The following is a 72,089-nucleotide window of genomic DNA, read 5'->3' as shown; positions in this document are numbered from 1 at the left end:
ATTTTATAGATGATGAGTGGAATTTGATTGCCAAGACCTTAGCTTACATTGTAGTGCCATCACCGCATACAGGAGATGTTCTCTCAAATTTTATCAAAACTTGCACATCAGAATGGAACATTGATAAGAAAAAAATTTCTTTGACTGCTGATAATGATCCAGCTAATGGGGTTATGATGAGAAATCTTATTAAGTGGATAGATGGTAAGAATTGTTTGTTGCTTCAAGGAATATTTTTTCACATGAGGTGTAGCAACCATATACTGCATTTAACTGTATTATATGGCATGAAAGTAGCTGCTGAGTTTATAGAGGGTATTAGAGATTGTGTTAAGTATGTAAAGGGTTCACAAGCTAGAAAAGAGAAGCTTGAAACAGCATTGACGCAATGTAGATTATTTGGATAAGTTAGTTTAGATGTGGACACAAGGTGGAACTCCACTTTTACGATGCTTAAGAATGCAATCAAACTGCGAGAAGGTTTTGAAAGACTTAGTGAGTTCGATTCTGACTTTGATATTCTGCTATCAAGTGAGAAGTGGGAACAAGGAATAGAAATTTGTAATTTTTTGGAGGCTTTTAATGATATTTCAATTGAGTTTGCAGGGATTAAGTATCCAACTGCAAATCTTTATTATAATGGGGTATATAAAATTAACCAAAGCATCAAAAGTTGGGAAGATAGTACTTTTGAGTATGTCAGAGAAATGGGGTTGAAAATGAGACAAAAGTTTAATGCATACTGGAGTGAATGTAATTTGATTATGAGCATTAGAGTGGTTCTAGATCCAAGGTACAAGGCAAGATGGGTAAGGTTCACATATAAGATAATTTTTGGGGATAATGAACTTACAGCAGTTGAGTATGAGAAATTCATAACAGACTTGACCAAAATCCTCAAGGCATATGAATCTCAAAACAACACTTCAGCTCCTGCTTTCTTTATCAACTCTGTCTCTCGCAAGGATGTAAGAGGCCCAGGTACAAGTAAGTTAAGTAACCCAGATTATGCTACTTTTTTGTTGGAAAATGATGAATATGATGTTCAAAAATCTGATTTAGAGACATACTTAGAAGAACCAATTCTTCCAACTGTGTCACCCCAAGATGAATACAATTTTGAGATATTGAGTTGGTGGAAGCTAAGTGCCGCTAAGTACCCAATTTTATCAAAGATAGCAAGGGATGTGTTGGTTGTTCCGGTGACCAGTGTAGCATCATAGTCCATGTTCAGCAATGGTGGAAGGGTTCTAACTACACAAAGAACTTCATTAAGTCCAGAATCAGTCCAAGCATTGCTATGCTTAAGTGATTGGATGTCATACTTATTTTATGCAGGTAAATATTCTTTTCCTTCGCTTAGTTCTTTTCCTTTGCTTAGTTCTTTGTTAAAAATTGAGACTAGATATCGATTTTTTGAGTGAAAACCTATGCATTTTGCTTGTTTACACTCTTCATAGTAGTGGTATATCAGGTGATTCAGTTCTTTGTAGTAGTGAGAATGACCGTAAGGTTCCCATGACTTGGGATTTGCTGTTGCAGAACCCCAAATGTGAAAGCTTGAAAATCTGAACCCCCTAGAATTGACCCTTGGGTAGATTTGGAAGGAATATGCAGTTCATTTTTAACTGGCTAGACCAGATCTTGGGGGTAACAAGCGTTTTACCAGGCCTTCCAGCTACATTTGTCTTCTGTGAAACATTGAAAGACATTTTGTAGCAATGTTTGCTCTCATTTACAACTTTATTATTAAATTTCTGCTCACCTTGTGTTGCATTGTTGCTTATAATGGTGAAAGCTTTGAGAAATGTTGGATGTCAGAATTTTCTTATCAAGTGATTCTTTGTGATTTGTAAGTGCAGAAATCGAAATCGTGGACTGAAGTGAAATTGATGCAATGATACAACATGCTAGGCAGCCAAGCAAGATCGCACTAAGTTACACTACTCACTAGCGTGTTGACATTGTTAGCCTCTGTGATTGTTAGACATTGTTTTTTTCTTTCTTGGCTTTGTTGTAGCCTGTTGTGTACTTTATTTTGCATTGACTAGACTGGGAGTAGACTCTTTAACTCTAAACGTTGTGCTTGTGTGGGTTTGTACTTCTCACTGAACATTTTGAACTTAAAAAGACAAAGAGTCTGTTTTTTTTCAAGCATTTAGTTTTTTTCCTAGTTATCGGATTTAACGGCTAAAAATCCGATATCCGATAGCTTAACCTTAACCTTATCGAATTGGATTTTTTGATATCCGCCGGATGTTATCGGATATCCGATAGTCCTTAACATTAACCTTATCGGAACTTCCAATATCTGTTGCCATTCCTAGACTTTAGAAATAAAGGCCATAGGTAAAGAATGACTAGTGGAATACTATGTCATAAAGTCAGGTAAATATTTGGGTTTATGAACACCCAACTGAGATCTTGTTTTCATTGGATGAGAGGTGGTATCCATGACTGGTATAGTAGGAGGTTCAATATGGGGCTCAACTGATGGTGCAAGTAAGTCAGGGCAAGGCTCATTGGGTGGTCTAGGAGTAACTGCTGGTAAGTCAGCAACATGATCATCTTGAAAAATGATTTCGTGAGGGTATGTTTCTTCAAAAAGAGTTAATGGTGGTTGTAATTTAGAGAAAGATGAAAAATTGAAAGTAGTAGGGTGGAGAAAGTCATAGCAGTCTCATAGTTGGAAGGTAAGGATTTAGTACAAGTACAGAAGGGAAAGGTGGTTTCATCAAGAAAAGATCAAAGAGAGAAGATAATATTGAATTTGTTGTCTTAACTCACAACAAGAGAAGCCTTGCATTTATAAGGGATGCACGGTTTAAACTTAACAGAACCCTAACAGCAGTAGGATAGGACAACTGACAGTAACAAAAGTAAAGAGGACTCACTAACACTCTGCTTACACTAAAAATAAAAGTGAGTTATACTCTCCAATAGTACCTCACCGGTGATACTTATTGGCTTGTTTGTCTTATGCAATTATCTATTTTTTCATTAGGCCGATATCATGTATACTCATAAATCGATAATTTTGGTGTTTCACTGAGGCAGACTCGTTTACTATTTTGGACGTATAGATTACGGGTTTTTTTCCATTTTAAAGTGTAAGTATAAATAAAAATGTCTATTTTACTCTTAATAAATGTGTATTACCGAATATTTGATATATCAAATGAAAAGAAAAAATCATAAGATAAAATACGGAAAAAAAATATGAAGATGATTCTGGGAGGAAATACATAGTAGTCATTAGGAGTAAAAAGCATGTATCACAAATATAATTTTGAATCGGTTAAAAAGTGATTATCCGAGAAGAAAATAGAAACTTACAACACGAAGTTACATTAAAACAATTTTGAAAAGGTATAAATGAATATAATGATTGAAAATTCATAACTTTTCTGTAAAACATGTATTTTGTATCATACATCTAATTTTTACAGATCGTAAGCAATTCTAAGAAAACAAAAAATCGATGCAACACTTAGTATGCAACGTCTTGTACAACAATTGCACGAGTCAATCTAGTGAAACACGTACAAGATCACCTAACTGGTTGCTAGCTAGTAAATGTGCATATTCAGAATATTCGATCATATTAATCACCCCAACATATTGTGTAGACAATATAAGTGATAATCCATGCATACTACAAATGACAAGTTCCAAGTTGTGAAGAATGGTCAGATATTCAGACATGTCAACATGATCTCATAAAGTTTCATCCTCTTGAAGGTATAACATTTTGAGCATGATCTCAACCAACACGACCTCACATAGTTCCAATTTCTTTTAGAAAACTCGGTTCGCACATACTATTGAACCCGTGATGTACGTAGATGAAATGAGTATGCCATCTGACAGATCTACCTCTTTAAGGTGTCGTAAAATAGTATAACCAAACTTCCACTTTTTATATCAGTATCCTTTTCATCCCTGATTCTTCTATCCTTGAGGTGATTACAAGAGGATCACTATGGGTCTCCCAGTTCATTGGTTCATCTTTCGCCAAAAAGGATATTGGTTGCATCATCCATGGCTCCATTGGCAAACTATTTTAGACGTTGTATATCCTTTTTTCCCGAATTGTCCCTTTTTTATAGATTGGTGATGTAGCTGCAGGAAATCCTACAACCACATCTATTAGGTAATTCACACGATAATCTAAGTAATCATAGTAGAAATTATAAAATCATTCATTAAGATCTTTAATTGGATACAAATTGGTATGATAACATTAACTCTCTCCAAATAATCTTTCTCTCTCCTAAGTTTTTTGTCTAGGATCTCCAAAAGATCTCTCCCTTTGTATGACCGCTCAATCCCTTATATAGGGTCTTACATAGTGGATGACAGCTAATAAAGCCCCTATTTTCGGATCTGGTGTGCGTTAATAACGCAGACTTACATTGACTCTTTTCGCACACACTCTAAACTTCGCATGGTTTTTCACATTTTTCTCGTGATTATCCTGACGTCACCTGATACATCATCTCGGATTAGCTATACACGAAATCCTTCGCTCATACTCAATTATCAAGATTTCGCTTACTTGATGAGTGTGCGATATTTTGCCCCCACATGTGACACGACCCTACTTTCTGGTTGTAGACCTTGAGTTGAGGCGAGCAAGATTGTGTTGCATTGAAGGAAATGAGTGCCCTCTTGTTACGACCTGATTTACTAGAACTTTTGTTATCGGGACAGGTAGCTTCATATATAATTTCTTAAGAGCACATACTGAACCAAATGTTGAATGATATCTTTATATCCTTATATTTGTTTGTAGAATGCACCCTGAACTGTAGAAAAGTGCAGTATTTTGGATGGTCTTTGGTCGCGTTAAACTGTACCCCTGTACTTCTTGGGTGTAGTTAATGTCGTCTTACTTCTCTACCTCCTTGAAGATTTCCCCTAAAGGTGCATTAGGTGGTGTGTACACCTTGTCCTCGAATAATGGCGTCTTTTCTTTACGAAAACTGGTTCATTTGTCCAAATATTTTTAAAATATGGTTCAAATGGACGAGTAAAAATTAGTATGGATGAAATGGACAAAAAAAAATTAGCAAGGATGAAACTGGATTCATCCTTGCTTAAACTTAAAAAATAGCTAGGATGAAACTGGATGCATCATGTGTAAATTAAAAAATAAGAAAAAGTATTTGAAAATTGGCAGGATGAAACTGTTTACATCCTTGCTACTTTTAAATTTTTGTCCATTTAAACATTATCAAAATCTAAATGTCCTTTTCACCCAAGAATTATTGGTTTTGGTCTTTTTAATCAATTTTGTGTTTTCTTTATGCGCCCACACTTTCTGTGGGACGAAACTTGGACTGCAGCAGGTTCGGGAACTTTACTCGCCTCCCCGACTTGGATATCCTTCACACCTTCTTGTATTTCTTCTAAGGAAATATAATGTTCTTGTATTTTCGAATTTCCTTGAGGTTCTCATGCTTTTTGATTATATATTTCTACCTAGATTGGGTCATTCTTCTTGCGTGCATTCTCAAACATGAAGATCTATTGGTCCACATGCACATTTCTAATTTTTAGAACAAATTTTCCTTCATCTGTCGGTCAGAAATCGGAATGGCTCTTTGAATCCTTTTGCTTAATCAAACAGCTTGTTGACTCTGGTTCTAGCGATGTATATTTTCAAAATCATTTCAATTAACGTCGCAAAATTCCCAGTAGATCTCTCTGGAAGTGAGCAAAACCAGGTTCGTGCTTTGCCATCAAGGCTAGATGGAGAAATTTTACACACCATGATATAGTTTCGCGTTTATTATATCTTCAAATAATGACAAGAACGTCGGAAGAGTGCACTGTATTGGAAACAAGAGAGTTAAGCATACGCGCGTGCGCAGTCGATAGTTCCAACCCATAGTATATATAGTTCTTTCTGTTTGAGGGCACAGACAATGGCTTGTTTCCTGTCTAGTAGATTCCATAGATTAAAATGGGAAAATGAAAGACAAATGGAATAAGGTGTCGGACCAATTCTTATTCGACCATGTTATACCATAAAATTTATTTCTTCCTAAGTTTGGTCCCACGTGTTGCACAAAACATGCATGGTAAAAAGTTGTAAGAACATAAAGGGCAATATGGTAGTTTGCATTCATTTCATGTAAAATCAAAGATAGAAAGAAAATCTAGAACTTAGTCTGCTGCCTCTTTCTCTCCATTTATATTTTCCTTTTCATTTTTTCTTCATATTTAGAAGAGTTAAATGTAAGGTTAAAGCTGCACTCTCTTCGGTTTCTACAGTAATCAATCGATACATCATCATCTTCCTCATTCAATTTGTTGGTGTTGTAGTATTAAACTTTCCCATATTAACTTCAATATTTCTTTCTTAACTAATTTTTTAATTCAAAACAGTTTGTAATTTCGCTGATTCCTTCACTTCGATCAAGTATTGAAGCAGATCTATTAATGGTGTAGAAAGTGGTCCCCTTATGCAATTGAATTGATGTTAATTTACCTTAACGCCCCCCATTTATTTGTGTTATGTCATAAAGAAGAAATCAAACTAAGAGCAAATACGGAATATCAAACTATGTTGTATGACTTATAGTAGATTTGCAAATTAGATGTTTCGAGTCAAGCTTGTCTTGTGAAAAATCTCGAAATATGATTTAGTGATTAGATGTCCAAAAGTACTTAACAATATTAATTTTATGTATTAATCTGTGAATCAATTGAAATGCAAATGATTACATCACTTGGGAATGTTTCAAACATTATAAGAGAGAAATATGAAGTTACTGAAATTTCTACTTAGGGTAGGTTGGCGAACCAGTTCGCGAAACATATATATCTAAGATATAAAAACACAGGAAGGTTGGCGAATCAATTCGCAAACCGCAAGTTCAGTTAAGAACAATTCATGAACTTAGTTGGCGAATCGCGGTGAACTAATTTTATAATTTGCATAAATTGGCTAGAAGTTGGTGAACTCGGTTCACGAACTGTGGTTAACTGAGTTAGGTGGTCTAGTAGGGTTTGCGAACCCTGTTCATGGACCGTATCACCTTGACTCATGAGCAAACCCTACGGTTGGAAAACCGTCGTACCAACTGTCCCAATGATGTTTAGCAAATACTCAAAGACTTATTATTTTAATATGTTTAGCATTGCTAGAACTATCTTAAAAACTTCTAAGACTTCATTTGAATACTTGTATGTGTGATTCATTTAATTTCGTAGGTGTTTAAATGAAAATCAAATAGATTTTTAGTTCTTTGGCTAGCTTGCCAAACCGAACAGTCATTATACACGGTTCCGTAATCGAACCTACGTGCGTAGTCTTCTATTGTAGTTTGAAGACCTAATTTTGTTTGCTTGATTCTCAAGTTATCTTAGCTTGAATTCTAAGCTAACCCTTCTCTTTGAAAACTATTAACAGAGCATCTCTGTCAACTGGAAAACCAATGCCCGACACTTTGTTTCCTAGTTGATTCGAGAGTCACCTCTATTGACCTTTTAGGACTACGACTAAAAAGACTTCGCTTGGGGATTCATGTACTCAAGTCGTCCCACTATTTTTACCTTGATAATTCGTGTATCCTGATCTTGCTTTTCTATTATCGAGGTTTTTGTAATCCCTTTCAGGAAATATAGATAGTAATCGCAAAGTTCTCTCCGTTTCAGACTTTGTGATTCCTCAAGATAGATATCTAAAGACTGATCTTAGTTGATCTTTCGACGATTCTTCTTGAGAGGTGGTTAAGAATTTAGGATACTCTTCAAGAGTCGTAAGTTTTGTATTTGTGAGGTTTGATAGCTTGTCTATTGCAAACATATTTCCACACCTTGATCTTTGATCTAAAAGGAAATCAAATAGACCCATTTGTTAGAGGAAGATTAGTATCAAAAGTATCCAATTCGGCTGAAGCAACTCTTAGGCTGTAAAATACGTCATCTAAGGGAATCAAGTGCGTAGAGCCTTGCGAGGTTCCATATACGTTTGCAATAGATAACGTATCCGAAGTCCGAAGTCTGATAAAAGGATAGTGTCTGTAGTGGATTAATAAATAATGGTGTTCAATCTGGACGAGGTCCCTGGGTTTTTTTCTACTATTGCGGCTTCCTCGTTAAAAAAAAATCTTGTGTTTGCGTTTTTACTTTTCTGCAACTTTTGATTGTTAAAGTACTAGATATGTTCATACTCTTATCAAAATGAAAAAAGTTGAGTGTATTTTGTATACCCTGCGTTTTCATGACCTACATCCTGAAAAAGAGGTGGTCTAACAACCTCCCCCAATATTTCGATTAGGAAATATGCATGGACAAACTCCAATATAATTCTGAGAGAACCAAATAATAAAGCGAGCTCAATCAAGAAATATATCCAAGAGTTCTGTCTTTGTTTCTTAATGTAATCATTAAATCAAACAGATAGAATCCGTGATCCTGATTTTCATAAGAAACAACTTGGACGGTATCAAAAACCAATATCCAAGTGTCAATCAATTCAATCAACAACCAAAGGTTGGATTCACAATTGATTGAACATACGCACAACCTGTGATATTTCAATTATATACAAAATATAATGCAAAAAAGAAATAACACAGTTAACGAGGAAACGACAAATGCTGAAAAACCCCGGGACCTAGTCCAAATTTGAACACCATACTGTATTAAGCCGCTACAGACACTAGCCTACTCCAAGTTAACTTCGGACTGGGATGTAGTTGATCCCTAGAAAATCTCACACTGATCAAGGTACAGTGGCATTCCTTACGCTCTGAATCCCAGCAGGACTCTGCGCACTTGATTTCCTTAGCTAATCTCACCCATAACTAAGAGTTTCTATGACCCAAAGTCGAAGACTTGATAAACCAATCTGTCTCACACAAAAAAGTCTATTGAATAGATAAATATATCTCCCACAGAAATACCTATGAGTTTTCTTCCGCCTTTTGATAAATCAAGGTGAACAAGAACCAATTGATACACCGGACTCATATTCCCGAAGAACATCCTAGTAATATCAATCGCCTCACAATAATCTTAATCGTATGGTAGCGAAACAAGATATTGTGGAATCACAAACGATGAGACGAAGATGTTTTTGACTACTTTTTATCTTGACTATTGGAGATTAAATCTCGAGCAAATCTTAGAGAAGATAGTACTCAATACGATATAATACAACAAGATCAGAACACACAACTATAGAGAAAATAGTTGGGTCTGGCTTCACAATCCCAATGAAGTCTTCAAGTCGTTAACCTACAGGGTTTTGGAAAAAACCTAATGTTAAAGGAGAATGGACTCTAGTCGCAACTAATATCACATAGGAGGTGTAGGGACTAGGTTTCCCAGATGCTAGAGTTATCCCTTATATAGTCTTCAAATCAGGGTTTGCAATCAATGCTACCTTGGTAATAAAGCACTCAGTATCCACTGTTAGATGAAAACCTGATGAGACTCAAGCTAATATATTTCAACCGTTAGATCGAACTTAGCTTGTTACACACAAATGAAAAGTGACTTTATTTATATATGAGTAGCCGTACCTAAACGTGTGCACTTTGTTGGCTCAAAAACAGTTAACCGAAGTTAGCCATATGAGCACTTTCATATCAACCTTATTTATCTTAACCATAACTAGTTGAAATGACTCAAATGAAACTAGTTATAGAGTTTTTCAATTTTTTATATTCTCATAGAAGTATACAAGACAAAATTGAAGCATAATCGATCTTGATTCACTCTAATCAATTCATGAACATTATAGCCACGGTTTTCAAAAGATTGTATTCCTTAATATATATAAATGTATTAGTTCATGAACAAACGGATTTTAAAATATAACCTACTCAAGCATGAAAATAGGTATGCATACCTAAGTGGCCGGACTTAGTTTGGGTTCTCCAGTATGCGAACGAGAACGCATACCCCCAAAATCAGCTGAATTTCTGGACATGAACTTTATGTCAGTACGCACACAAGTATGCATACTAATTTCGCGGACTTTCATCAACCAACCAGTACGCATATGGGTATGCATACTATGGTTCCCGGACTTGGAATAACATGCAACAGTTTAGCATACAAGTACGCATACTGTGTTATATCCAATCATGGTTAAATGTTCTAAACTCCCATTTCAATAATTGAAACATTCTTAGAAGACGACAATAGTTGTTCACACAAACTATTAGCTTCAAAGCAATATCGAATGATCAGTACGAAACATTTCGAGTCTACATCAAATGACTGTCTCATACAAATCATATAAGATATTACCAGGCGATTTTCACATGATCATCTTTTGACTTTCGTCAAGAATATAAGATAAACTTGGTTAAAGCAAAATCTTACCAACACATATTTCGAGAAATATGTAAGCGAGTTAAACTCAGATCGAAATATCAAATGTGTATAATCGAAGTCTATATAGCTATACGACTTTTGTCTCAAATTGGAGATAGAGTAGATAGACTTTTGAGTGATAGATGATCTCAAGTCTCCGCATACCTTTTGTTGATGAAGTTCCACAAGATCCCCTTAGTAGTTCTTCATCTTCAACTGATGAACACCGTGAAGTCTCCATATATCCTAATCCGAGACATAGCTATAAGTAGACTACAAATCAAGACTTATAGTTTTGGCAACTAAACTTGAAAAAAATCTTGAGATAGCAATGCTTGCGAGTTCGACTGAACATTGCTCTAACAATCTCCCCCTTTTTCAATTTTACTGAGAAAACTATAAATACATATGGATTAAAAAATTAATAAACTTTGTAGCTTCTCATCCAAATGCTTGATTTCCTTGTTTCTTCAACATTACTCGAAATCTTCGTCACTTCCAAGTACTCCAGTGATTCTGAACGTGTTCAACTCAGCATCATAGTTGTTAAAGATCCGTAGCTATAACAATATATAAAAACAAGATGTTTTCGTATTGTTATACATTGTCATAGTATTATTACACAGCATCAAAGTCCAATTGTATCACAACTTTGACAACAATATTATGGTGATATGTATCACTCCCCCTTAGTCAATACTTCATCTCACGTGAAAACCACTCCCCCTTACATAATGATCCGTAAACCATATGTATTTTTAGTGTGAAGACATTAATTCTCCCTCTTTTTCTCAATTTAAATTGGAAAAGGTACGAAAACTATTGGGATCATAATGAAATTCTCATAGAGATTCTTCATGCCTAAAAGAAAACATACCAACTTTTTTTCGATGATTTCACATAGTCGAAACTTAGCGTATCCATCAAAGAGTTTATAAAGATACAAGAAAACTCCTACAATATTCCACAGCCGCACTCCCCACAAAGATTTGGAAATTAAGCAAAAGTTCAAATAAGAACTCACCCCCATAAAATTTCATTTCCAAAAGAACAACAAGAGCGACCTTACTTTCACAAGAAAAGAAGGATTTCTTTGGACATTAACAAATGACACGAAACATAAATTTGTATCCACAAAACTCAATTAAATTAACCACAAGTGAACCCATGATTAATTTAATCGGGAATGCTCAAAATAAGAGAACTTACGGAGCCTCACAGTACTTTCACATAGAAGTGGATCAGGGAAAGATCAATATTGCGGAATATTCAAAGATTCATTCTATTTTTGTTATCAATATTTGCATAATGATATCATGGACTTAATCTTGTAATCAAAAGTCCATCATATCTTCCATCAATATTTGCATAATGACACAATAGGCTTAACTTTTGAAATATATGGGACTATCATAGTTCACGGACGCAAACACACATATCCCATAATAATTTTTGCAATATATGAAACCAATAAATATTAATACTGCAAAATCATCTTCCAAATAGACTTTAGAATTTAAATAAATAAATCTAAAAACATTTCAAGATGAAAATCATTGGCAATAGCTATGTGTACTCACAATAATTGTTATTCCAAACGCTAGTTATCCTTCTTAAAACACAAAAATAAATCCCCATAAGAAGTTTCCTAGACAAAATAAATATCAGCAAGCAAAAAACAGAAACTTAAGCCAGCAAAACCGATCATGAACTGAAATCAAAGAGCTTTTTTGGAACCCTCACGAGTCTTGAGACCTTTGAGCTTGTGATTGACAGCATCCTCTGCTTCTTAAGAGAAGATATCCTCATTGAGAAGATCTTTAACATGTGTTTTCATGAGAACAAGGTCAGAGTTAACCTTTTTCAACTCAGTTCTTAACACAACGAGATCCTTCATAGTTCAACAAGCTACAGTTTTGCTTCCTCAAAGTATTTAAGAAAATCATGAACTACTTCGGCAGAAACCATCTCCTCATTATTAATATCTTGATGAGAATAGGAATAGTAGCATGCGGCATCAGGATTTTGACCATCAACATCTATTAGGGTTCTTTTCTTCCTCCCTTTGGACTCGAAACCAATACCTTTATCAAGAAAAACTCTTGCAAAATCACAGGAGCGAGAAGGTGAAGACATTACTGATAAGAAGAAAGTAACCTAGAGTACGTGTATGTGGCTCGATAGGTTGGCTATTTAAATGGTTTCTTAGGGACGGTATAACATTTAGGGTTTCTAAAAACAGTTTGTGACAAGTAAGTCAAGGGTACTTGTACGAACACAAGTCGAACCCAAAATAAAAACAAAACTAATCCCGTAACGTACCCTTTTACAAGGTAAGATGAAACAGTATAATTTTGCTACGTGAAGATTTTCTTTCACAATTTTTTGGCTGAGGAAAATTTATATTTCTATATAGAGAGCATAAGAGTAGCAGGCAACTTAGTTGCAACAAAAAAAAATCTCAATAATAAAATACGAAGAGATTTTCGAGACACAATCATTACTTAGGGGAAGATGTATGTGGACAATAGTTTAGCTATGGACGATAAGAAAATAACTCAACTAATCAGAAAGCATTTTGCCAAAAGTATACCTGATTATTAGCAAATCTTACTCAACAGGATTTTTATCAGTAAGTATTCAACCCTTGTGATTAGTTAGCACAAGTATGAGCCCTGAGCTCATTAAATGAATGGTGTTCACGATTGAGTCTTTTCTTTCTTCCAATTCTAGGAGTGAATCCTTTTTTATGTGAAAAACTATCATAAAACTTGTTGTCATCAAAATATGAGACTAAGTTAGAGTCCTTACCAGAAGAAGTTTGTATGGAGGATTTTGACAGTCTGTTGATAAGATCCTTGTATCCTTCAATTATCAGATTAAGTTTGTCCATCTACATGAGCCTTTTTCACATCTTGAACATCATTCTTCACATTAGGTTGAGAGGAACCTTTCTGAAATCTCCTTGAATGATTTGTAGTGATGCTACAATTGGCTCGAACGTTCGATGAGCAAATTGAACTGACCTTCCTAGAAGAATTCACAGGGTGAGTACTAACACCAATAGGTTTAGACATCCAAATGTCAGTTACACCTTTGAGTATTAAACCTAAGGTGTGCTGAAGTCGACAAAATTAATTGTCATTTGGATTTAGTTTTCTTTTCTGTTGAACATGTCCTTTTGAATAAAAAAAGACATACTTTCTAATCACCAGAGTGATTAGAGTGTTTAGCATTAGAAATCGTTAGAAGATTTCTTCCTTCCGTAAGACGTGGTAAATCCATGATTTGTGGAAGAATCAAACACTTTTTTTATCAACAGGAAGGGTTTGCAGTTTAGCTTCTGAAGCTGTATTCACAGCAGAGTCAGAAGTATTTGGTATGACAGACTCCCCAGAACGACTTTTATCTTGAATAGAGAGATTACTCAATAGTCGTTCAATTTCACATGCATCTTCTTTGAGTTTAGCCTCGAGTAAGGTTCGTGGTGAACAACTTACAACATTTTCCTCTCGAAGAGCCTTTAGTTGGGAATCACGATCTTTACCATACCAACCATTTTATTAACCTTGTGTTTCAGCCTATTAATTTCAACTTCCTGGATTCCAACAAGATTTAGAATTGCTGCACTCTCTCGGGATGCTTACCTTTTTACTTCAGTATCACATTCGTCAGTAAGAATATCAGGGTAACACATATCAATACTTGTCTGTTTCGTTAGAACATAATGTTCATCTATATGTGAGATCGACAAGTATTTCTCTTTAATAGATTTTATTAAAACAGAACTTTTGTCTCTGGTGATGCGTTTATCAGAGATAGCACTATTGTGCATAAAGTCAGATCGCTACAAACACAGACTTATAAGGTCTTAAATGTGTTTGCCTGCTCTGATACCAATTGAAAAAGCGGGGGTCTAACAACCTTACCCAATATTTCATTTATACAATCTGCATAGACAAACTCCAATATAATTCTGAGAGCACCTACTAATAAAGCGATCTCAAACAAGAAATATATCCAAGATTTATATCTTTGTTTATTAATGTAATCTGTAAATCAAACAGATAGAAATCTGTGAGCTTATTTATTATAAGAAACAACTTAGATGGTATCAAAACCCAATATCCAAGTGTCAATCAATTCAATTAACAACCAAAGGTTGGATTCAAAATTGATTGAACTTACGCATAACCTGTGATATTTCAATTATATATAAAATATAATGCGGAAAATAAATAACACAGACACCAGATGTTTTGTTAACGAGGAAACCACAAATGCATAAAAACCCCGGGACCTAGTCCATATTTGAATACCACACTGTATTAAGCCGCTACAGACACTAGCCTACTTCAAGTTAACTTCATACTGGAGTGTAGTTGATGTTAGAGAATTTCTCGATTGAACTCGCATGCATTGCTATCTCAAGCATGTTTGTCAATGTTAGTGATCATAACTATAAGTCTTGATTTCTAGCCTATTTATAGATGTCTCGGACTAGGACATAGATTGTGTTGTTGAGCATTATACTTCACGGCGTTCATCATTTGAAGACGAATAACTACTAAGGGGAGCTTGTGAAACTTCATCAAAAAAAGGTATGTGGAGACTGAAACTCATCTATCACTTGGAAAGTCTATTTCTACTCTATCTCCTATATTGAGACATAAGTCGTGTTACGATATAGTTCTTTATTATACACATTTGAGATTTCGAGCTGAGTTTAACTCTCTTACATATTTCTCGGAATATGTGTTGGCAAGATTTCGCTTCGACCAAGTTCATCTTACATTCTTGACGAAAGTCAGAATATGATCATATTAAAATTGTCGAGTAACATCCAATCATTTGGTGAAGACTTGGAATGTTTCATTATGATAATTTCAATAACTTGAAAATCGCTTTGATGCTAACAGTATGTGAAAACGACTGTCATCCTGTAAGAAAGTTTCAATGATTGAAATAAACAGTTTAGAATCAAGTAACCATGTTTGGATATAAACATAGTGTGTTAATCACATTTATGTGTAAGCCCAAAACCGGGAGCCTAGAATATTGATAGGGTGTAGAATACATCATATTTATTATCTATTGTTTATGCTTTCTCTTCTATTTTTCTTGTAAATTATGTATTTTACGCATGTTTTTGAGTTATTAAGTATTTTGGAGTCGCACGGAGGAAAAGAAGAAAAAATCACCCAATTTGTGCGAAATGGGAAATATTGTCATTTCATAGGAGACTCATTTAATGAAGAATTTTCTAGACTCATCTAGAATCATGGGTTTGAATAATTGGGATTGGATTTGGAAAGAGAAGATGGAAGATTTGAGAAAGACTTGGATTTGGAAGTTGAGCTACAAAGGGAAAGTGGTGTTATTTTGGAATGAGGATTCTATTCCTAAGAGGATTGCTAGGAAATTGAAGCCTATAAATAGAGAAGTTCTCTACACAATTTTTACACACCTTTTACACACACAACACTTATTTTTTTCTTTATTCTTTGTGTGAACTCCTTAGCATGAGTAGCTAATTTTATTGATTGAGGATGAATTCCTAGTTCTTGACATGTTTTGAGTTTTGTTTTAAGTCTACTTTGAAGTTTTCACATCATTATCGTTTGTTTTTACTAATAAGAATGTTTATACATTCATGGTTGATTGATAGGTCGTTTAAGATGCATACTAAATTGATTTGTTAATTAATCTAAAGCTAGTGAAAGTTAGGGGATAAGTAATTGTTTCTTGACTCTTTACACAAGTGGCAAACACGAGACCTTGCGGAGGGATTCCGTGGAGCAATTGTGTGTGGAAATAACGTTAACAAGTAGACCTTGAGCTAAGAGTCTAACTACTAATATCAACCTAATAAATTCATAAATCTTAATGCGTTTAACTAAATTACATCTTGAGTGAGCTACTACTAGGTGGTTTGGTGAATAGAATCCGGTAGTGGAGAACTTCCGTATCCGTTGATACTAGGGATTTAGGAGGTTTAGCACTGAGATAGCTGCTTTATCTACGGTTGGTGATAATCTGTGACTAATAAAAAGTTGAAAAGAACATAACTTGAATCATTGCTTTGCAACGAAGAAGGATTCCTTGATCTTGTCTCTCTTATTGATTTCAACATACACTTTTAATTGCTTTGTTTATTTCTTTTACTTTATAAAATCTAAAACCCCCTTTTTTGTGACATTATAAGACAACTAAAACCTCTTGCTCCTCGTGGGAACGATCCTTACTATCGTTATATTGCTTGTTAATTACTGAAAAAAATATTAATTAATTTGTTGTGGTTACGACACGCATCTAATTTTGGCGCAGCTATCGGGGAGCAGCGGAGCAGCTTTAGTTGTTTTTATTTTCGTTTTATTTTTGTTTTTAACTTTGTTTTCTAGATTTTTTATTTCAGGTACCAGTTTTTGTTGTGTTTTCAAAGATGTTGTAGATAGTGATAAAAGGGTTTTTTTAAGACTTGTGAAGGAAATGAAATTTTTAGATTTAATAAAAATATATATACAAAAATATTAACAATGGTGAGAGGAACTGGGACTAATGATTCGGCCAATCTTCATAAAATAGGGCTCAATGAATTATTCTCGACAATAATCGCTCAAAACATAAGTTATATGGACTCTTATTTTGCCAAAGAAGATTCTCAAAAAATTGATTGTAAATGTTAAGCATGGAACATCAAATCACCTAAGCTAAGCATGACCCATCTAATCAAATAACACCCAATTTAATCAAATCATATTCCAATTAATTTTTAATGCAAAAGTCTTAAAAAGAATTAATTAAATTACCCATGTATGAAGCTCGGCCTCCTCCGTCGTCCCAGTGTTGGGGTTTAACTCATCATAGTAAAAATGCTCTCAGAATAATTTATTATGGCTCAAGAATGGTTTACAAATGATGAGAATATGAGAAATACAATAAAACCAGAGACCTACGACCCTCAGTGACAAAATAAGACTGCTGCAACTGTGTCGCAAACCATGTGGCAAATAAGACTGCCTGATGTACGACCCACGGGTGTGAGTCGTTATCACTGTAGAAAAACGACTGTTGTTGCTGGTCCGTTCTTCGTGTTCTTGGTGTTCTTCATCAGCAGCAGCAGCAGCAGCAGAAACAGAGTTTCATCAACTCTTTATTTCTGCTTCTCTGGACCTCCTCTCGAACCCAAACTCTCGACACCCTTTCCCAAACTGTTTTGCCTTGTATTTATAGTGAATTAGAGCCAAAAATCCGACCATTGATTGCATATATTCTCCATTTAATCCAAATATTCTCGGCTGCCAATAATAACGAAAATTTCCATTTTTAATCCCATGCACGCGTTAACTTTGATCCTGCACGCTCCCAAATGTCTTCTCCACGCCTCAACACTCTTACAACGCTAGTAGGACTCTTCCATGCACACAAGAACTCCATTTTTGCTCGTGTTACAGTGCACGTGCTCTGTTTTGGGCTCAAGGATCATCACGCGTTTTCCATCCACTTCTGATCGAACCCACTTCCCATAATGTGTCCCTATCCCATATCACAACTTCCCACCAAATTTCAGCGATTGAATCGCACTAAAACACCTTCATTTTCTCGATCACAAATCTGCCAGTTTTGAATATATTTTTCCCGCCAAAAAGCTGTTTTTGAATTTAAAGAGAAGATGGATGCCCCTTAACCAGAGCTTGGGTGCGAATAGCAATTGGGTGGAAATAGTGATTTTTGGGTGGAAATAGTAATTTTTATGGGTTCCTCCAGGACATTTCTGGGATGCTTCCGGTGCATTTCTAGGGTGCCTACGATACATTTCTCCGGGGTGTAAAACACTGCTTTTTGAGCCCATTTCGCCGCAAGGGCTTATTTCTCTAAAAATTCCTACAAAGACATAAAAGAACACAATAAATACAAAATTAAGCACTAACAATACATACAATAGAGACATATTAGACACATAAATGCGTTTATCAACACCCCCAAACTTATTATTTGCTAGTCCTCGAGCAAATTTATTCTAGAAAGGAAAATCATTTGAACTCCTAGGTGGCCCTAGTGGCGAGTGTTGTCTCCGGAGGGTTTACCAGAGGTGTACCCACAAAACCTTTAATCCATACCCTAGATATCTACGCAAAACCTTGGAAAGCACTAAAGAACCTCCTTGGTTGGCATACAATTATTGACTCTAAGAGGAAGAACCCTGATGCGAAATTCCAATTGATGTACACGAGTTTGCACTCAAGCATACTAAAATTCATATAAGTGACAGAGCTCTACTAAGATAGTTTCACGATGGACATCATACTCGGAGTCAGACTAATCACATGAAAAAATTAAGAAGATGGAAAAAGAAAAATGTAGATGGTTGAAAAGCGAACGGTGTTTCCCATATCTGTCTGAAGGCCTCTGCCAAGATGAACCTAACCTAAATGACTGAGATACCGGTCTGACTAATATTAACACACTGGCATATACAAGGGAACCAGCGGTCAATAACTTAAATCTAGATCAACAAACTGGCAAATACAAGGGAACCAGCAGTTGACTACACAGAAAAATAACCTTTTATTTATTTTTTATTTTTTTAACTTAACGGCATGAATAGATATTTTTGATCCAAGCGCTCAAACATCATTCAGCTAGCTAGTTATAGTACTAATTATCCATGTTTCAAATGCCCCATCCAATAATAGTAAAATTTGCGTAAAAATAGAAGTAGGTTCATCTGATTAGTTAAAGAATTAAAACTAGTCCCACCAAAGCCTTCCAAATGGCCTGAAATACAAGCAGCCATGTAAAATTATGTATCCCTTTAGTATTCTGTTATAAACATATCGAGATGTCCCCATCAGTTTCAAAACCAACAATACGGAATTTAAGCAAATTACAGGCAGAGAAACTAGCTTTACCTCTTGTCATCAGGGCCAACTTCTTTGACTTCACGTGTGAGGGAACCAAGAATGGTATCAGGATCAGCCACGATCAACTTGAATGCCTAGTAAACAATAAAATATCAGAATAAACTACACCAAATCTATATAAAATCCTGGATATATTGCATTGATAAAATTGAACACTTGAGCAGATAAGTCGAAATATAAACAGATGCAATTCTAAGTAGCCTGACAAGTGACAATCGTAGAGACAGTTTCGCATTCCTCGAACAAAAAATTCATACTGCAAGTACTTTGAGATTTGCCAATTCAGCAATTGAAAGAGTAAAAGCTACAGAAGAAATAGTGATATAGTCTATAGAAACATACCTCATCACCAGGTAGTGTACTAGCACCAGCAATCGTAATGTCCTGCTTCTTTCCAGTACCCTTGTCAGTAGCGGCAACAGACAAAATACCATTTGCATCAATGTCAAACTTGACTTCAATCTGAGGGACACCGCGTGGGGCTGGATGAACACCATCTAGACGGAAGCTTCTGAGTGACCTATTGTCTCTCACAAACTCTCTTTCACCTTGTAGTACATTTATGTCAACACTTGTCTGTCCATCTGAAGCTGTAGAGAACACCTCTGATTTTGAAGTGCGCAATGTACTATTTCTCGGGATGATCTTGGTCATCACACCTCCCAGTGTTTCCAGTACAAGAGACAATGGTGAGACATCCAGGAGAACAATGTCACTCACATCCCCAGAAAAAACACTAGCCTGGTTCAAAAAATCAAGAAACAGTTAAGTATCCCAGTATTTGTGGATTTATGTTGTCACTCGCATGAGTATATATCAACTACAACAAGAAAAAATTTAAAACTAACCTGAACTGCAGCACCAAGAGCAACAACTTCATCGGGATTCACTGTAACATTTGGGTCTTTACCAGTCAATGATTTAACAAGCTCCTGGACAGCTGGGATACGTGTGGATCCACCAACAAGGATCACCTCATCCAAGTCTTTGAAACAGAGCTTTGCATCTTTCAAAGAGTTCTGAACTGGAACTTTCAGTCTAAGAAAGTTGTTTCCAAGAGAAGACAGGAGTTAGAGCTACGAAAGTCTCACAGCCAGATGTGTCAAAATACTGCTGGTGATGATTAAAGGAGATTACATACCGATCAAGAAGGTCTGAGCACAACTCCTCGAACTTGGCCCTTGTAAGAGTGGTCTCGATGTGCTTGGGACCATCAGCTGTTGCAGTAATGAAAGGCAAACTGCAAAGCAGAACGGGTACACAACAGTAAGCTTACACATGTACATCACAAATAAAAGCCTGCACCAACCTTGTCGAAGTTATCACCTCCTAAATGAGTATCTCCAGAGGTAGATAACACCTCAAATACTCCATCACCAACTTCGAGAACTACAACAGAGGCAGAGAAGCATATTCAGTATAAGCTTGTTTAAAACACTGATGCTCAAGAAAAACTTGGAGTCTGACTCTCAAGCCTTTGAACATTCAGCAACACCTCAAAAGCATCAATACACTTAAACCACAGATAACTGCTCATCAAAGTGTCCATTTTAACATCTAACTAGCCTTCTTCAAAAAGCCTGAAAACTGAAAAGACTGCATTTAAAACAATATTTGGTAATACATGCACTCATATGACACAATGAATTGCACAAAAAATAAACTTCAAAATTCGAATGAAGTACCTGAAACATCAAAGGTACCACCACCAAGATCGAACACTAGAATTGTTTCATTGTTTTTCTTCTCAAACCCATAGGACAATGAAGCAGAAGTTGGCTCGTTGATGATACGAAGAACCTCTAAACCAACAATTCTTCCAGCATCCTTTGTTGCTGTCCTTTGAGAGTCATTGAAGTAGGCAGGTACTGTAACAACAACTTCTGTAACTTTGTCATTCATAAAACTTTGATGCATCATCCAAGTTTTCTCAAGACCTGTAAGCAAAAAGATGTAAGCACTATTTCATCAAAATTCAAAACCAAAAAGCACAGAACACTAAGCTAGTAACAATACCTTAGAGAGTGAGAAGCTTTCCCCTGTGTTTCACTCTAATTTTTCCAATACTTGGACATGATGATCACCCAATTAATCAATTAATAAACGAGTAAAAATCAAAGAATTCTGGAGAATTACAAAGCTGGAACCTGGATTCTCCAAAATATGACCATCAATATAAATCTGAACATGAACCAATTCCTTAAAATTTCCTTGTCTTTCAACATCCAAAATAATCCTTTGAAATTCAAACTAAATCACAAAAAAAAATCTAAAATAAGAATTGATCAAACAAACACTAAATGATACAGATTAGAGGGTTTTGGAACCTGAGCTTGACAAGCGCCTTCGTCAAATTTTGGTGACAAATAATTCGGATGTGACTGAAGAAGGTAAGATAGCTCGACGTCATAATCAATTAGATCTGCAAAACTGTATGTAGAAATAAAATCTTAATAGATGAATTCCTTATTCGATTTCCTATGAATCAATTATCAAATCAAAAGAAACCCTAATTATAGCTTCAGGTTACCTTTTTAGCGGATTCTGGATCCACCACTCGAAACAGTATCACTGCCAATAACTATTCTTCGATTAATTCATTTTGCTTTCGATCACTAAACCTTCATCGTGCTCTCAAATCACATAGAAGAAAAAGAAGATAAAACAGAAAACGAGTTGAGAATGAAAACCGATATTTTCTAGGTTGGAAGGACACAGAGACCTACAAGGAAAAATCGAAAAAGAAATTGAATCGAAGGATGTTCGATCTTCTGGGTTGGGCAAAGAGAATGAGAGAGAGCAACAGAGAGTAAGAGGGACGATGAGTGCTTCGGAAGTCTTCACTCTTTTGATTACGCTCTGACAATAACATTTAATGTTTGGTCTCTCATATCAAATTCAACCGTTGATTTTTCCATTTATTCTTCACGTGTCTATCTTCTGGATTGATTTCGTAGATATCTTGATTACTATATTTGTCCCTCAGAAAATATCTAGTGCTTCGCTCTTATCCTATCTCGATAACTTTGACTCCTTAGATGTTGCCACTTGTCTTCGGATACTACCACTACAGCTACACTGAAGTTGTGTGGTAAAATCAATGTGTATGTACCTTGTATGGGTGGTAATGAAATCGATGTGATTTCATATTTGGACAGACTTTGACTTAATCATTCGTATCACCAATACAGCTGAGTGTATAATCGAATGTGCAGCACTGCAAGCTAACCCACATGTGGATGCACACCAGACTATACATGAATCAAGGCAACTCATTAGTAATTAGCAGAAGCTTCAGGTGTACTTCTGTCGGTCACTCTTCCTAGCTGTCAAGCATGTCCCTTAGAGAAAAAAGAAAAAAAAAAAAAAAAAAAAAAAAAAAAAAGATCCCACAGGCAATAAGGATAGAGCATGAGCCGGTTTTTACCTCATCCAACCCATTGACGAACGGTACGTACATCCATCCGTAAAAATTAATACGATAGATCCATGTTAAATCCGTGGATTATGGGACATACTGTGATAAAATCAATGTGTATGTACCTTTTATATGTGGTAATAAAATCAGTTTTTTTTTTTTTGTTGTCCACATTGTTTGGGCTCACCGACTTCATTGCAACTGGGCTTGGTCCAATGTTGACATATTTTTCCTACAGCATTGCAAACACATTCTTCAGTTTAGAGTAAAAACGTTTAATTTTTCTTTCCGGGAAACTTAGGCGCAAGTCCAAAAAAAATAATATTTTAATTATCAGGTCCACAATTAATTTTAGGTACCGTGATATCCATAATTATTTCCGTGACATCATAATTATATGAAATTATTAAAAATATCTGCATGACGGGTTATGCATCAGGGGTATAATTGGCAACGTAACTTGGATATAACATATCTAAAAATCCGCACCTTGGAATTTTTACAAATTTTATATCGTTGGAAATCTTTTAAGAGAGCTACGCAACGAGTACAAACAAGAATATCAAACTTTTGTTTTTCGCGAAAAATTCGGAGGTTATCATCATTTTAGGCAAAATTTTCGAAAACTTGATACATAATTATTATGCAGCCACCAAAAAAGATGCATAACACATTCTGCAGACGCATAACGAATTATGCAACCATTTTCTCCACTGCTTAACAAATTATGCATTTGGATAACAAAGTTGTGTAACCATTGTTTTAGTTGATTTGAGTGCGTACATAAAAAAAATTGATGCATAATGCAGTATGCATTCATATTTACGGATGCATATCAGGTTATGCATCTATTTTCTCGATGCATAAAAGATTGTGCAACAATTTTCTCGATGCATAATGCATTATGCAGTCATATTTTCGGATGCATAACAGGCTATGCATCCATTTTCACGACTACATAACATGTTATGTAGATATTATTGTAGGTGCATGACAAGTTATGCAGCCTTATTGTAGCTGCATAACGTGTTATGCAACCGTTTCTGGACTGCATAGTTAACAAGTTATGCAAAAAAAAAGCTGCAGAACGTGTTATGCAACAAATTTTTTAGATGCATAACATGTTATGCATCACTATTCACACCTCCATTTTCTTTTAAATGCACGTCACACGCACACGAAACCCATTTGCACTTCCATCTCTTTTTCCTTGCCACCGCAGCATCCTTTTAGCTTCATTTTCTTTTAAATGCATAACCCATTGAAACCAACATCAACACCACCATTCCTAACTCACTTCACTGATCCATTCATCAATCCATTTGTTCATAGCTCAATCATGATAGCAACCACCATTCCAAATGCAACATCTCATACATTCTAATCTCTTTACATGTGACACTCCATTTTCTGTTCACCTATGTTCTGATGTTCATAATTTTACATTTTACATTCACCAAGTGGACATGGAAGTACACAGAACTTGCACGTTTGCCTACAAACTAAGAAAGCGAATTCCCCTCAATTTATTGGAATTTATCATGATAATGCCACCAAATTCTCACCAAAAATACTTTTCAAGCATTAGTTGGGATTCCACCACCCAAAATAATTTACTTCAAGTTCTCATTGCACAAAATAAAGAGAAAAGATCAATTATTTTCTTTCTCTACTAGTTTAGAAAATGAAGGTGACTCACCTTAGAGAGAAGCCATCATAAGTATAATTACTATCAGCATGATCCTTAGGAACAACTCTCTCATCTAGCCACATGACATGCCATTTTGCCCAATCAATTGATCAACATATGGTGCTTCCGCCAACTTCCTGAAATATTGCATTCAATTAGTTCAAATCAATATTTCCCAACAAAAGAATGAAAAATTGGGAGCTTCAAATTGCAATATTTCATTTCTCAATCTTAAGAGTTTTCTTTCTCCATCTGTAAGTATATCATTTATTTAAGGAACATATGGTTTAAGAGTTTGATCAGCTTATGTTAAATCAAAGGTGTGTCTGTTAAACAACAACTTCCAGTCCAAAACTTAACAAAATACCTAGTAATATTCTACCAATAAAAAAAACCAAGGAGTGAAATTCGACCAAGTTCACAACTACCACGGATATGATGTGGTCGGGCCACGTATTTCAAGTAAATGGCCCCTTTTAATTTTGCGACACCTATTACAACTAAAAACCTGCCCCCTCCAAATCCCGTCAACATTTCACTTTTTGAGAAAAAGTAGGAAGTTAAGAGAAAAAGTTAGTTACACTTTTAGGTAGTTAACTGTTTTTGGAACTTAGTTTCTTCTTTATAACAGGTGTCTCAAAATTAAGAGGAGCCACATACTTGACCACATCGCAGCCGCAACGATTCACAACATCACAAAAACAAAAATAAAAACATTGCATCTTCGTGTTTATGATACCTCCCTCGAGCTAAACGGCACATGAGAAGACACAACAATGATTTAGGAGCAAAAAATTGAAGGAAGGAAGTTTGTGAAAAAAGAACAGAACAACGAATTCTCTTAAAAGGAGTGGTATATGTTGTGGCATAAATGTTATGCCCAGAACCAAAAAACTTCTTTGGAGAGCCATAACTAACTGGTTTTTGTGGTGGTGATGGTGTTGGTGGTGAAGGAATGATTACTGGAATCTAAGTAATAGAATAAGGATTTTATTTGGTGATGCTGCTAGCTATAATGGTGATTGGTGCTGCTGCTACGGCGGTGCTGGTGGTGCTGGCTAAGATGATAATGGTGATGATGGCGCTGGTGGTATGGTGTAAGGAAGAGATTTTTGTTTTTCTTGTGTAGAAAAGGAATCGAAGAAGAAGAAAAAAAAAAGACGGAAACCTCATTTTATAAACTATGAATTTGGGAGAAATTTTTTCGCCAAAATTGAGTGCACTTTTTATCGATGGGTTTCACAGTGTAAAAAATCTTTAAAATGGGTGGCTGCAGTTTTCACTTTTCTTTACCCCAACATGGATTGAGTTGGAAACTATGTCGTATTAGGCGTGCTTAGGCGTTGCGGAAAAAATTAGGAAACAACAAAGTTGGCTACACTTTGGCGCCTTGGGTGCCTTTTTTCCTAGCAACAAGGGTGCCTTTTCCAACATAGGTTGGGAATGTGGGTTAGGGTGATATGCATTTGGCAAGTAAGCAAGGGATTTACATTTTTCTTCTTCATATTAATGTGGGTTGGAATGAATTTGGCAGTAATAAAATTAATCTAGCATACCATGCCAATAAACTGTATTGGGTACAAATTTTTCTTCTTCATATTGTACATCTAATAATAAGTTAACAAGATCATATTCTGCAATGACAAAAACAATCCAAAACCATACCCTACTAAACATACAAATATAGATAACCTACAATGGTTCCATCGTTGTCAAATAAGCTCTATATAACACCCCTACGAAGCCGATCAACCCATCACTTTTCTCGGTCACTTCCTATACGGAACCCTCCTGAATTACTGTTAAAAAGGAGTAAAACCACACTTGTAATTTTTTGTACTTTTTTTTCTTATAGTAAAATTAGAAATCAAGTTGAGGAGAAGGGGGGAAGAAAAATAAACCCAAAGCCTCATTCTGCATAACAATCCTGATGTTATTATTATCAGCCTGCAGCGACAGCATCAGTTCTAGGACTTGATTCTAAAAGCTGATGCAGCTTGGTTCCAGAATTAGAGTTTTCTTGAACCTCGCTCTCCTGTTGTGAGGAGTTGTTGTTTACTCTGGCTAAGAAGTTTTCAGTACTGATTGGTTGGGTGGCTTCTTCAATTACCATGTTACTGGATTGTGCATTTTTCAGTTTCTCCTGTAAGATATAACACCATATGAGATCAAATACATGATGAACCGAGCAGTGAAATCTGTATGCTTTCGATTGCGCATTCTTTTAAAATTGTGCACTTAAATTTGATCCTGAAGAAAACACATAAGATACAATAAAAGTAATAACAGAGCAATGTGGGGAAAGGAGTAAGCACCATGATGGCAGCGTTTTCGAGCCTCAGCTTCTCCGATTTCTCTGCCAATCGACTGATTTCAGATTTAAGAGACATGTTCTCAACATTCAATGCTTCAACTTTGGTTGCCAGTTCTTCAGTCTCAGCCTTGGAAGAACAGAAGAAGAAAGTTCGGTAAAACAAATCCAAGGATGCTCGTGCAAATATAATTTAAAAGACATTAGAATATGCCAAGTACCTGCTTCCTCAACCTTGACCTTCGAGCTGATTCTCTGTTAGACTGTTTCCTTCTCTCACGTTTCAGCTCCCGTTCACTCTGAAGAAACATGGACAATGCAAGTGATAAGAAAACTACTTTCTTATTCAACCCAAAGCTGCAGAAATATTAGTCTAATAAAATTAAAAATCATGAAAAACGGTTTGCAGTCCAAAAGCCAACGAGGGGATTTGGTAGATCCCACTTGCTCAACCTAGAAACAAGTATGCTGCTTTACGATCGAGACTACTGGGCCTGACCGATGAGTAGAACTTCATGAATATTTAGCATGGCCAACAGGCATGAAGAAACAAAGATTTATAAAATTGTACCTTCACCCAGAGATCAGAAGGCACTCCCTCATGCTTTGACACCTCCGCACCTGATGCAGGAGGAAAAGTAGTTATGGCATTTGATGTTACAATAGTTGAAGGCAAAGTTCCTACTGGAGTTCCCACAACGGTTGCACCCTCTTCGCCAGACTTGAAATTAGCTATTTTATCATCCTCACCTGTTAATATTACCCAAACATTCAAAAAACAATTGATCCAACACAACTATACAAAATGATCCAACACAACTATACAAAATGAACATGAGAACAGAAGAGGGAAGGCAAAAGAAAGAATTCCAAGTCAACTCCGGTAACACCGAATTCTAGATATAAGATGAACAAAATGGGAAGGAAAATGCCACTATGCTATGATTCCACCCGAAAAATAGGGCCAGGCTATACTTGTTGACACCAGAAACCCAGAAAAAGCTGGGCACACTATTTGTAGAATAAAAAAAAAAGATTTATCATCATATATACGTAGGTAGAGAATTCCATCTTACCTGTGGATGTCATGTCGTCGCAACTTCTTTTTCTCCTTGGTTGTTGCTTCTAAAATAAAATAAAATTAAAAGATTACAACTTTCCACTGATAACAAGTGTAGTGAAATTAATGTAACTTGACGGTTGATAAAAAGTGTCCACGGGGAAGGAAGAATAAATCTTACTCTTGCAGTGTTTCCATCACTTCCATCACTGGAACCATCAGTCTTATAGTCCCCGCTGTATCCATTGCCATAAAGCAATAAGTATTAGAAAGTTACTGGACGGCTATTGTTAAAAGATACTTCATTACATTATTCCATCCAAAGAACCAATTAATTAAATGATATAGGTCAGGGTATGAACAAACCTGTGGGACATATCACCACTCCCACCATTCGCATCACCATTGCCTAGTGTAACTACAAGCCCGTCGAACCCTTTCAGCTTCTTCATTAAACCCTGTTCTTTATTACTTGATGACTTCGCAGGTGTTGTCACACTCAGAGGAGTAGCCACCTACATCACAATTATTAATAATAAGGTCGAATTGCCCTAACAATTCAAAAAGAACTGTCACTCCCCATTCATCCGCCCTCATAAAAAATTTCCATGTGACGCAAGCAAAAGATGAATTACATACCGTTGCCTCGCCTCCAACAGGAGATGCTGTAACTGCAGGACCTTGCGAATGAGCCCCCTGACATACAAAAAATTAGGGAGCTGTTACAAGAGCTGTAACTACATATTGATTTAATGCTTACTAAGACTGCTATATTTGCATAGAAGTTTACCCTTTGATGTATCATTGTTTTCAATCGTTAGCTTATCAGAGTTACTATTTGCTGAATATGGAATGATCCTAAGTAGTTAAGATGCAATTTGCTCGACAAGAGGTTAAAGGTAAGCTTTGATAAAGCATTTAGATTGGCAGCCCAAAGTGGAAGGTTGCCCTGTGGTTGGAGAACTGAGCCCCAGCTTATGAAAGGGGCAACTATTCAACAACAATGGGGACACTCCTACGTAAAGCATATCTTCCACAAGATCTGTTGGATTAGAAAGAATCGTGAAGGATGCTTCTTCAGGGACTAAGTGCAGTCATAGTAAATTATAGTCAGGTTGTTACAAGACTAAACACATTTTCTTATGAAGAGAACTTACAGGAGCAACTGAAGGATGGGCATAAACACCTCCGTGTGCGTAAATTGGCCCATAAGGTGACCCATATGGTGGCATCATACCCTGTAAACATAAGAAAAAGAACAAACAATCTGTCAAGATTCCCTAGCAATTATGCTCACATTAAACTGGTAGTAAACTTCCTTATAAAGGTTCTATAGGGCAAGGAGAAAATACCAAGCAGCAAGGATTTTTTGCGGTTGTAGAAAATAAGGATTACCTGAGGTGCGCCCCACATAAAAGGGGGAGGAGGATGACCCGATCCAACTGCGGGATTATAGTATGGAGGAGGAGGCATAGCCATTCCAGGAGGATAATAAGCCTGGAAATTTTCGGATAATGAGCTACTATACTTGTTGACTCGCTATAAAATCTAATGGATATGCAGAAAAAAGTTACCTGCATTGCAGCCCAGTTAGGATACACGGGCATGCTAGTCTGCTCCTGCAAAAAGAAAAAAATTGCAACCCATTCAAATACTTTGAAAAGTTGACTTGATCAAAAAGATTTTAATCCACCCAAAAAGGTCAACATTTTTATAAGACTACTGGATAAACTCATTGTTGGTGATGAAGATTTAAAGATCTTCGGCGATTATCAAAGTCTCAATACCGCTTGCATTCAAATGCATTCGAACATGACCTTCACATGTTCCCCACATTCATTAATCTTCACATGTTCCCCACATTCATCAAATAACAGATGTCCAAAATATTCAATAAACTCGATCAATACAAAACATACGGAAATGTCTACTGATTTATCAACTCACTTGTGTAGTAGGCGAAGACTCTTTTTCAGACTTGGACGGCGTTGTCTCAGCTTCACTACTTCCCATGGTGAAGTTCTAATTTGACAATTGAAGTTTCAATGTAAAGAAAAGTCCCTACTTCCAGCTGCATCAAAAGGTAATTAAACAAAGCTTTTCAGACCACAATAATAATCCGCTTATAGCACTTGGAGATTACATGAACTCCAATTACAACAAATAATTAAAAAATAACATTGTTATATAAAAGAATTGTGCACAATAAATACGCAAAGACATACGCTTTTGGAGGGAAGTTAACCATGCACTACCTTCTATAGAAACATATTGGTAGCCAAACCACCATTACCGGGTCTGAAAATACACTAAAAATCTACAATTTAAGTATTTAACCAATCAACCAGGTAAGTTGCAATTTTATGGTGAGTCACAGAATCATGTCAACATCAACCTAAATCATACTAAACTATCAGTTTAACCAATTTAGACCTAACTAAAGCTAATTAGCAACACTTAAGCTAATCAAAGTCTTCCTAAAAAGAAATTAAACCCAATAACTACCATTAGATAAGTAGATCTAAAAGAGGGTTAATCAAGATTCAAAACACAAACAACAAAAGGGTATACATGTCATCCTACACCAGAGAAGCAACAAACAAGGCATGGACCCAAACCAGAAAAGGATAAGCAAATCCAGTTTATCAAGTGAAATGACAACTTTAACCTCCTACTTAAACCAGAATACCTACCCCTAATTTTAACTTAACAGACTGAAAACAAGATCAGTCCCCCTTTTTTTATAACCCTAATTTTATCTTCTTAATTGTTTTAAATTTTCCACCCTAATTTCATTCTCCAGCTTCATTTTTTCATATTTCACTGATATAATCTAATAAGATCATTAAAAACCCTCACAAACCAAGATTCCAAAATACCAAATCAGTTCATAAAATCCCAAATTCATCAAAAACCCATCTTAGCTCCACATTCAAAATCTCAAATTCTTTCATCAAAGATAAATAAAAATATTAAAAAAAAACAAATAAAAAATACCTGCAGCTCTGATGAACTTCAAAAACCCACTTCTGATTTCACCCAAAAAAAAAAAAAAAAAAAAAAATTCTTCCTCCTCTTCTTCTTCAACTGTAAATAACACCCCTTATCAGAAATCAGCTGAAAATAAAACCCCTTATCAGGAAATCACACCAATAAGCTTCAACATTCCACTAAATTTCTCTCTTTTTTTCTCAGAAGAACACAGAAAATAAAAACAAAAAACTCAATTGCAGAGGAGGAGAGAAGAGTTTTGGTTTTTGAAGAAATACAGGGCAACAAGATGCCACGTCATAAGGACACGTGTGTGTAAATCCGACTGTATAATACACAATGTATATATATACGTATTTATTTTGCAAACCAATGGCTGGTATTGGACTGTAATTAATTTAATATCGTATTTTATGGCATCCGTACACGTGTAAGTTATAAAAAATATCTTTATTTTCGGGGGTCCAGCTAATTTCTCTCAGATCATCATGGGCTTACGTGGAGTTTTCCTTTAGGATTATTAATGGGATTGAACTGGAGGTTTCACGTCCGGAAGAAGGGTCGTGATTGGATCTAATTCTTTAATTGCGAAAGATACGCTTTGTTTAGTGACCCCTAGGAGGGTGATTATATTAATTGGAGGATTAGTGGATGTCAAGTTACGGAAATGGCCTTGTAGGAAATGACATGTGTACCCTTTTGTTGTTTTAGTAGCGCGCTTTCACAACTTGTGCTACAAAAACACAAAAACAAGCTTACATTTGTTAGTGGTGTTTTGTTGGAAGATAATACAACATGGGGTACGTAAAAAAAACACAAAATTACTTACAAATTGTGCAATGGACAAGGTGAAGGGGAGAGCGTTAAAAATCGGAGGTTGGAGAGCTAAAAAAGCAAGTATCGCATTTTCGATGACTAGGTGCCTTTCATGGATGGCTTGAACACTTCTTGCGTTAGGATTTCCAAATTCTTGGAGAAATTTGTTGTGTGCTTTAATCCAAAAGGTTGTTGAATTCTCTCTTTCGGAGGATTGACGTCTAAGACGATTTTTCGCATACCATGCTTTCGTGATTGCCAAATCTTCCGCGGAGTCGAATGATGCCATTTCTTGTATGTATATGTATGAAATGAGTAGTTGTGGAGTATATGGAGTGAGGGGGAATAAAATGATCAATTTTGGGGCAAATGGGTCCAAGGGTGAGGTCTCTATTTATAGAGAAAGTCCCAAACGACTATTTTTTTTTGAAAAACGTGAAATAATTTGAAATAATCGGTCTTTTAGAAGGACAATAAACCGATTGTGTTTATATGCCACAAGAATCGGTCTTTCTTGCGATAAAAGTAAACCGATTAAAGTCATTTTAAATTTTGAATTTTCACCGACACTAATCGGTTTATATATTTCGAAATGTGATCCGATTCCAAAATATCTAGAAAGATTGGCTTGCACAATCGGTTTATAATGACATATCGAGTAAACCGATTCTTGGCATGTCATGCTAGAATTATAGAGCAACACATAATTATAATTAAAGCTTCAAGTTCATCACAGATATCATCCAAAATAAAAACCTTGAAAGAGTGTTAAGAACTTGAAATAACCACAAGTCTAATAAACCTAAACTTTTAATATCTAAAACTTAAACAGCAGGAGCATCAGCAACAACAGCACCACCGGGAGCATTTGCAGCACCACCATCAGTAGGAGCACCAGCACCAGCATCACCACCATCAGGAGCAGCAGCTTGTGCTTCAGCCATTAGTTCCCACATACCTTCCATTTCTGCATGGAGCTCCCTCCCAGATGAAATCAGGTTTCTCCTCATCCTGGCGAAGGTGATGACCTCAATAAGCTCTTCAAGTGAAAGCTTATCAATCAATGCGAGGGCTTGTTCAAGACGGATTTCAGCTGCGAATGCAAACTTGTATCGGCTCCTTACTGGCACTCTTTGTGGTTGCCTCAGGATATCCTCCACGGTTAAATCGCGATTGTAGAATGGTAGGTGTCCGATTCCATTCTACACAAAAAATAAACAAAAACCAAGTTAAAAATCGGTACATAAAGAAAACTATGTAACCCGATTACGAAAGAAAGATGAAAAGACTATATTAATTGGATTATACATATTACATGTAGAAACCGATTCTGGCGATGTATTTTCATATTTCATTTCTACGCCAGAATCGGTTGATGTTAATCTTTATGTAAACCGATTATTGTGCATGCACTTCATGTCGAAAACAAAACCTAGAATCGGTTTATTCGATAGGTCAATAAAAACCGATTATGGGTGTAATAAGAGTTTTGATTTGTCAAAAACGCTGATTTAAAGATGTAAATCAATAAGATAAGAAGATGGGTTGATGGAGATTTACCTTCTTCTTGGTTGGATTGAAGATCGTCGGATTAGAGGATGGAAAAAAAATTTGATTAGGTTTTTGAGAATTTGGAAAGTTTATGATAAAAATAGTAAGATTTTTTAGGTTTAGTTTTTTGATTTTGGATTTAGTGAAACTAGAAAGATTAGAATTTATATGAGTGAGTTTTAGAAATTAATGTGGGGGTAAATTAATATCTTTTATAAGATTTGGGTGCCTAGAGTAATTTGGGGGTGTCAAGAGAAAAAACCTATAGGCCCCAATTTCGCCGGGTTGTTTAGACCCAGTTTGGAATTTGTTAACAAGGGTGTTCTAGTATTTTGCTACAAGAGGGCCGGCTAACTCAGTAATTAGTATTTAGGTTCTAATCACCAACCACACTTGCAATCTGACACATCACTACCTTTGATCTTTACATCTCAGCCATCCGTTCCCGTTTGACGCGTTGGTGCATCGTGGAAACATGTGAAAGCACAGTCGACAGACGGCTAAAACCAGCAAGATGTCCATCTCGACGAAATCGGTAAGATCGACTCTTTGGTGGTCCAAGAATCCAAGATAGAGACTCAAAAATAAGCATGCTGACATGCCCATGCCGTGGCACCGGTCGACAAACCAGCTCTGCGGATGCCTGATCCGCTGGTCAAGCTCTTGACACGCCGCTCCCAGGTGCAAGTAACAAGAGTGACAGAGGTGTGTGATTTTCAAAATTAACGAAAGGGATAGTTCAATAGCTCGTCAACTGAATTTTCAAAACTAGTGCTAACAAGTTCTTCAAGTAGTTGTTTACTGTTCTACCACATGGTAGTTTGTTATTGGTTTTTCACAAAAGAGATTTAAATTGTGTAGATTCACATTCGCAGTTTTGATCATCTGATTAGTGTAGGTATACAATTATTATTTTAAAACTAACCAAATGCGAACGTCTTCGGGCACACACAAAAAGTAGAAGAAGAAGAAGATCAATTTGTATATGCCAAAGGGATGAAAAGATTTTGAAAGTAAAACATTAGATTTTGGACTACAGGTTCTTAAGAAATATTTGAATATCATTTCAAAAGCTAGTTTTCTTATTAAAGGGGTTTAGATACAATTCTGCTTCTCGAGAAATAGAAGTCAGAAGTCAAGATATTTTGCTTTAAAAATAATTTTCCAATTTCTAAAAGTCCATTTAAAATTCTACACACAAACTGATTTCTTGCTTTTTGACAATTCTGGACGTGTATCCAAATGCGCCATTAGAGCAACTGCAATGGTGCGATCAAAACCAAAGATCAAAGACAAAAAAAAACGACCAAATTTGAGTTTAGTCCGTGGTGTTACACTAGAATGGAAGCATAACTTTGGTCGCGCACACATATAATGTTCGCTTGGTGAAAAAATATACATCAGGATCACTTTATATATTCGTCCTATCACAAGATCACTTTATACATCCACCCCATCAGCCATCAGGATCACTTTATACATACGCCTCCCTACACGGGCGTAAGATATATGTCCGCTTCAACTCAAGCGTAACCTAAAAGCTAGCCTATTAACAAACGTACGTTATACGTTCGCTCGACTATATTTAGTTTTGGTCCAGACCAAATATAATCTGTGATTTGATTTTGATCCAGCTTTTACTCTTTAGTCCGTCCTATTATATCTCGTTTCTGGACTATATTTATGGGTTTGATCGTCCAGTGTGGTTGCTCTCAAACATTACAAGAGGGTGTAATAATAACGCATATTATTATCCTCCGAGAGCTACCGAGGTACAATGCAGCTTCTACGGGCGTGCACAACAGCAACAGTCGATGTGCAAAATCATGAGCAACTTTGAGTTGTCAAATAACACCCAACAGCACAACATGTACCATAAACGGACCCTACTTGGAAACTTTTTCAACAATTGACAAACTCAACGTCTGAAATCGCATCACTATCTTCCGCGAGATCATAATCCTCATCTCACGCAACTATCGGCTTTGTCAATTGTTGGGCCCCACCAACAAGGGTTATCTGTCGGGGTAAATCTGCTTCCGTGGTCCACTGACGTGTCGACAGCCTAGAAATACAGTATCCAGCGTGGGACCCACGTTAAAAGATTTTTCATCCAGCTCATATGTCACGTACGTGGCAATATAATAATAGCCACGTGGGTACCGTACACGTACTGTTCTCTCATTGGGTCAGATTTTAATGCCCTTTTATAATTTTCAAGGGGTAATTTCGTACGAATATAATTTTTTTAGGTTTTTTTTTGATATCAGCAAGGACAAAGGGATGAGGTGGTAGTGGGGTGTGACATCAGAGAGATGGTAATACACGTCATGGGAATGTATGATCGGTCAGATATGAGGTTCTTGATTTGACGGTGTTGATTGATTTGTAGAAATGTGGGGTCTGACGTGGTATTTTATCTTAAAATTTAGGGTTTCCGACATTGTGACGTGTCTAGGTGTTGCAGACGATGTTTATAGGTCCCACTTGACGTGGATGGGCAGCCGAGAAAGAGATAACTATCTTTTGGGGTGGTGTGCGGTCAAAATTGGTTAAGGAGGCAGCTTGGCGATATTTTTAGTCCTGGCTCGAGCCTAGTTAGCAATTCGGTGTATGGGTTCTTATTAGTTCCAAGAGGGAGTTATGAAGTTGAGAGCAGGTAACAACAGTTTGTTAAACAAAAAATTAACTTATTTTGCTCCCTAGTAGTTGTTGTTCTGAAATTGGGTTTCCAAAACAGCTTCAGTTGCTTCTAGAAGTCGTAAACAGCTTCAGTTGCTTCTAGAAGTCGTAAAGGATCTTAACTAAGAAAGAAAAATGTCATAAGTTCTGAACAAATTTCTAGCCTTAACTACTGCTTCTGGACAGGATTAACATTATTGAGTTTTATTTTGTAATTTGTATCCAAGTCCAATCTCACTATCACAATTCAGTGAAAAATTAGCTTCCAACAATTTCTCGCGTCCTTCTTAACAAGCAGAGGTTTACAAGTTTCAACATCTAGTCTCATACACTTCCTAGTCATTGGGCAGATAAATGCTGTTATCATGAGGACATCATATAATTGAGGACCTGGCTGAGTTGGTTGCTATTGCTTTTCTTGATTCTTTCTTTTTTGTTAACTAGAATAGACTTTAATGGCAAAACCCAAATGGGAAGCGACTATCTTGTTTCATTCATATATGTCAATTTCATAATTGGTAGGTAAAACAGTTTGGACACTCTGGCTAAAGACATGTTTATTAGATTGGTTAGGAACTTAAAAATATAGTTAATGACAGGGGTTAAACAGACCCATGTCATTACTCTTCCAATGTCCTTGCAAGAATTTTTCTACAAACATGGAGATAATGTGACATCTCCTAAGAGAAGAGAAACAATAGAGGCTATATTTTTTCCCTGCTGTGTAAAATCGTTCTAATATATTTCAAAAAGTTAGACAAACTCATTGAATACAACTATTTCCTGAGTGTGAATCGAATAAAAAAGAAAATTAAATTCTATACCCTAAGTAAGGGAAGAAAATAATAGCCAAAAAGGTAAAGAATGAGAAGCAAACCATGTATAAGGGTATCCGTGAGTGCAAACTGCAATTGCATGGCTTTATCTTCGGGGAAACAATTTGACTGGATTCTATGTTATAACTAGCTTTATCCAATTTCCCACATTAAAAATGTGTCAGGAGCGGGAAGTGGACTTTAAACACCATTTACAGATACCTGGAGGATGTTCTCGTAAGTTTGTTCTTCCCAGACTTGAGATGGATTGAACTAAACACCTGAACATATTGCTCCTAAACAAAACAGAGAAATAAATCTTCAGTTAACAATTCTAAAACCTGTGTTTGCCTATACAACCAATTTTAATGTAATATTGGGAAGTAAACTTTCTCTTGTTCATGTAATATTGGGAAGTAAACTTTCTCTTGTTCTTGTCAAATAAGAAGAAAAAAGTAAATAGTCAGTGTGTGTGTGTGTGTGTGTGTGTGAGAGAGAGAGAGAGAGAGACCTGAGGACCAAGATGAGCAGCAAAATTTCGCTTCATCAATATGCTTTACAGATAGCCCTATGAACCATGATCCAACACTGACATCGTCATGGGCATATGTACGAAGCATATCTCTGCCACAACATAGAAGCTACACTCAGTAATTGCAAAAAAATCGAAAGAAAGATGCCATTGTAATACAAAATGTTGAACCCCAACAGGGAGGCATCACAGATATAAGAGGTGGAAAACAATCCAAAAGAGAGATGGAGCCAACAGAAACATGCAGTGGTGTAAGTTTCACCTCCCGCGGCACCCCTCAGTGTGACCAGCAAAAGAGTTTATTATGCATAAAAGGACTAAGGAGGAGGGACCAAAAAGAAAGATAACCTGTTGATTGAGACGAACTGCGCTAATGCTCGGGAAATGACAAAAATCTCACCAGAAGCATGACGGAAATATCTATCAGAAACCAAGAAACTCAGTTCAGGATAACAAGAAATTATAAAAAAAATAAAAGTAAAAAAGAAAGCAACTTAAGGAAAGGAACAAAAGAATTGGAAAGGCATATGCTGAAGAACAGAATAGTGGAACAACATACGGACTGATGTTATATTTTCATGGGATTATACTTAAGACACACTTGGCCTTCTGTAAAAAAGCTGCGTTCAATATATCATACGTAAAATAAGAATAAAAACTCACGATTTTCCATCTCCAAACTTCCACCAATCTGGTTCGTACCATTTGTGTGCCCTGTAAGAATTAACAGTTAACTATTTTATGCGAACTTATAAAAAGTTGAGGCAACCAATTGAACAGTGAGTAATAGAAGCTACACTTACGGTTCAGAGAAAACTTCTCCTGATTTCATGCACCCAATATAAACACGAGGCTTGTCCATATGAGTTGCCAGAATTGTCGTCAAGGGATCTGCGCAAGAAGGATCAGGTATGATGACACCCATGAACCAGGTTAGTTTATAATTGACAAGTACTCTAACAACATGAGAGTGCTTAAAACATATTTTTGGATCTCATCTAAACTAGGTTGTAGCTGTAAGTGCTACTATACTAGTAATTTATTTAGTGACTACCACCTACCAATATTAACAAAAACATCATCGTTGACCTTAGCATAAAACTCTGAATCCCAGGTATCTGCGGCATAGGCGAAGAACAATTTTGTCTTCTTTGGAAGCTCCTCAGGTACCTCAGTGTTGTCCTGTTCAAGAATAGGATGTTATTAACATGATGAAGGCTATTCATATCTCATATGACGAGAGCAGTCAGCACGTATATAAAATTTTGACACCTAATTTGTCTGAGGATCAGTGCTACGGTACATAATAGAGGATCATCTTTCTTATACAAAAGAAATTTTCCGATTGATCATCCACCTCTGTTCTAGCCGCCATTTTCTCTTGTATAAATGAAGAGCAGATGTTACAATTTTATGCTCTACTATAACGCGGTTTCATGGTTGTGTTACGAGCACTAGCCATTTATAATAGGCTAGAGGAGGCAACATTCAAACAATGTCTTATATCCATAACTACAAGTTTGGCGTGCTTTTAAAAGATTAAGCAGTTCACTGATCTACTGAACTTACAAGAATAATGAAGTCATTGTGCTGCCCATTTTCACGGTCAATCCCTCTATCCAAGCTATCTCCACGATTCGCACTGAAACTCAATACAAACTAAGTTACAAGGAGATTTGAAACTAAAGCCGGAAGTTTTAATTCGGCATGCAAAGAATGTAACCTTCTTCCAATAACAAATCTTATGATAATGCCCTTGTCCTCTTCCATTCTTTTCAAAGCTGCACCTGCGCAGATTGTGTTTTAGAATTGTAAGTTGTAGCAAGAAAATAAAATTAAGAAGTATTTGCAAACATGCTCTTAACCAGAAAACATTCGTGAATCATTTAAAATTACCCTTGAATCTTTCCTGCCTTCAAAATATTTATACAAATAAAGTTTTAGGATTTTTAGCATGAGCAATATATAAAGAAAGAGAAGAGGTGCAATATCCTACCAGTTGGCATCCAAGCTTTACGGATCGCATTCCGATTGTTTTGTTTGCCAAACCTTGTAAGTATTCCTATAACAGCTACCAATCTTTTCTTAGGTTTTGTCTTGTCAGTCTCTGTTACCAGTGACAAGTGCTTTGAAACAAAACCTTCCTGTCTAGCTGCAGCCAGCTCCATCTCAAGAGCTGATAATTTCTTTTGCTGTTCCCTGACAAAATTAGGATCCATCATCCTAGCACTCAAAAAAAGAGTAGTATAAGTGCAACAACCAACAAACTTGTAACTATAATTACGTACCTGCAGTCTATGACTTTTAATGTATCATCAACGGATATCGCGGTTTGCCCCTGAAAATGGACGATCCCTAATCAATCAGAATTATATTTTCAAAATTTCTCTAACAGAACAAGGCTATTGAGGCTTAGGCAATATAAAACGCTATCCAATCCCGCAATCAAGATGAAAAGAGAGTAGGACAAATAGTTACACTTTCCCACTGTACCTCCCTATCTGAGCTGTGAGACATCCCTAAAACATTGCATGATTGATCAAGTACGAGCCTAAACTTTACATCACCAACATGCTAGACTTAAACATTCCTTGGTCAGACAATTCTAGGGATTTACTCAGGGAAACAGAAACATGGCACATGGGTGGGTCATACACCAGCATACGATGCTCAAATGCTCAGTACAACCATTAACCAAACATCCTACACTAAAGCAGTCCTAGGTCAGATATTCTAATAAATTTTACTCAAGAAAAAGAAACGTAGTACATGATCATTTGTTAAACCAGCATAACTAAATTCAAATGTTTTAGTAAAATCACCTAGTAAACACCCTAGACTAGAAAGATCTCCATGTCCCACAACTGTCATCTCTAAATCCAAATGCATTTATCAAAGTTACATCAGCAACATAAAATATTTTCAGTTATACAATTCTAGCTCTTGGATCACTAAACTGAAACATACATTATTTCTCCCTAAGGGAAGTACCAGATCTCTTGGGCAATTATCTCATTCCTCATACATACAAATTCGAACTAATTACCAACAAATATCCTCCTGAAACCCTAAATTTGTAACACAAAAACATGAAGAATTAGTGAATTACCTTTCCAGTGATTCTATCAAGCTCATTAATCAAATACACTCTATTCTCTGCATCCTGCCACAACCTATCAGATAAAATTCACCAATCAATTCACATATCCAGGTACAATTTGGCGCCAATGAGATGAAGAAAATCAAGCAAATGAAAATCAAATCAAAGATACCTTCCAGCAACGTATAGAGTAGCCATGGCAGCAACCATTGTAAAAGTAAGTATAGAAATTCGGGATCGGAAAACCAATCCAGATAATCGATTACCCGATCCCCGACTCTGCATCTTTATTACTGTTTAATTAATCAATCAAATCTTCATTTCCCTCCCAAATTAATATCAAAATCAGAAGAAAAATTCTTTGAAAATCAGATCTAGAATAGAAATACTCAAATCCAACAACTGAAGAAGAAGAGTGATGAGAGTTGGTAGAGAAATAGAAATAGATAGAGACAGAGGGATGTTTCCTTTTAACCGATTTAGGTTTTTAATTATGTTTCCGTTTTTTTGCTTCTTTCATTAACGAGGAGGTTAATTAAAAGGGAACACTGAGTTACGAATGACATAAATAGCCTCAACATTTTGGAGGTGTTGGCCGAATAAGATGGGGTAGATCTGGAAATGAAGAGGTGAGGATTAAGATTTGAGGGAAATTAAATTCGTCGGGGTTAAAAAAATCGGTAACGTAAGAGTTAAGATATAGTAAATTTTTTGCTTTCTATTGGAGAGTGTTTGATGTCATGGTGTGGTTATCTTTTTCTGTTTTTTTAACGGTGGTGACATATTTTGACGCATACTCTGTCGACCTAACTCTGTGAGGGTGTCTTGGAATAAAAGGTATGCGACTCGCAATCGTACGTGTTCCATTTTGTGTGTCAAAATCGATGGTCAAGAAGAAACTATCAACGATTCAGCACGATTCGGAATCGTGTTACAAGGGAATTAGATTACCGCTTTCTCTTGGTATTTTCCATGAAATCTTGGAACGTGTCTTAAAAAAAGTATGGATAACTTTAACTTGGAGGTCATTAAACTTCATATTTGACATTTTTTCCAAGCTTGGAATAGGTTGGACTCCACAGTAAGACTTGCTTGATGAATCCTTACTACGATAAAAAATTGTATCCAATTTGCATGTTGACCTATGGCTCATGATAGATATATCGCGTTAATAATGATGCATGATTGCTTTTTACCTAATTATCCGCGAAAGAGAATCCTCTCACACTCTTATTTTCACACAATCACACATTTTGAGTACTTTTATTTTCTTTTTTTTTTGTATAAAAACCAAATGATAGCATATTTGAAGTTAATACTTCACGGATGTTTTTTTTCTTACAAAGCTCTACATATCCACAAAAAATGAACATGTTCTGAAACGTGCAACTCGAACATCGACTACTTTGAAAAATCAGTAGATGGCGAGGTTTAGTATTTTAGAATCTGCTGATTTTTCGCAGGTATTTGAAGCTTTATGAGACGAGCATATATCCAAAATATTATCTTCAAATACGTTATCATTTAATTTTTATTAAGAAAAATGTCTCCCAAAGTGAAACCAAATTGAGACGGCACTTTCCTAAGGAAAGTCCATTCAAGTATGTAAAAAACCTTTGACAAATCAAGTTTAAAGTCATAGTGACCCAAGCCCTCTTTCTGTTTCATGGTATGAATAAGTTCATAGGAAATTATAATATTATTATGGATAACTCTATCACTTGTAAAGGAAGCTTGGTATGGAGAGATTGGTTTCTTAAGATAAAGTCTAATCATTTTGGCCAAAATTTTGGACACTATCGGAAACATTACAGAGACCGATAGAGGCCGATAGGTCTAGATTCAACAGGTATTTTAGGATATTTAACTCTAAGGATCAGACATATATATGTATGTCTTATTCAAATATATGGGTATGAAACCATATTCAAAACGTATTTGAATAACGCCAACTACATCCTAACCTACAATTAATATGACATTATGACTAATATAAACCATCTTGGAACCCATCAGAGCCAGGTAAACTCCAAGATGACATATATTTAACAACACTAACAATTTCATCTGCAGTTGGAATTGCTATTAATGATACATTATCCATATCAGTTATAAGAATATAAGAATAATACTAAAATCATCATCAGTCCAAACATGATTACTTGTACATCCAACAGAACAAAAATGAGTAGTAAGGAGGTCTATAAAATCATTTTTATCCCTATACCAGTTTCTATTGCTATCACTTAAAGTATTAACATTATTTCTATGCAATCTCTTGTTCACCAGAGAATTGAATACCTAATATTGTTGTCCACATCATTCACATATTTATATCTAGATTTCTTTTTATAAAACTGATTCTGAACATTGTACCAATTCTCTAAGTCCTTAGTAATGGCTTTAACTCTCATAAGCTTACTATTAGAATTTGGTTCCTTCTGAATAATATCAAGTTGGAATTGAAGATTTGTAATATTCTTTTGAAATCACCAAATTCCATTATATTCCATTGAGATTTATCCTAGTATTATGCAGTTTTCACCAGATTTTGTTTCACTGAGGAAAATAAAATCAGGACTTCGAGTTTTGACCAGATTTTGTAATTATTGTTTAGTAAAATTATTTAAAATAACTTGGACATTCCAAGAAAGCAATTTCATTTTGGAAAAATAGAGAAACTTGAAAACTAATAAAGAAATTTTAAGTCTTAAGATTTTACCTTTATCCTTCCCATTTGTGTTATTAGTCATGTTGTCCTTTTTAGTATTTGCAATTAATGACTGGTATTGAAGTATTTGAATTTATTGTTCGCTTGCCAATCTAGCACTATCACTTACATCATCATCATTAACCACAACACTAATAGCCTTTATTATAATTTCATCCTTAGGTGGGATCAAGGTTAGTGCGTTGGTACTCTTTTTATGACTTACTTTTGGCACTTGAGAAACAATTCTAACTCCAACAACCATCCAGAACCTCCATCTCCAGGGCATCCAAGGTGGAAGTTCAGACGAACAGAAGAACCGCCCTCTGGTTTAGCTTAAGATCCCAATCACCTTCTTCAGTTTGGTAGATGATTTACGATATCCGACAGTTTGGTGGCTGGTTTGTTTTCTTGTGTAAGTCAGTGTGATATTGGTTCTTGGAGATAGTGCATCCTGTGTTGTTTTTCTGGTTGGAAAATTTTCAAAGTTCTCAAAAGTCTTCTAAAAGTTTTTCTTAAAAGCTGAGTTTCATCCTTACATGATTCCACCGATCTGCTCAACCAATAACAAAGTCTGTTTGTGGTTCCGATGGAGAACTACCGAGAAAATTCTAAACTGTCCTTTAAATCAGTTTACCCTCCACCGACTTCTCCTAAAACCCTTTCAGTTTCTTTCCCACCTCTCCATTATACTCATTCTGGCTCTTGTTTCTCATCATTAATTCTGTCAGAGGATTCTGCACTTGTGTTCCAATTAACTGCAAGCATGCAGAAACTTTTAGTGGATTACAATCAAGCCGCGGTGGTTATCAAAGTTTTTGTTGGGCGGCTTCTTTTCATCACCCTTCGTGAAGGTCTCAAGCAGCTGTTTGAGCCTATAATCATCAAGGAATTGAGAACTTTACCTGAGCAAAACGTCTTCAAGTTGACATCTTTCAGTAAGGAAGATAAAGAACAAGCTATAACCCTTCAACCTTGGTTAGTAGCTAGTTCACGATGCAGGTGGAAGATTGGATATTCTACCAAAACCACCCTGATAAAGCGTTCCAAAAACTTATTCTCTGGACTCAAATCCTTAACCTTCCTGTTTGTTTTAAGGATGAGAAAAGCGTTGAAGATTTGCTAAGCTCAGCGGGTTCCATCTCAGCTTTTGATTTATATGGCCAAATTCCGAGAGTCAAATTAACAGTTGATACAAACAAACCCTTCGCCCCTGGATATCTACTCAATATTGAAGGGAAAACTTGGGTTCAATTGGCTTATGAGTTTCTCCCCGCAGTATGCTTTCTATGTGGTTTTGCTGGTCATATAACTAACAAATGTCCGGCGAGACCAAGAAATCCTAACCCTTCAGTAACCCCTCCACCGCTCCCTCCACCTCCAAAATACAGCTGGAATATGAAGATGAAGGCCACTTTAACAGGGTGTTAGTACTCAAGGGAGTTGGGGGAGTTGGGTGTAGTTGTGTTTTTTCCCGTTAGTCGTGAGGGAGTTCGAGGGAGTCTCTTAAAATCCCCGTTAGTCGTGGGAGAGTTTAGAAGAGTCTTCCCAACTCCCTAGAAAACCCCGTTAGTCGTGGGGGAGTTTGAAAGAAACTCTTAAACTCCCTGTTAGTGGTAAAAATTAGAATGACAGGGAGTTTGTTTTTTTTGTGGAGTTCTGGGGAGTTCTAGGGAGTTTATAGTGTATTTTTGCCTCACTCCAAATCTCTCAAAAAAGTAGAGATTTTGGGAGAGTCTCTCAAACTCCCTACACTCAACACACCAAACTCTCTCAAACTCTCAATACTTTCTTACACTCCCTCAAAATCCCTAAGATTCAAAATACATTAAACTCTCTCCAACTCACTCGTGGACTAACCCCCTGTAAACCTACCTCATCATCCTTTGAGCCACCAATACATTAGGACGAAACTTCCTAATGCTCCGGCTGAGCTTCCTCAACAACCTCAACCTCGTCCATCCCCTTGTCGAAGAAAATCAAAATTTCCCACAACGGGATTCCAAGCGTCTATTCTACATCCATCGCCGCCACAAACTCCACAGTCATCATCAACTCAAGGGCCACCGTCAACTACCGTTCCTGCAGCTAGCTCGGTTAAGTACCAGAAATCGCCACCGATTCAAGTCCATGGTTTCAATGAACTGTTTGGCGTGTTTCCTTCTACATCTACATCTGCTACTTCGAGTTCCCACTCCGGAATTTCGGCTGGTTCTCTGTCAGGGGATATGGGCTTACAGGTAAATTCTAATACATGGAATCCTGTTCACACGACACGTGGAAAAGAAGCTGCAGAAAGTCCGACAGATCCTGAATTTGCATGGACCCAAACTTTGAGGCAATCAGGTGATCAGTCTGACACTGAATACTTCAAAAACATTCCTCAGTTTATTTTTTGCTTCATCTGCGTGGCAATCCCTCAACCATCATCCCTCTCAAAGCTCAACCCTTCCCCACCCAACTCATCAAATCCCCATAACCCCAACACCAGTTAAACCATTAGCTAACTCGACCTGCAACCCCACTGTTCACATCCCTGGTTTTAACTCATTCCCATACTCACCTCATTCACCTACCCCATCTTCGGTTTCTTCTGGGTCTCCTACCATGGGGTATGCTCATAGTACTGCTGCTTCAAGAAGTGGTTTTAAGATATTATCCCCTCACACAATGATCACCCCAGATAACCTTCAACATCAGCTGCATTCTCATGAACTTCTTCTTCTACCCCTTTGAAAAGAGCTCAGTTTGACCCTCTTTTATCCCTTAATACCCAGTCTTCTTCTTTCCAATTTCTTGAGCTTTTCCCTCAAGAACGATCTCGGAAAACCTCGGGTCACACCCCTAGTCTGGCAATTACAGCTTCCCCTCCGTCACCAGTCCCGCCATGTCATGCATGGAAATTAAGTCTTCAAGATGATGACTCAGACTCTGATGATACCTCTCAAACACGGGTTGCTGGAAACCAGCACCCGAAGTCGCCATGAGTTGTATATCTTGGAACTGTCTGTTGGTTAATCTTCAATACATAAATCACTAACAAGTTGGTTAGGATAAGAATAGGAAATACATGAATTTCTAAGAATTAGGAGCTAGTTAAGTTCTAAGAAAAGGAAAGACATGTAATAAGGTAATAGGACTAGGAAAACGAATTCATAGTTCTATATATATATGATCACCAAAGTTGTGGTTGATCATATGAGAAAGATTAGAGATTGTGTTTAGTTTTGAGAGATTTTCTAAACATCAATAAAGAGAGTTGTCTTTATATAAGCTAAGTTTCATCTTGCAGTTGCCATTAATTGGTATCAGAGCTTGTTTCTGAGCCATGGAAAGCGAAACCACCATTTTGGGTGCAAAACAGTTCACGCCACCATCAATACAAGTTCCAATCCTCAACGCCACAAACTACACAGTATGGGCCATGAGAATGAAGGTACTGATGAAAATCTACAAGGTGTGGGATACAATTGAACCAGAAACAGATGATGCAGATAAGAACAACATCGCTATAGGTTTACTCTTTCAAGCAATACCAGAATGTCTTGTTCTACAATTTGGTGAACAGGAAACTTCAAAGAAAATTTGGGATGCAATAAAGGCACGTAATCTCGGAGCTGATCGAGTTAAAGAAGCCCGTCTGCAAACCTTAATGTCTGAATTTGAAAGAGTGAAGATGAAAGACACTGATACTATTGATAGCTTTGCAGGAAAGCTATCAGAGATAGCCTCAAAAGCTGCGTCACTTGGACAATCCATTGATGAAGATAAACTGGTAAAGAAGTTTCTCAATAGTTTACCAAGATCCAAGTATATTCATATCATAGATTCTCTTGAACAAGTCTTAGATTTAAAGAATACTAGCTATGAAGATATAATTGGAAGATTGAAAGCACATGAAGAGAGAATCCTCGATGAAGAAAACAATGGAGAAACTCAAGGAAAACTCTTGTACACAAACTGTTACCAACAAAACTCTGCGACAAGAGGAAGAGGTCGTGGAAGAGGTGGTAGAGTAAACAGAGGCCGAGGAAGGGGAGAAAGGTTTAACTCACAAGATAGAACAACAAGTCAGAATGATCAAAACCAAGGGAAAGAAAAGAAGGATAGATCAAACATTATTTGTTATAGATGTGATAAACCAGGACACTTCTCCTCTGTATGCCCTGAAAGAATACAAAAGATGGAAGAAACAAACAAGAATGAAACAAGGGAAGCAGATACAGCTCTTTTCATGCACGAAGTTGTATTCTTAAACGAATGGAACCTAATACCAAAGAACTACAAATCAAAGGATTGAGAAGAAGAGAATAATGAAAACACTGAGAATAACGAAGAAGTAGAAGAAGAAGAAGAAGAAGAAGAAGAGGAGGAGGAGATCGATGAAATAACTCAACCCATTCCACTGCGAGAATCAACAAGACAAATACAAAAGCCACAGTATCTGGAGGATTATGTTCTTCAAGCTGCAGAAGAATGTGAGATTATGCTACTTTATGTTAATGATGAACCAAGGAATTTTCAGGAAGCAAAGGTCTCGACTAAATGGACACAAGCACGTAGAGAAGAAATTATCTCAATCAACAGAAACAAGACTTGGTTTCTAGTTGATAATCCAGGTGGGGTAAAAGTGATTGGTCTTAAGTGGATCTTCAAAATAAAACGGAATGCTGATGGTACTGTCAACAAATATAAGGCAAGACTTGTAGCTAAGGGATACGTTCAAGAATCAGGCATAGACTTTGATGAAGTTTTCGCACCAGTTGCTAGACTAGAGACAATTCGAATCTTAATAGCAGAAGCAACATCAAACTCATGGTAAATTCACCACTTAGACGTTAAGACAACATTCTTACATGCTGAATTGCGAGAAGATGTGTAGGTTGAACAACCAGAAGGTTTTAAAGTAAAAGGACAAGAGCATAAGGTTTATAAGTTATCAAAAGCTCTATATGGTCTAAGACAAGCTCCTCGAGCCTGGAATACAAAGTTAGATCAAATCTTAAGAGAAATCACATTTGTTAAGTGCTCTAAAGAAACATCAGTATACAGAAGAGAAGAAAAGGGAACGCTTCTTGTGATTTCAGTATATGTAGATGATCTATTTTTGACTGGCAACTCCCTTAAGGTGATCAATGAGTTCAAGAGAGAAATGTCATCAAAGTTTGAGATGTCAGACCTCGGAAAATTCACTTATTACCTTGGCATAGAAGTCCATCAAGGAGTAGATTGGATTCAGATTAAACAAGAAGCTTATGCAAGGAGAATTCTGAAAGAAGCAGGACTTGAAACTTGTAATCCAACTAAGATACCAATGGAGTTTGGACTTAAAGTTTCAAAGGCACAAGAAGAATCTGAGATTGATCCAACGAGTTATAGAAGAAATGTTGGATGCCTTAGATACTTGTTACACACAAGACCAGACTTGGCTTTCTCTGTGGGAGTAGCAAGCCGTTATATGCAGAGTCCACGCAAGTCTCATGGTGATGTAGTAAAGCAGATATTGAGATATCTAAGATGAACAATCAGCTGTGGATTGAAGTATGGTCGAGGAGGATCAAAAGGAATTGTTGGGTATAGTGACAGCAGTCATAATATTGACCAAGATGATGGAAAAGGTACAACTGGTCATATATTTTATCTAGGTGAAGCACCTATTACATGGTGCTCACAGAAGCAAGACACAGTAGCTCTGTTATCATGCGAAGCTGAGTTCATGGCTGCAACAGAAGCAGCTAAACAATCAATATGGCTTCAAGAACTGTTGGGTGAAATCAAAGGAAGAGAACCTGAAAAAGTTCTCATCAAGATTGATAATAAGTCTGCAATCGCACTCACTAAAAATCCAGTGTTTCATGGGAAGACGAAACACATTCACAAAAGGTATCATTTCATACGAGAATGTATCGAGAAGGAGATCATCAACGTTGAACACATACCAGGAACTGAGCAGAAAGCAGATATATTGACAAAGGCATTAGCTCAGATCAAGTTTGAAGAAATGAGACAACTGATTGGAGTACAAGATATGTCACGGGTAAGGTTGAAGCTTAACGGGGAGAATGTTGGTTAATCTTCAATATAGAAATCACTAACAAGTTGGTTAGGATAAGAATAGGAAATACATGAAGTTCTAAGAATTAGGAGCTAGCTAAGTTCTAAGAAAAGGAAAGACATGTAATAAGGTAATATGACTAGGAAAAGGAATTCATAGTTCTATATATATATGATCACCAAAGTTGTGATTGATCATATGAGCAAAATTAGAACTTGTGTTTAGTTTTGAGAGATTTTCTACACATTAATAAAGAGAGTTGTCTTTATATAAGCTAAGTTTCATCTTGCAGTTGCCATTACTGTCAAGGAGTGGGTTCTCCATTGACAGTTCAAAGACTTCGATAATTAACTCGAAGATTTAACCCATCACTCATTTTTCTGTCATAAACGCTTGCTTCTGGAGTTAAAAATCAGCAGTTGGCGAACATCCTAAACTATCCTCACTTTTTTGTTGTCCCTGTAAATAGACATAAGGGAGGATTAGCTCCTTTTTGGACTAATGATGTTTCAGTTACAGTGCTCCATGCAAACCAAGCTTACGTACATGCACTCATCTCAACAACTGCGGACCCAAACCAATGGTGCTTTACGGGCATTTATGGCACCCCTCACACGGTGGCTCGTCAACAACTATGGGAGGACAGCTTCAGCCTCAGGGAACCATGCCGTGGTTAATGATTGGAGACTTCAATGACATTTTTTGTCAAGAAGAAAAACAAGGAGGTAGGCCATTATCTCTTCAGAAAGCCCAGGCTTTCCGATCTATGCTTAACAACTGTGGTATATTAGACTTGGGGTTTGTGGGAAACCTGTTCACATGGTCTAATAAGCATTAGGAGGTAATTTCATTCAAGAACATTTGGATAGGGCTTGTTCAAACCACTATTGGTGAAACAAATTTTTTAATGCCACTGTTTATGTTCAACGAAGATTTGCATCTGACCATGCTCCGTTAGTTTTCAATTTTGGTAACTCTAGGACACTTCAAAGAAAAATATACAGGTTCGAACATCATTGGTTACTTCGCCCGGAATATCAAGCAGTAGTGGAAAGGGCATGGCAAGTTACAGCACATGGGTCATCATGTTTTGTTTTGCAGAAGAAATTAGCTTCAACAAGAAACTCTCTTTCTCGATGGAATCGAGAAACTTTTGGTGCACTCACCCAGCGAATCAAAGAATCCGAGAAAGAACTGGATTATGCTCAATATCTATGTTCGGTCACTTATGGAGCACAAAGAATTGAGGCTGTTGAAAAGGCACATCTGATGTTACTCTCTCACCAAAGGCTTTTAAATCACCTGGAAGTTTAATGGCGCCAACGATCTCGCATCCAATGGCTACAGCTAGGAGATCGAAACACCAACTTTTTTCACACCACAACTACTATACATAGGGCTAGAAACACTATCAAATATATCAAAAATGAAGATGGAGTTTGGCTAACTGATCATGTTGATATCGTGAAAACCTTTGTATCTTATTTTGAGAAGATTTATCAAGTGTCTACAACAGCTGTGGACCTTTCCCTCTTGTCGTGTGCGTCTCCTAGAATTTCAACACAACAACAACAACAATTAGTGTGTCCAGTAACAACGCAAGAAATCAAACTTGCCTTAGAAGGTATTGCCTCTGATAGTGCACCTGGGCCGGATGGGTTTTCAAGCACCTTTTACAAACATTCATGGAACACAGTAGGCCCAACTTTCTGTGATATGGTGCAACAATTTTTCACCACCGGAGCATTTGATCACCAGATTAACCATACAAATATCACGTTGATTCCCAAAACGGAGGCTCCTTCTGCTCCCACAGAGGATAGACCCATCAGTCTATGTAATGTCTCTTACAAAGTGATTGCAAAGATTTTGGTAAACAGGCTTCGTCCTTTGCTTTATGTTCTGGTAAGCCCTATGCAAAGTGCATTTGTTCCTCACAGGTCAATTCAAGACAACATCTCTATCGCAAAAGAGATTTTTCACCATATTTGCTCGACTAAACTTGGCAAGGCACCGAAAGTGGCACTTAAGATAGATGTTCACAAGGCCTATGATAGACTCAGCTGGAACTTCATTCACCGTGCTCTTTTGGCATTGGGTCTTCCTACTTGGATTGTGGATCGTATCATGTTTTGTATAACTTCAGTAACATATGCTGTGAAGATTAATGGAGCTCTCTATGGATTTATCAAACCCACATGTGGAATTCGTCAAGGGGACCCGCTGTCGCCCTATATTTTCATTCTGTGCTCAGAAATTTTATCAGCGAACCTTCTATATCTTGAGTTGACAAGATCGTTCAAGGGAGTGAAGATTTCAAAAAATGCACCTCCAATTTCGCACCTGATGTACGCGGATGACCTCATTCTAGCCAGCCAAGCACCCATTGAGCAATGTTACAATCTTCTTAATGTTCTCAACAAGTACAGTTCCTCGGCAAACCAATATTTCAATCTTACCAAATCATCACTAATTCATCATCCTCGACTATCTCCTGCAACAATACAACAACTCCAAGCAGTGTTCCAAATTCCATTTACAACCACACCGGCTACATATCTTGGGGTACCGCTAACGATGGGAAGGAACTCTTCTACTGCTTACACGACAATTGTCAACAAAGTGGCCCTAAAGATGCCAGGATGGAAGACTCACTCTATGTCACCAATGGGGAGATTGACAATGATAAATACCTCACTGGTAGGAACAACGAACCATATCATGCAGAATACAATGCTCCCTGGACATGTGCACAAAAAACTGGACAAGGTCTATAGGAATTTTCTACGGGGGCACTCAAATTCAGAAAGGAATCTTCACCCAATCAACTAGCAGAAAGTTACGAAGCCAATACAGGAAGGAGGATTTGGAATTCGAGCAGCATCTCCGATAAACGAGGCCCTCTTTCTTAAGCGAGCATGGTCCATACAACAACATCCTTCGTCATTATGGGGTCAACTCTACAATTCCACCTATCTGAGGGGTAAGGATCTCCTCCATATGCACCATGTAAGAGTTTCCAAACCCATTCCATCATGCAGAGCAGTCAACTCTCTACATCCAATCCTAAAACAAGGTTTGAAGCACATTATAGGAAATGGATTAGATATACCGTTGTGGAATCATGGTTGGATCCCAAACCAACCACCCTTACCTCACAACCACTTGTCCAACTTCTCTAAAGTTGCAGACCTGATAGATCCCATCACTAATCAATGGGATAAACAAAAAATTGAGTCCATATCGCCTTCACAGTCTGTTACCGACAACATCTTAAGCATCCATCTACCAACACCTGCCTGTCCAGATAAACTGGTTTGGGGACTCAATACAGATGGAAAGTTCACTGTCAAATCAGCGTACTCGATGATAATTCAATCGGAGGAAAGCCAACAGCAAGCTACAGTAGATTCCACAAGGTTCAAAGACATATAGAAGCTACCTTGTCCTCCAAAAATTCAATTCTTCATCTGGAAGATTACTTTAGAAGGCCTGGCAAACAAACTAATGTTGTACGAGAGGAGGATATCCACTTCTCCCTTATGTCCTAGATGTCTTGTTCTACCAGAATCGGTGGAACACTTGTTCTTCCATTGTCCAGCCTCCAAACAAATTTGGAATCAGGTGGCATAATTATACCCTCCTCTAACTGGTTTCATTTCTTTGTTACAGCAACAATCAATGCAGAGGATTTTAAAGATGGACAACAACTCCCAACAGCATATCACTTGCTTGCTCTGCTTCACTCTTTGGGGCATTTGGTTGACAAGGAATCAACATGTTTTTGAATCAATGAGTTCTCAAAAACCAGCATACACAATACTCAACATGTTCTGGAAATTCCAGTTTACTTCCACCCATGTTCCGTCAGTAATTATTGGGAAATCACCGAATCTTAAAAGCGGCAGCCAAAAATTTTATCACATCATTTCAGTACACTGGCAACCACCCTCTTGCACCATGGCTAAAACTAAACATTGATGGAGCAGCACGAGAAATCTTAGGCAAGCCTGGGTTTGGAGGAGCAGGATACATCTTACCGAACCAATGTGAGAACCATATCATTTCATCAGCAATTCTTCTTGGCAGCACTATGGCCATCGTGGCTTAAACAAAGGCATGTTACCTTAGGCTAAAGGAAGTGGTTAACATGAGGCTGAGTCATCTTCACCTATAGATGGACTCAACAACTCTTGTACACTGGCTAACATCACCATATTTGACTGAATCGGCATACCCTTGGCATCTATATCATCTAATTACAGACATCCACAAGCTTCTGAGGCAAATCCCGAATGTCCGCATCACCCATATATATAGAGAAGGAAACAAAGCAGCTGATGCATTAGCGAACAGAGGAGCGGACAAAGTAGCAGATCCAACACAGGCTAATTTGACAGAAATATAGATGGATACAACACCACCATTCCTAACTTCTTTTCTTGTATCAGATAAAGCCCAAATTCCATCAGGGCGTGTAACTCGGCTTTCATTTTAATAATAAACTAGTTCTTTAAAAAAAAAAAAACTCCAGCAACCTTCTTCTTACCACTTTCACCATCAACTCCAAAAAATCATGTAGTAGCAGCTTGACATGCATGTTCGAATGGATTATGATTTATATATATATATATATAACAGTTTAGAAAAATTTTGTGATGTTGTTTCTCATAGAAAAAGAATCCATCTAGTACATCCAGAGTTAGTGATAGCCATCACGCCTCTTTTAAGTGGGTTATTAATATCATATTTATGCATACCTTTACAGAATCTCCAACTGCAACAAACGCATCTTCTGGGATGTATAGCCAAAACCTCCCACGATAACCTTTCCCCATTTTTGTAACTGATGCAATACTCATTCTCTCTGGCAATAAATCTTGATCTTAATCCAAAAGCATTGATGGTTCCAGTACAACTCATGATAAATCATCTTGGTATTGCAATCATACAGTATTACAAGTTGACCACTGATACTCCATGGTTTATTCAAATGCTTCTCAACAATCTACCTTCCCAGTCTTCAAAAATTTTCTCAATCAGATTGATGAATTACAACCTCATTAATATCACTATGCTCCAGAGTTAGATTTTTTAATTTAGTCGCAAGATCGATGACTTGATTATCTTTTTCTGTCTCCAAATGATGTTTTCAACCACAAGGTTATGATAAAAAGGTTTGCATGATTTGCAATTTTTAATTAAGTGAAACCCTAAATTTCCAAAACAAGATTGAGGGATCATATATAATTAGGAATGAAAATCCGAGATTGGCACATATTTCCGGCATGAAAATCCTCAACAGTTTTAGGAGTAGCTATACTCTTTTAGGTGAGGAAAAAAAAAGAAAGTAAAGATAATTGTGGTTTTTCTATAAAGACTTTTCCGAAATTTGAAATTTTGAAATTTGAAATTCCTTTGATGGATGGCCAAAATATCAGTAACTTTTTTGTTGAACCGGTGATGAAAGAACAAATCAATCTATACTTTCATGACAATCCCTGATAATGCGTACGCTTCCACAAGCTCCACAACAACAATAGTAAACACAATTTGGATCAATTCTTGTTGTAAAAACATTAGGAAGAAGTGATAATATAGTTAGATATAAAATAGGAAAACGATAATAATAAGAAATAAAAAAAGACTAACATAGATTAAAATTGAAAATAACTAAACACCGTGAAAGGTTAACTATTTTATAATCAGAGGAGGAGATTGATTAGATTATAACCTAGCTCTAACATACCGATTGTTAGAAATCAGAGTATAATTTCTAAGAATCGAAAAATTGAGTCAGAACACTTTTATACCATAACTTGTATAAACACACTCAGGTAAATGACCAAACACTTAAATGGCAAAAAAACGGAGAAAATGATATAGTTAGAGCACTGTTCGGTTAAACTCTCAAGCGTTGCTATCTCAAGCTTGTTTGTCAAATTTATTTTCCAAAACTATAAGTCTTGATTTCTAGTCTACTTATAGCTAAATCTCGGATTATGATAGAAAGTGTAGTTGAGCTTTAGACTTCACGGAGTTCATCGATTGAAGACGAAGAACTACTAAGGGGATCTTATGGAACTTCATCAACAAAAGGTATGTGGATACTTTAACTCATTTATCACTCAAAAGTCTATATATACTCTATCTCCTATTTGAGACAAAAGTCGTATAGCTATATAGACTTCGATTATGCACATTTGATATTTCGAGCTGAGTTTAACTCGCTTACATATTTCTCGAAATATATGTTGATAAGCTTTCACCTTAACCAAGTTCATCTTATATTCTTGATGAAAGTCAAAAGATGATCATGTGAAAATCGCCTGATAATATCTTACATGATTTGTGTGAGATAGTCATGTAGACTCGGAATGTTTCGTATTGATCTATCGATCACTTGAAAATTGCTTTGAAGCTAATAGTTTGTGTGAGATAGCTATTGTCGTCTTCTAAGAATATTTCAATGATTGGATTGGGAGTTTAGAACAATTAACCATGATTGAATATAGCACAATATGCGTACTTGTATGCTAACCGTTGCAAGTTATTCCAAGTCCGAGAACCATAGTATGCATACAAGTATGCGTACTAGTTGGTTAGTTGAAAGTCCGAAAACTTAGTATGCATACCCGTATGCGTACCGACGTAAGTTCAAGACCGGGAATTCAATTGAGTTTGGTGGTGTACGACAGTATGCGTACCCGTTCGCATATTGGCGAACCCAGACCAAGTCCAGCTATTTAGGTATGCGTACCCGTTTGCATACTTGAATAGGTTATGTTTTAAAATCGATTTGTTCATGAACTAATACATTTATAATTTAAGAAATGCAATATTTTGCAAACCGTGGCTATAATGTTCATGAATTGATTCAAGTGAATCAAAATCGATGTTGCTTCAATTTTGTCTTGTATACTTCTATGATAATATAAACAATTGAACAACTCTAGAACTAGTTTCATTTGAGTCATTTGAACTAATTGTGTTAAGATGGACAAGGTTGATATGAAAGTTTTCATATGGCTAACTTCGATTAACTATTGTTGAGCCAACAAGGTGTATACATTTAGGTACGATTACCCATATCTAAATTAAGTCACTTTTCATTTGTGTGTAACAAGCTAAATTCGATCTAACAGTTGAAAGATATTATCTTAAGTCTAATTAGGTTTTCGTCTAATGGTGAATGCTTTGTTACCAAGGTAACATTGGTTGAAAACCCTAATTTGAAGACTATATAAGGGAGAACTCCAGCAACTCACCTCCTGTGTGATACTAGTTGTGACTAGAGTAGAATCTCCTTTAACCTAGGTTTATAGGTTAACGACTTAAAGAATTTATTGGGATTGTGAAGCCAGACCCAACTATTTTCTCTGTAGTTGCGTGTTCAGATCTTGTTGTATTCTATCGTATTGAGAACTATCTTCTCTAAGATTTGCTCGAGATTTAATCTCTGATAGGCAAGATAAAAAGTAGTCACAAACATCTTCGTCTCATCGTTTGTGATTCCACAATATCTTGTTTCGCTACTATACGATTAAGATTACTGTGAGGTGATTGATATTACTAGGTTGTTCTTCGGTAATATAATTCCGGTGTATCAATTGGTTACTTTTCACCTTGATTTATAAAAGACGGAACAAAAATCATAGGTATTTCTCTGGGAGACAAATTTATTTATTCAATAGACTTTTCTGTGTGAGAACAAATTGGTTTATCAAGTACTCGACTTCTGGTCGTAGCAACTCTTAGTTGTGGGTGAGATCAGCTAAGGGAATCAAGTGCGTAGAGTCCTGCTGGGATTCAGAGGCGTAAGGAACGCGACTGTACCTTAGTCACATACTGCCAGAAATAAATACACGTATATCCATGTATCAAACAAATAACTCAGTTCTATTTTGTTATCAACATTATAGGCATATTTGAGTTCGAAAGATGAAATTTATATAATGTAATGTATGAGGCGTGATATATATGATATATAATTCAATAAAAATATATAGAGAGTTAGGGGTTCTTTGAAAATTCATATAGTATATTTCCAGCGCATATAAATTTTTATTAGTCAATATATTGAGAGTTTTATTAGCACATGGAGATATTTTCAGGATACGTTTATCTACTTGATGCCAAGTTATTTACTTTTTCCAATTTTCGATATATTTTGAAAAAAATTATGGTTGACTAGTATGAGAAAATAAATATTTCACTTGAGTAACGAGCCAAAAAAAATGTTGCACACAAACTAAATACATAGAAAGTCTTAGTTACTGCGCGTGCAATTTAAATCTTCAAGAAACTATATATATATAGTAGAATAATAGAATAATAGGGAAAAAGGAAGAGGCAGACAAAGAGAAGGGTTTCATTGATAAGGGTAAACCCTGGTACATGGATAGATTATCCTTTATATACATGGAAAGGGGAAAAAAACGTCTTCTGTTTTGGACCGCACATCCATGGGCATGGGCCCTTTAACACTCCCCGTTGTGCGGTTCAATAAAATTTCATATGCAATGCTTCACATATAGGCTTCGAATGTTTATCTTCAAATGTAGTTCTCTCATTTATGACTATTGTGCCAAATCAATTGCCTTACTAAAACTTTGACAAGGAAAAACCCAGTGGGATAAAACCTTGGTACAACTCTTCACATGTAGTACTTCACATATTGTCTCGTACTTTACATGTAGTTCATCACATGCAATACGATCTTCAAGGATCGACGATTCTAAGTTAATTGCCTCGTTAAAACTTCGTCAGGAAAACCCAGAGGGACAAAACTTGAACTAAAGAAAAATAGAAAAATATTAAGCAAACTTAGAATATAGATGGACTCAAATATATTTCCTCATTAAAACATTGACAAGGAAAACCCAGTGGGATAAAACCTCGATGAAGGGAAAAGAGTACAACGTGATAGATGCAAGTAAAGGTGATCCATTGCAGATGATCACTTTGCTCCGTTGAAGTTGACTAATTGCTTCACAACTGTGAAGGCAGAAAATCCTCGTGGGAAAGACAATAACCTTAGCTGGGAAATTATATTCCCGGTGTTTGTTGTTGTCTCAAAAAACCTTACCGAGTAACAAAACACTGTGGGAAAAAGCAACTTCGGTGATAGAAAATAGTTCAACAAACCATTAGATGATCCCCCTGATGTCAGATAATTTTCATTAGTCTAATGCATTCAAAAGGAGTTTATCACACTTTACTTTGGTGACTTGAATGTTTATAAGACCGTGTTGTTGATTCTGGAAGTTACGTTGCTTAAGAGAATATCTCGTTTCATTTTTTTTATTCAGATACTTTCAGTAATATCAACGCGATCTTTATGTCTTCAAAGTTCAATATACTGGATGTTTTTAGTGTTGTCTCGCTAAAAACCTTGTCGAGTAACAAAACCCTTTGGGAAAAACTATTCTCGATCGAAGGGAAAAAGAGTAGAACACAACTTCAATTTCGAAGTAAAATATGTCGACATCATATCCTTGAATCCCCCCCCCCCCCTGTTTACTTTCAGAGTTGTTCCAGAAAATTTCTTTAGTCATGTACTTTTAGAAACTGAATATCGGTAATGACTTAGAAAATAGTCTACCATATCTCCCCCTGATTACTTTCATTGGAGAAGAGATTATTGTTCCTTCATAATCAACAACCTTTGGATTGCAGTTCCTTTAGCGTTCCTTTTTATGTCTTTGTTGGGATAAAACAAACTCATGTCAATGGTTACTTTTAAGTACATGATTACATTCATTGTACCATTCCAATGACGTTGCGTTGGCGCTGAGCTATATCTAGCTAACAAGTTCCCTGAGGATGTAAAATTTAATTGAGTATATTACTATACTAAGTGTAACAATGCGTATATTGTACTTAGATATGGGTATGTCATCCCCAACACATCTTCGTCATCTTCCTTTAGAAGAAATGGTCACTTACTTACATTTGAATCTCGACTAATCATGGAGTGCTATCAGGATGCTTGTCTTTATTAAATTACCTGACAACTTTAGACATATGAAAACTGGTGGAATGATATGCCATAAGTTCAGTATTCGGTCGAGCTTTCCCCAGATTTTTAATCTCAAATTCGGATTTCAAATAGCTTTTAAGGTCTCTTATTACATCAAGAGTACCCATCATGTCTGTACCATCGACATAGGTATCTACAATTCCAAATTAGGAAATTTCTTGTGAATACGCAAGGAAAAATAACTTACTTGTCTATCCCCTCCAAATCAAATAGCCACTTAAACGGGTATACAACATCCGCCTGATTGCTTCTGTCTATAAGTGAGCGTTCCATCTAACTGTAAACGCACTATGTGGTTTAGAGTCACTTGATTTGGGTAACAAAATACTATCAAGTACTTTTGAAAATATCTTCTATCTCTTGATTCTTTCAGAGATACGTAACAACCACATACATATGCTGCATTTCAAGTCCTTTTGAAATTACCAAGCTAACCGAGTAGCCGAACACTATGAAGTTGATTACAAAATTCCATGGCTTTGTGAGAAACCTCGTGCCACAAGGCGAGTATTTATACTTTAAGACTTCTTTCTTCTCATTATGCTTTATGACAAATTAATCATGTATGTCTAATAGGCTTTACACTTGGTTGGTTAGCACGACCACACCAAATACCCGTATATTTGTCAAAGAACCAAGTTCTACCTGGATTGTATAGGCCAAATATTCTATTCTTTGACATCAAGAAACAAGGAGCACGGTTCGATCTCATCTTGCTCTATTTTCTTAAGAAAGTGTATATGAAATTAATCATCAATATACTCGCATGATCTTCCCATTGACTCGTGCGCATTCTCATAATCCACTTGGGATGTCATTGTTATCTGAAATCATTAAACTTCAGAGCGTCCTCCAATTTGATTCATGGACATATTCAGAGACGATCTTATGAGATGATTTCTGATGATATAAGTAAGTTGTACCTTCCTCACCTACTTCCTTTCTAGGTGAGGATTGATCGAACCAAGTGGTCTCTCCAACTTCCTTTATGGAACCACGGCCTCAACCCACTTCCACTAAGTGTAGTTGAAACATTGTAGTCTATGGTGTATATCCCTTATTGAGGATTTGTAACCTTGCAGGTAGGTTTGCAGCTGGTATGTGTGATCTCATCACTTTAGCGACATCAATGTACATTCTGAAAATCAATTATTCTTTCACTTCAAATTTACATTTGTGGAGTACAAGAATCAATATGAGACACAGTGAGAACACACCACGACATTTCTTGTCGTTCCCTTAGAAAATACTTTTTATTATCTCCCCCTAATGATGGGAAGACTGTCTCATTGAAGTGATAACCCGCAAATCTATCGGTAAGAGATCTCCTTCCAAAGGTTTTAAAATGCGGATAATTGTTGGAACTCATTTCCAACATAACTACTTAACAGTTTTGAAGAAACATCATAGTACGATGTGGAGTCGTAATGGCATATGTATAGTGTAACCAAAAATGCGTAAGAACACGAATGTGAGGCTTAAATCCAGTTACCAACTGATACTCATAAAAGGTTGACTAATATTGGGTTCCAAAACGAATTAAGTAAAGATGCATTAATATTGCATATTCCCCAATTAGCTAAAGGTAGGTTTGTACGCGTAATCATGCCATAGACACCATCTACAACCTTTGATGATAGCCTTTGAGAGACCATGGGGTATATGATGCTTTGCATTGATCCTATTAAACATGCAATAACCATCAAGTCCTTTTGATGTACACTCTCTAACCTTTACAAGGGGTGGTGATCCCTTACATGTAAAATATGTGCTAGTAGTTTTACAAACGCAAATTTCTTGGGAACTATAACTAGTCCAAAATGTCAAAACATTCACCAGAGCCATAAGTCACTTTAATGTTCCGCATTCTGAATGAATATTTTTCTAAATATCGTCTCGTTTTCTTTGTAATATGGATTGTTTACCGTTTTCATCTTAGGATGGTCCCGATCCTGTTTTACTGAAGACTTTGTAAAATGAGTGACATGCTTTCTTACTTAAAAGTATAACGGGAAGGGGGTTGTGCATCTAGTACTTTAGGAAACACTTAATGAGAGATATATATGTCGTCACTTCGCATTATGTCAATCTTTTTCCCATTGTCTCGACACTCAAATAAAGTGATGTATGTATGAGTCCTTTTAAAAACGAAACATCATGTCACAACCAAAGTGTCTTTATGGTTATGTCAAAGCCTGTGTGAGCCTATTCTCAACATTTCATCGTTGGAGTCAATATGAATTCAATAATCCAAATACCATAGTGATTTACATTTCACTAGATTGACTCATTAGTATCTCTAAAATATGTTACCTTTAACATGCATTAGAGATATAAAAGATGCAATCAATTACATTCTCATCAGTGTGAGGTTCCACATGATATCCATTTGCATGGTTTCGTTGGAATTTAACAAGGTGTGATTATCTCTCGGTACATGTAGAGATTTTATGACGTCTTTGTTCTATCTTGAAAACAAATTTTGAGCAGTGCTGCTCTCGGTGATCCAATCCTCGTAGTCACATTATAAGGAAATAGTTCAACAACTAGTTTAAATTCCTTAAATTAGTGGAGAAAAACAACTATCAGTTAGACATTTGGATGTTGAGAGTTTTAATAAGTGGTATGACCTTATTATGTAACAAAAGTGAGATTCAACTCAACTAATTTAGAGTGAATATATATTACGTTTCACCCAATATATCTCAAGTGCTCTAGAGAATTTATGTTTCGTATTTTCATTCCATAAGTGCAGACATTGGATCTAGTTCAACTGAATAAGATAGTCAATTGGCCAGGCAAAGTTCTTGTTACCATTAAAGTTGATGTCAAAAGTATGACCTCCTCTAAAAATTGGTTGCTACTATGATACACACATTACATTTTATATACCAACACCTATGTCCATGTGCATTTCCAACTCTGTCATTTATGATGGGAGCTAGAATTACATTTTAGCTGATCCCATCTTTAATTGATACATGTACTTTGGTGTCATTTCTGCTGGGAAAAGAAAAGAAAATATACATTTTTTTTGTCTCTATACGTCCCTTTTCACATGCTTTATATGAGTCGGTACGTACAACCCTCATTACTTCGGGGTTCTTTCCATTTTCAATTTTGATACATTTAGCTTAATTTGAGAAATTTCTTTATATCAACAGGCCAAGAGAATCTCAATACACATGTCAACCAGTTACTTTAGGTTGAATAAATTACTAAAGATAATTATCTTGTTGTCATACTTCAATATATACTGGTTCTTTAGTATCATGAGTGAAGTAGAGAAACGGAAATTTTCTGACTCATATCACTTCCACAAAATTGGAATACATGTGATTTTATTTGCAACATATCTTTTGAAACTACCGACTCTTTAATAGTCGAGCCACGAGATTCAAATTTGGGGAGAAAATATCAAGTATGCAATAATGGTGTCCAAGTACTTCTAAACCCCAAATGAATACATTGGAATCGAGTTGGTACAACTTATTTTGAACAAAAGATACCATTCAATTATAACCAATATCATATTCAAGAGAACAAAATAACATTAAACCCAAAATTCTTGATGATTGAGATCAACAATCATAATTTAAGTTGATCATCTATATGGTATGGTCTTATCTTAAAAGTAAAATAAAATAAAGAACTAGGCATGTTCTAAAAAAAATAAGCCCGATAAGTATTCAATGTTAAAGCCCGCATTAGCATTATCATTAGTTACATACCTCGTTCTTTGGATCACACCGAACCGGAACGGACTTTATCACGTACATCCCGAACCAAACTGGAACAGGACAGGACCAGGTCGGACTGATTTGGGCAGGACCGATTTGGGCATGACCGACTTCTCTTCTTGTCGGCTTTCCCTTCTCCTCAGAATCTCAAAGGGATTCAAAGCGGCGGAACATACACAAATGAAATTAAAGATTAATATCAAACGATCCAATCACAAAACATACACAGGCGGAATTAATCACTATAAAATGCAATCACTCAATGGGTGGATCTGCACAGACGTCTAATAAATTAGATTAGATCAATGGATTTGCACAGACGTATAATAAATTAAATTGGATCAAATCAGTTCTCGATTATACATTATGCACCGTGGATCCCCATCGACGAGATCAAAACACAGCACAAACATTACAATGAGTACATATTAGTTTAGTATTATTAAATCTAATGTATTTGCATTATAAAATGTGTTCACCAATCAAATCGTTCACAAATCAAATCACAGGTCAGATTTAATCTACACACAGTCACAAATATATTGGACGGCAAAATCAAGATTTAATCTATACACAGTCACAAATGTATTGGACGACAAAATAAAAAACCATATGAAAAAAAATAGATCCAACTTAATTGATTTGATTCCAGCGATGTCAACATTAGCTTGGCGATGAATTGCATAATTGCGTTGATGAAAATCATCCATGTAGAAAAAAAATGAATCAACCAATCCAGTCTAGCTCTTCGGTATAGCTTCGTGCATGATAACGTTTTATAGTAGAACAATAGGGAAAAGGGAAGAGGCGGACAAAGAGAAGGATTTCATTGATAAGGGTAAACCCTGATACATGGATAGATTATCCTTTATATATATGGACAGGGGAAAACCAAAAGTCTTCTGTTTTGGACCGCATATCCATGGACATGGACCCTTTAACACACACATATATATACGTATATATATACATACATTTCTTCTATGCCTCCGTTTATTTTATCAACCTTGGGATGTTAGATCCATATTGAATATTGTGGTTTTTGTTAGATTTTACTCTTCTATATTTTATTAAATTGTTTTATTGGTTTTGATATTTGTATGCATGTCTATGGATTCAGGGGTCTTAGGTTTTATGGTTTTTGTGAGCTTTTGAATTTGTGGTTCTTTCTGATGGCTACAACGGAACATTTAGTAAATTGATATCACTGTTTAGCTTGATTTGATGTTAATTGGCTAGTTTAGTTTAATTTTAACAAGGGTATTATGGATCGTTAATGTTTTGAGTGCTTCGTGAAATGGGTAGGACAGTTATTTTAACATCCATTTTTGGGTTTTAGTTAGGTTTTTTTATTGTGTTTGATGTTGTTTTGTCCCTGACATGGTAGATAATGTAGTAAGGTTTGGTGATGGACGTTTAATAGGTACTTGTTATTCATTTTTTCTTGACCGGGACTCATGGATCTGTATGTACGTCTGGATTTGTTTGTTTCATTTTTTATCGAATTTTTTTGTTTATTTTTTTAAGTTATATTTGATTTTTTTATTTTAACACGAGTATTTGCTTTGTTGGAATTATTTTGAAGGAAACATGAGGGATACACCAAAATGTCTAAAAACCATTGAGGAAAGTGTACTATGTCCTCCTGATGCGATGTTTTCTTGGGAGAACTAGGCTTTTCGCAGCTAATACGATAATAACTGGAGCTTTGATTGATGAGGTGGATGATCTCTGGGATAACGTTTGTGCTATGGACGATATATACCATCTGATGAGAGGTGTAGTGCTTTTTAAAATCTTTATAGAGTACCAATTTTATGTACGTGATAGGATTGCATACATACGAGAAAGTTTAGCAACTAATAACCCTATGGATATTATAGCTTTTGTGGAGGGGGTAAGATTTTAAGTTTTTTATTTTCTTTTTGGTTTACGGCAGTATGTTTTTCATTTATACGTTGTTACCTATAATTGCTCACACCTATTTTTAGTTTACCGAGATATATGTCTACCCGGTGAGAGTAAAATTGGAGTTATGAAGACGATATTAGGATAAGACTTTTTTATTCTTTCTTTCCCTAACCTTTTTATTTATTGTGTTAATGGTTTCTGATATATCTTCTTGATGAGCTTTTTACTTGTTTTCAGGTATTAATCTATTACATTCAGGATTCCATTGGCGTCTTATAGACTATGGTAACTGTACAACGTTTTTTTTGATGCAACATTAAGATGATATTATAGTAAGATCACGTTTTTTTTTGGTGCCATGGTAACTTTTGTTCTTACTTTTCTGCTAACATGTTTTTCTGTCATTCTATCTTAAGAAGTTGTTTTGTTACCGACACTTTGCCTTTTAATATATTGATATAGGTTTTCTAGGGTAATGCTTTTTGTTCTTGTGCTTTAAAGACTTCCCTAACTTATAGCTGGTGATAAGAAACAGATGTAGCATAATTTAATATATGATCGTAGATATTTATGTAAAACCGCGAGGTATTATTAGTTTACTAAGGTTGTTTGGATGCCATATTTGTTTGCATCACAAGTGTGCATGTGCAAGCCTAGCTTGCATTTCTGGATGCATCATGCATCGTATCCATTGCTAAATCCCTTTTGACGCATGCCGATGTCTATCATGCATATCTCAATGCATTACAAATTCCTGCTATTTCCATATCCCATTTGGCGCATACCACTGTTGCATACATGTTAAGCCAGTTGAATGAACTGTGATGATAACTGCATCAAAATTGCAACTCAAATCTTAATGATAAGCCTTAACCAAGCAATTAGGATTATTTTCTGCCACATCCTTAATTAAGTTTATCTTTTGATTGTTCCACTTGCTCCCAATTGTAGGATATCACTTACGTTAAGCCCAATGGATACCCAAGTAAAGCTTTCAAGAGGAAAACTATGGTGTTTTCTCTATCTTCAAGTTGTGGTTCAAGAAGAAGATTGAGTGCAAGCTTGGAGGGAAAAAAAGTGTGAAATAGATTCATGTATTTTTTTTTTTCTGATGTTACTTTTGTGCTAAACCATTTAGCTCAAAATCTTTGTCCTTTATTGGTTATTTTATTGGTTAGCTCACCATTGGATATCAATGACTAAAATTATGTGTGCTAATATCATTACACTCTTTTTTCTTGAACCTCTTAAACCCGCTAGGCTCAATCCCTGTTTAAGTTGAAGTGGATCTTAACTTGAATATGGCTCTTGAAGCACCACTGGACTTAGTCTATGAAGTATCAAAATATACTTGGATATCTTTATCTAGAAAGTGACACTTGTTTGTAATTATCAAAGTATATATATATATGATATAAGATGGGATATATAGATTAAAATAAGGAATGTTGATGAGATTTTAATAATGGTGTCCACCAATGAGGATCCAGTGTATACTATGGCCCAATTGGCTCCCAAGCCTTTTTTTCCCCTAAAAATTGGACTGCACCCTGTATCGAGATGTTGGTTCTCCATAACAGGGTTTCTGGATTTCTGGCTTTGCCCCTGCATCTCATAAAGAGCATCTCCAATAATTATTGAATATATAAAGTTTATATACATCTCACAGAGAGCATCTCCAACTTATGACACATCATAAAGATAGTTAAAGCGGTTCCCCAACAAATTTCGAGTGATTGTTCTTAAAACTGAATTAAATAGATAACCGTGAAGCTTTTCATAAGAAAGTACGCTCGAGTCTCTAAACATCTGCAAATTTTTATGTTTCTTGAACGCCGATCCCTACCTTTTTCATCAACTTCTTATTATTCTGCTTAATCTTCTTCATCTTCTTTAAGACATCAACGCTCAGATCTGAACATTTGATCTCACTCACAAATCGACGTAGTTCACTCAAATCATCAGTGATGGTGGTCTTGATATGATACCGTGTCTTCCATCAATATACAGTGATATCATAAACTTCTTGGTAGTTGTACTCATATCTTCAATTGTTGTAACCGTAGCGTAGGAGTTGAGAGCCATCGTTGAACTGAGAAGAGATGAGAAGAGGAATAAAATAGAGAGAGATAAACAGAATACTCTAATAGAGGAGAGAGTACAAAGTAAAGAAAAGGTGAAAAACCATATTTAATAATAAAAAAATGAAAGGGAAATCGGTGTGGATGATATCGAATTAACTCGTTATTTTTATTTTTTTGGTATTCATAAATAAAAGAAGTGTCTGTTCAAACTGATTTCAATATGAATTCTCAGCGCATGTTCAGACTTATCAAAGAAGTACATATAGTGTTAATCAATATGTTCAGTTCTTTCGAAATATCTTTAACTTTGTTCATCGAACCCTTCATTAGTAGTTTCCTAACTAGTTTATTTTTCATCTTTAATTGTGTTTAGGTTTTGGACAATATACTTGTCGTTATTGTTATTAGTTTCTCTTGTTAATCATTTTTTGAAATTATATATCGTTCCATTTTAAGCATATTTCAAAAAATGCTTGAATGTGGGTTGATGAATTGGATTTGCATTCATAAATTTAACTTTTGATTGTTCGATGTGCTCCAAATTGAGGGAATAACAAATTGGATTAGTATATTACTTTGAAGTATTAAAATATAATTATGTTACTTTTATTTAATGGTTTTGTGTGTAATTTTCAAAGTCTATATCAACGAATAAAATGGTAATATATATTAAAAAAAGGGATGTTAGTAACATTATTTTGTTACTGTACAATAATCTTTCTTTAAAATAAGAGACCCCCAAAACGCCACATGTCGTCTCCACAATTGTTCTTGGATATGGTGAGGCCACATCAGCATAAACTTCCATGTCATTAGCATCTGATTGACTATTAAGTTTCCACATCAACATTAATTTTCCCTGTCATCGGCATTTGATTGGCCACCGGTCTAACATGCACTATTGAGGCGCAGTCCATTTGGAAAATTGAAAGGTCACTTTTAAAGGATGCAAGAATAAATAAAATTTGATTATTTCAATCACGCTCCCGTTTACCCAAATTTCTGGACGAACACTATGTATCCTTGAATGAGATGCACGTAAGTGATTAGTCCTCATGTTCCCTAATTTCCCAAATAACTGATTTTTGATATGACGGATCCACAATATTCCTCATGTTTCCCCCAATCTAAGAATCCACATGAATCAATGATTATAGGACATGTACAAAATGACGCATGTTCCCTATACGAGAAGATATGTCTTTTAAGTTTCCCTTCACTTTAGATGAAGATGCGTCTCTTCACCAAAAGACATTACCTAAAGTTATTGGAATATATGAGAAGAGATTCTTCCCATACACGCTTTTAAACTTTAAAGACACGACTCTTCAGTTGTATAAATAACGTAAGCCAAATACTCTTCCAAATTGATTTCGTGCACAAATCCCTTTTCATAGTCATCCTCATAGTGTGGGATAGTCTCATTCCAAACCACAGTAAGAGATTTTGCAGAAGGGAATTGTTTCTACCTGCTCATAAGTGAGTTTAAAGGCCCTAAATCTCAATATTCTGACACCCTATACATTTCATGGAGAATCAAAATTGAGAAGGCTCTTGAGATTATAAAACTGTCATGTGTCCAGAATTGCTTTTCTGGTAGAGACATGAATCGGCCTCCGATGCTTAGGAACTGTTAGCAAGGGAAGCAACAACATTAGCGAAAGAAAAAGGTTAGTTAGATCTAATCATATATGTATTAATCAAATAAATTTATGTGCGTATGCTGAAAAAGAGGGGGTCTAACAACACCACCCAATATTTCCCTTAGCAATCTGTATGGACAAAAACGAATATACTTTTAAGAGAATCAACAAAACTCAATCAATTAAAAGTATATCAACGAGTTTATATCTCTCTCTTGATTTGATTTACTCAAGAAGGAACTGTGAGTTCTAACCAAATGGAAGGAATAAATTGGATGGTACCAAAGACCAATATCCAAGGATCAATCAATGACAATCAACAACCAAAGGTTGGATTACTCTAATTGATGATCTAACGCACAACCAGTGTTATTTCAATTATAAAGATAAAACACTATAATGAGGAAATTGAAATAACACAGACACCAGAAATTTTGTTAACGAGGAAACCGCAAATGTAGAAAAACCCCGGGACCTAGTCCAAATTGAACACACACTGTATTAAGCCTCTCCAGACACTAGCCTACTCCAAGCTAACTTCGGACTGGACTGTAGTTGAAAGCCAATCAATCTCCCATTGATCCAAGGTACAGTTATGCTCCTACGCCTCTGATCCCAGCAGGATACTAAACACTTGATTCCCTTAGTTGATCTCACCCACAATTAAGAGTTGCTACGACCCAAAATTGCAGGCTTTGACAATAAACAAATATGAATCACACAGACAAGTCTATCAAAGGATCAATCTGTCTCCCATAGATAAAGCCTAAAGGTTTTGTTCCGTCTTTTGATAATAATCAAGGTGAACAGGAACCAATTGATAATCCGGTCTTATATTCCCGAAGAATAGCCTAGAGTTATCAATCACCTCAAAACAATCTTAATCGTATGGTAGCGAAACAAGATGTTGCGGAATCACAAACAATGAGACGAAGATGTTTGTGATTACTTTTTATATCTTGCCTATCGGAGATATCAATCTCAAGTCAATCAATCTGATTGTACTCGTACGATTGAAGATGCAAGATCAGATCACACAACTACGATAAAAGTAGTATAAGTCTGGCTTCACAATCCCAATGAAGTCTTTAAGTCGTTAACCTGGTTTTAGAAGAAGAAAACCAAAGGTTAAAGGAGAATCGTCTCTAGCATGTAAACTAGTATCACACGTAAGGTGTGGGGATTATTTTTGCACAATACTAGATGTCTCCTTTATATAGTCTTTCAAATCATGGTTTGCAATCAATGATAGCTTAGTAACAAAGCATTCAATATTCACCGTTATATGAAAACCTGATTTAGATTCAAGCTAATATTTCTCAACCGTTAGATCGAAAACTTAGCTTGTTATACACACTTGAAAATGCACACTTCTAGGTTTGTTAACCGTACCCAAACGTATGCACTTGTTGGTTGAACAATAGTTAACCAAAAGGTTAGCCATATGAGCATTCCATATCAACCATGTTCTTCTTCACCATAACTAGTTAATGACTTCAAATGAACTAGTTAGAGAGTTGTCAATTGCAAGAAAATATTATGTACTACACAAGAAACAATTGAAGGAAAGATGATTTGATTCGCTTGATTCAGTTCATGGACTTTTATAGCCATGGTTTGCAAACTGCATTCCTTAGTCTTTTTAAGTTTAAGTTCAGAAATCATCTTCAGATATATAACCTTCTCAAGTTCGCAGACTAGGTTCGCGGACTTAAGTTACCGGGCAGAGTTTACAAACTCCAACAGAAATTCTCGGGTATGAGAACTTCGCCGGTTCGCGGACTGAGTTCGCGGACTTAGCTTCACGCAAGTAGTTTGTCAACTCCAGCAGAAATTCTCGGGTTTGAGAACTTCGGCAGTTCGCGGACTTGGCTCACGCCATTCTTCCGGTTCTCTTGATCAACAAAGTTCATAAACTTTGGTTCAAGGAATAAGACTTATACATAAATGTGTTTCCACAACAATGCTTATGTCCACCATTGGTTATGTAATCTAAACTCTCATTTCAATCATTGAACATTCTTAGAGGAAGTTATATAGTTGTTATACCATTTCTCGTCAAAGCAATTTTCAAGATGATTGAAACATATCATGACTTTCTTTACATGCTAAAGATAAACTTGATCGAAGCGAAAATCTTACCAACACATATTTTGAGATATAGATAGGCGAGGTATACTTGGCTCGAAATACCAAATATGTATAATCAAGGTCTATATATATAACATACGACTTCTTGTCTCAAAGAGTAGGGGATAAAGTAGATAGACTTTTGAGTGATAGATAAGTTCAAGTCTTCACATACCTTTTTGTCGAGAAGTTTCACCAGTTCCTTGAGTAGTTCTTCTACTTTTATGATGAATCGCCATGAAGTCCTTGAGCTCAAATACACTTTTTATCCTAGTCCGAGACTTAGCTATAATAGACTAGATATCAAGACTTATAGTTTTGATCACTAACATTGACAAACATGCTTGAGATAGCAACGCATGCGCGTTCGACCGAGCAATGCTCTGACAATCTCCCCCTTTGTCAATTTTAGTGACAAAACTATCAATCATATGGAATACAAAAAAGATAAAGAAATTTTAGTAGATCCTATTTCACATGTCTAATCTTCAACATTCCTCGAAATCTTTGTCACTTACAAGTACTCAAATGATCCCAAAGGTTGTAAGTTTAGCATCACTGCTGTTGAAGATCCGTAGATATAACAATGAGAAAACATAATTCTCGATCATTGTTATACAGTGTCATAGTATTATTACACAACGTCAAAGTTCAATTTTATCACAACTTCAACAATAATACTATGGTTATATGTATCTCTCCCCCTTAGTCAATACTCCATCTCACATGGAAACCACTCCCCCTTACATAATGATCCGAAAACCATATGTATTTGTAGTGTGAACTACATATTAATTCTCCTCATTTTTGTCAATAAAATTGGCGAAGGTGCAAGAACGGGATCATAATGAAATTTCCGAGAGAGACATTTCATGAAAAAAGGAAAAAAAAAATACATACCAACTAATTTAAATGCAATCATAAAGCCGAAGCTAAATGCATTCATCAAGGAGTTTAAAGATACAAGATAACCTCTCTAAAATTCCACATCCGCACACCCATCAAGATATGACCATTAAGCACAAGTTCAAAAGAACTCTCCCCCATATGATGTCATTCCCGAAAGAACAACAAGAGCGACCTTAATTTCAAAAGAAAAGAAGGATTTTGGAACAAAAATGACACTAACATGACAAAAACAACTCTACAGAAACTGAACTGGAGTAAACCTACTGGAGTTTCAAACTCAATTTCCCAAAAGATAGAGATAAGCATAGGGGAAAGAGTTATAGAAAAGTTTTAATGAAACAAAAAAACACCAATAGACTGCCGCAAGTGTTGAAACGTAGCAGCGTCTAATGGTTTGGTAAGAATATCAACCAATTGTTGTTCGGAAGGCACAAATTCCATACTTATTATACCATTTTCATAGAGATCACGAATAAAATGGTACCTTATGTCAATGTGCTTTGTTCTTGAGTGCTCAATGGGATTCTCAGTGATTAGAATCGCACTAGAGTTATCACAAAAGATCTTCATTATTCCAGTATAAACTCCATAATCATCTAGCATTTGTTTCATCCGTATGAGTTGAGTACAACATGAT

At 36.2% G+C, this 72,089-nt stretch overlaps 3 protein-coding genes and 1 pseudogene across 4 annotated transcripts; 1 reads left to right on the top strand and 3 right to left on the bottom strand.

The window, feature by feature from the left end:
- Positions 1 to 18,882: 18,882 nt before the first annotated feature.
- Positions 18,883 to 22,129, bottom strand: LOC113339239 (annotated as a pseudogene).
- A 3,767-nt stretch (positions 22,130 to 25,896) lies between these two features.
- On the bottom strand, positions 25,897 to 30,979 carry LOC113340065 (G-box-binding factor 3-like). Of its 2 annotated transcripts, none has more exons than XM_026585283.1 (13): positions 30,739 to 30,979; positions 29,689 to 29,812; positions 29,316 to 29,360; positions 29,137 to 29,238; positions 28,899 to 28,979; positions 28,381 to 28,437; positions 28,108 to 28,256; positions 27,923 to 27,977; positions 27,758 to 27,806; positions 27,253 to 27,431; positions 26,903 to 26,980; positions 26,686 to 26,811; positions 25,897 to 26,513 (listed from the first exon to the last, which is right to left on the bottom strand). In XM_026585283.1, the coding sequence occupies exons 2-13, from the start codon at positions 29,752 to 29,754 to the stop codon at positions 26,313 to 26,315; spliced, it is 1,188 nt and encodes a 395-aa protein (XP_026441068.1). In that variant the 5' UTR covers positions 29,755 to 29,812; positions 30,739 to 30,979; the 3' UTR covers positions 25,897 to 26,312. The 2 variants fall into 2 exon arrangements, with proteins under 2 accessions (XP_026441068.1, XP_026441069.1); XM_026585284.1 differs by having other exon boundaries at positions 27,253 to 27,302; positions 30,739 to 30,953.
- A 5,476-nt stretch (positions 30,980 to 36,455) lies between these two features.
- Positions 36,456 to 40,724, bottom strand: LOC113339237 (hydroxyproline O-galactosyltransferase HPGT1-like). Its single transcript, XM_026584536.1, has 12 exons — positions 40,401 to 40,724; positions 40,238 to 40,301; positions 39,417 to 39,466; positions 39,125 to 39,327; positions 38,852 to 38,915; positions 38,698 to 38,770; positions 38,190 to 38,310; positions 37,932 to 38,019; positions 37,792 to 37,842; positions 37,477 to 37,548; positions 37,108 to 37,220; positions 36,456 to 36,892 (listed from the first exon to the last, which is right to left on the bottom strand). The coding sequence occupies exons 1-12, from the start codon at positions 40,511 to 40,513 to the stop codon at positions 36,870 to 36,872; spliced, it is 1,035 nt and encodes a 344-aa protein (XP_026440321.1). The 5' UTR covers positions 40,514 to 40,724; the 3' UTR covers positions 36,456 to 36,869.
- Positions 40,725 to 49,627: 8,903 nt separating this feature from the next.
- LOC113339464 lies at positions 49,628 to 52,781 on the top strand. The gene is made up of 5 exons (XM_026584731.1): positions 49,628 to 49,791; positions 49,998 to 50,253; positions 50,488 to 51,762; positions 51,850 to 52,412; positions 52,562 to 52,781. Exons 1-5 carry the CDS (start codon positions 49,628 to 49,630, stop codon positions 52,779 to 52,781), a joined length of 2,478 nt encoding a protein of 825 aa, XP_026440516.1.
- Positions 52,782 to 72,089: the final 19,308 nt, after the last annotated feature.

The sequence above is a fragment of the Papaver somniferum genome, unplaced genomic scaffold (genome assembly GCF_003573695.1).
Source record: "Papaver somniferum cultivar HN1 unplaced genomic scaffold, ASM357369v1 unplaced-scaffold_21, whole genome shotgun sequence".
NCBI classification, from domain to species: domain Eukaryota; kingdom Viridiplantae; phylum Streptophyta; class Magnoliopsida; order Ranunculales; family Papaveraceae; genus Papaver; species Papaver somniferum.
Note: the sequence above shows the minus strand (reverse complement) of the source record. Positions and strands in the feature narration are given on the sequence as shown.

Bases quoted from the DNA above. Each gene is read 5' to 3' on its own strand.
- LOC113340065 (XM_026585283.1), bottom strand. From the start codon at position 29,754: ATGGGAAGTAGTGAAGCTGAGACAACGCCGTCCAAGTCTGAAAAAGAG. The intron at 29,239-29,315 runs GTAACTTTTTTC...GAAAATTTCCAG, and splicing joins CTAACTGGGCTGCAATGCAG to GCTTATTATCCTCCTGGAAT. The intron at 28,257-28,380 runs GTATGTAATTCA...ATTGTGATGTAG, and splicing joins CTGTTGGAGGCGAGGCAACG to GTGGCTACTCCTCTGAGTGT.
- LOC113339237 (XM_026584536.1), bottom strand. From the start codon at position 40,513: ATGCAGAGTCGGGGATCGGGTAATCGATTATCTGGATTGGTTTTCCGA. The intron at 38,020-38,189 runs GTAGGTGGTAGT...CTTCTTGCGCAG, and splicing joins TGATGTTTTTGTTAATATTG to ATCCCTTGACGACAATTCTG. The intron at 36,893-37,107 runs GTCTCTCTCTCT...TGTTTTGTTTAG, and splicing joins CTGCTCATCTTGGTCCTCAG to GAGCAATATGTTCAGGTGTT.
- LOC113339464 (XM_026584731.1), top strand. From the start codon at position 49,628: ATGGGAGGACAGCTTCAGCCTCAGGGAACCATGCCGTGGTTAATGATT. The intron at 49,792-49,997 runs GTTTGTGGGAAA...AAAAATATACAG, and splicing joins TGTGGTATATTAGACTTGGG to GTTCGAACATCATTGGTTAC. The intron at 51,763-51,849 runs GTCTATAGGAAT...AAGCCAATACAG, and splicing joins TGCACAAAAAACTGGACAAG to GAAGGAGGATTTGGAATTCG.